This window comes from Apodemus sylvaticus, chromosome 1, assembly GCF_947179515.1.
Source record: "Apodemus sylvaticus chromosome 1, mApoSyl1.1, whole genome shotgun sequence".
Lineage (NCBI taxonomy): Eukaryota > Metazoa > Chordata > Mammalia > Rodentia > Muridae > Apodemus > Apodemus sylvaticus.
Window position 1 is genome coordinate 144,599,134 of NC_067472.1, and position 71,659 is coordinate 144,670,792.

The following is a 71,659-nucleotide window of genomic DNA, read 5'->3' on the forward strand; positions in this document are numbered from 1 at the left end:
GTCAGGGTTTCTATTCCTGCACAAACATCATGACCAAGAAGCAAGTTGGGGAGGAAAGGGTTTATTCAGTTTACACATTCACATTGCTGTTCATCACCAAAGGAAGTCAGGACTGGAACTCAAGCAGGTCAGGAAGCAGGAGCTGGATGTTCCTTACTGGCTTGCTTCCCCTGCCTTGCTCAGCTTGCTCTCTTATAGAACCCAAGACTACCAACCCAGGGATGGCACCACCCACAATGGACTCTCCTCGCTTGATCACTAATTGAGAAAATGCTCCACAGCTGGATCTCTTGGAGGCGGTTCCTCAACTGAAGCTCCTTTCTCTGTGATAACTCCAGCTTGTGTCAAGTTGACACACAAAGCCAGCCAGTACACTAAGTATGCACTGGATAATGTCCTGATTAGCAAGAAAGATGGCTTCCCTGATATCCAGCTGTGTGACCACGATACCTCTCTATATAATCTACAAGGAGCACAGCCGTGAGAAATGGCTGTGTCTAACATCCGATTATATTGTCTGGGATTGACCTGGTCTCCAGGCATCTGAGGCTTCAGCGCAAGACGTCATGTCAGAGAGCCCTCTGCGGAAGCAGAAGGCAGCTGAACCTGGATCACAGAAGCAGGCTTGGTCTCCACGGTGATACCTGTGCTGCCTTACTAGGAACCTAAAGCAACAGAGGAGAGACTCTTCTCCCAAGGTCAACCCTAGTAGCCTAGGCCTCGCAACTACCCATATCAGTGCACACCCATATCAGTATCACACCAGTACTTGCTTCTGCCAGAGACAGACATTGTTTCAGAGGTAGATAAAAGGAACTGCCTTGTCGGCTAGACAGCAAGCGGCAGAGAGCCTTTCAGCTACTGAGCCGTTCTCCACTGCTGTCTCATGCCATCATGATTGCTGCTTTGAATCGGGGGAGGGCCTCGCTCATGGAAGGACAGCGGAGCAAAGCTTGGGGAGACCACATCCATTCCCTAGCACCAACGCTTGGCTGGGTCACATGTGATTGGCAGGGGCTTAAGAGTGTGGGGATTTCTATGGCTATGTACACACACAGCCTTGGGCTGGCACACCATCACCAGGCACTGCCCCTCTTCCTCGGCCTATGCTGGCAAAGTGGAGCCTGAACCAAGGACCGGAGTTAGTCAGATGTTTGCCTCAATGAGTCCGCTGTGAGAATATGGCTCTGTAAAGAACTCACTAGTTCTCTCGACAGTCCTGGGCATGGGGACTCTGACTGAGGTGGTAGAGGGTGAAGCTGAGAGCAGGCAGAGACTGAGGGTCCATTCCCTCATGTGACTCTACAAATAGTTGTGGCAGCTGGCCTTATAGAAGGATGGCAGGGCAGGGGAGGGGAGGGGAGCAGCAGGGCTGGCCCACACTATGTGAAGAAACCATATTCCCAGGTCTCTCCATTGCCTCCAGAGAAGCCTGTAGAGGAGCTGCACCCAAGGGCCTCAGGAACAGCAGGAGACAATGTTGGGAGTAGTCTGAGTAGCAAAGGAGGAGATTGAGACCTAAGGGGAAAGGCCTCACACACACCAGGAAGAGCCCCCAAAGCCCTTCCCTCACTGAGCCTCCAGAAACTCAACAGCCCTGGGTCCCCATGGCCCCAGGTGAAAGACTTGAAAACATTGACATATAAAGATCACCCTACAGATAACTCTGCTTCGGACAGTGATCTAAAGCCACTGCTCTGCCAACAAACGTCCAGGGGATCCTGGAGCGCCACGTCCTGGGATGTTGGGACAGTCAAGAGAGTTGTCAGCAAGGAGCAAAACCAGACTGCTGTCAAAACAGCAAAGGCTCGTAAGTTAGAAGGCAGCCAGAGCTGACTGAGAGCGAAGCTGTGATCACACGCACACCCCAGAGGCAAGAGGAAAGGGAGAGGAAGGCGTGAGAAAGCAGGGCAAGGGGACAGCCAGACAGAGGCAGGAGCATGGACATGCTTAGGGAAAAGACAAAGAGATGGGCAGTAAGAGATAAAAGACAGAAGCAGAGTCCATGGGTTGTGTGAAGTTTACTAACTAGGGTCATGAAAGGGAAGAACAGCGAAAACAAGGGGGAGACAGACTTCGTTCACAGAGAAAAAATACAAGGAAGTTAGCAAATGAGTGCTGGGAAAGGTTTAGGAATCAGTACCACAGCAGGCCCATCAGGAGGAAATCGCACACGCTGACAGAAGGGACTGCGGACAGCACGGGGATGGGCTGAGCATCAAGACTGGCATTAGACTTCACAAGGACAGCAGCAGAGGCAGAAGCAGTGGCCTGAGGCCTTTGGAGGATCAGTGAGAAATATTCTTCAACTTACATTTGTATGACCAGACTGATTACTTTCCAAGTATAAAAAGGAATGAATTGTTTCATTTTACTATCACGGAAGGCCATTTTCATAAAGATATATATATGATATGTGATATGTGATATGTGACATGTGATATATAATATATGACATGATATATTATGTGGTATGTGATATATGACATGTGATATACGACATGTGATATACGACATGTGATATATGATATGTGATATGTGATATATGATTGATGTATGATGTATGATATATGATATATGGTATATGGTATATGATATATGATATATGATATATGATATGATGTGATATATAATATATAAATGCTATATAGTATATGATATATACATATATATAATGCTCATTAGCATACCCATTGCCCCACTTCCCTTCCTTTCTCATTCCCCACCCCTCCTTTCAACCCCCTAGACAGTTTCACTTCTGCCTTCCTTTCATCTGTACACACAGGAGTTTGTGAATCTTCAGTCTAGAATCCACCAACAAGAGAAAATGCAATATTTGTCTTTTAGGCTGACAGTTTACTTTACTATAATTACCTTCCACTATTTCAAGGTGACTTTGAAATCTCTCTGGAGAGCCTGGAAGACTTGCCCATGAAAACAGCAAACCCATAAAAAGGGGAGCCTGGGGTGCAGGCAGCAGGACACACAGAGGACAGAGAGGATGGAGAAGCCCCAACAGAACAGGAAGTGAGAGGCCAGGAGGGAAGCCTACAGGGGTCAGTCTGAACAACAGTCTGAACAACCGACAGGTGTTTGACAGGAAGTTAGCACTGAGACAGTGGAGCTAAGCAAATGGCACTGTGGAGAGAGGTAGCGGCTGTGGGAAAGAGGCATGCAGCACTAGCGGTGTGCCGAGCATGCCACTGCCTCTTGGGCGCGTGTCACTGACTGGGATAGAAAACAGAAAGGAGGCAGGACCGTGACTTCAAATAGCTGCTAAGAATAATTATTAAAAGTGTGTGTGTGTGTGTGTGTGTGAGAGAGAGAGAGAGAGAGAGAGAGAGAGAGAGAGAGAGAGAGATGCCACCTCCAGGGTAGCTTCAGGAATGGGCCAGGCAGAGAGACAGGTACATGGACAGAAAGCTGGGATCTGGTGGGCTGGGATCTCTGCTGGAGAAACTGCAGCAATTATAGAGTTGAACGGAGAGGTGGAGTTAAGTTAGTACCTACAGCTAGCAAGGAGGCGGGGTTTATGGTGTACAGCTGGAGCAGGGAAACAGAATCAGCTAATCGCAATCTGTCTTGAGGCCATAAAGATCCCCGTGGGGAGAAAGTGGTGCTGGACATTTTCTGCACATACTGACCACATTCACTGTGGGAACTATAAGGTTGGCTTTGCTAATTCCCTCTGAGGCTCACTCTAGGGAGAAGGCGTTACCATTCCTTGTGGGTCTGAGGCTATGGGGTCCTTGAGATGGTCATGCCAGTGTCAGCAGTACACACTCATTCAGAGCTTCTTCCACTCCCTACAGCGGGCTATGTACACATTTGAGCAAGGCTATGCATGCACATGAAGGCTCAACGTCAGTGTCACATGACATCTGTCACTCTCCATTTCCTTTTCATTTCTGTGTCTGTGTGTGTGTGTCTGTGTGTGTGTGCGTTGTACTTGTATGTCTCAATGTGTAGGCACATATGGGTGTGCCTGTGTGTGTAGGTATGTTGAGGCCAAAAGTCAATATCAGATGAGTTCCTCAAGAACTGCCTTAGTTTTTTCTTTTTACTTTTTTGTATGGAGATGACATGTATGTTCCTATGTGTGGACACACATATGTGTGCAAGTGTATGTCAAAGCCAGACGTCCTTCCTGGGATTACAGACATTGCCATATGCTCACCCAACATTCGTGTTGGTGTTGGAAACTATAGGTCTCATATAGTATGGCAAATGCTTTGCCTGCTAAGGCATCTCCTTGGCCCAAGAAGTTAGGAGTTATTTTATTTGTTTTGCAGTGCTGGAGATTACACAGTAGACAGACATTCTGGGTCAGTGTTCCACAGTGAGCCGGATTCTCAGCGTCTCTCACTGATCTGAGAGCACATTCATCAACTAGGCTAGCTTGTCAGTGAGCTGCCTGACTTCACCTCTTCAGCACTGGGCTTACACACCTACACTTCTGTGCCCAGCTTTTAAGCGGGTACTGGGAATCTGAACTTGGCTCCTCGTGCTGTGTGACAGGCACTGTACCAACCAAGCCATCTCCACTGGCCAGCGTTTTTATTCCCCACTCTGTGAGTGACCAGACAGAGGTAGAAGCTGACAACAGTATAGACACAGAATACAAAATCCCTTGCAATCCCTCCTGGTTAGTTTTTGGGGGGCTTCCCATGGAGAAGAGAGCTTTATGGAATGAGAGGCAAGCAAAGAAACAGCTATGTCACACTGAGTCTAAATGACTAGGGTTGTATACTCTGTGCCTGGTACACTTTTCTAAAGGGCAGAAGGAAAGAAAGCTTTCCCCACTTGCTCCAGTGTGGAAAAATGGGGTGTGCCACAGGAGTGGGTAATGCCTACCTGCTGGGGGATACAGGAGGCCTGAGGAACTGGTGTATAGCCAATGGAAGCATTGTACCCCCATGGGCTCCCTGGAGGCAGAAGCCTGAACTCATGTAGCTTTGACAGCTGCATTGACTGATGGGAAAAAAAACCTTCAAGAACACCAGTCCCCACGTGCTGGGGTACCAAGGGGGAAATGGGCCTTAGTGGTTTGGAGACGTAGGTTAGGGCTTTGTGAGAGGATGTAGAGGGTCCTGCCTCTTGTAGAAACCAGGCATAGCCACTGTGGCATATATCAACAAGGCCATGCTTCTATCTTAAGCAGGGGACAGAGCCAGAGACCCCCTGGCTTCTGTGATTCCCTGTGGCTTTGGTTACTCCTCGTCTTGGGGGATACTGACCACATGGAGGTCTCTGTGGGTAAGGGCTGAAAACTAGCCTGCAAAGAAAGGAACAAATGGTACCAGAGAGATGAGAGGCACAGGAACAACAGATTACTGGGAGGGTGACTGAGCCCCCAGCCCTGACTCAGGTAATGGCGGAATCCAGATTGTGTAGTGTGTCTGTTATCTGTCAACTGAAAGTTTGACAACTTAGAAAGTTCACTCAGCCTCAGCGGTGGGGGGAGGGGACTGGGAACAGCTCAGCTAGCAGTTCTGACTGACTGGCCGTCAGACTGTCCTGGTGATCGTCAGACTGGTGGTGACAGGGACAGTGGCCCATGGAAACTGCTGTGTGTGAGGTCTTGCCTTCAAGCCATACGCATGGCTATAGGAGGGAGGCAGCTCCTCACCCATGGGCATCCAAATGACTGCTTCTCTCAGAGTGAGTGACCAGGCAGAGGTAGAAGCTGACAGCAGTATAGACATAGGATACAGCGGCACTCTTACAATCCCTCCTGGTTAGTTTTTTTTTGGGGGGGGGGTGTGCGCGCGCGCGCGCTTTGTTTTTGATTTATTTTTGTCTTTTTTGTTGTTGGTTGGTTTGATGGGTTTCATTTTTTTGTTTTGTTTTGGTTTGGTTTGGTTTTGGGGGTTTTTTTTATTTATTTATTTTTGTCAACTTTATGCAGGCTGTAGCCATTTGGGAAGAGGAACCTCAATGAGAAAATGCATCCATCAGATTGGCCTGTAGGCAAGCCTGTGGGGCATTTTCTGGGTTAATGATTGACAGAGAAGGGCCTTGCCCACTGGGAGGGTGCCACCCCTGGGAAGGTGGTCTTAAATTCTGTAAGAACACAAACGTAAGCAAGCCACAGAAAGCAAGCCAGTAGGCAGAGTTCCTCCACCGTCTCTGCTTCAGTTCCTGCCTCCAGGTTCCTGCACTGGCCTCCCCTGGAGCCTGAATTGTAAGACTTAGGCTGAAACAGGCCTTTTCCTCCCCAAGCTGCTTCTGGTCACAGTGTTCTATCACAGCAGGAGAAAACAAACTAAGACACAAACCAAACTTGGAAGTGCCACACCCTCATTTCTTAACAGTGTTGAGACCTTATGCATCCCCTGAAGATCTAGAAGGTAAGTGCTTTGCCCCGTTGGTGCTGTGGGAGGTTATGGAGTATTTATGAGGTGAGGCCAAGCGAAGCCTTCGGAGTCATTGGAATAGTGGGGACTGTTGGGCCTTCACTCTCTTTCACTCCCCCGTGAGGTGAAGTGTTTCCTCTACCACACACCTCTCGGTGACACACCGCCACAGGACCAAATCCACAAGCTAAGAAGCCTATGCTCTTGATAAGTTTGTCACCTTGGACATGTGTGCTGGTGACAAGAAACAGGTCAGCGTATCTCTGCCTTATATGACTAGTCCCTGAAGGCAGGTGGGTCAGCTTGTGGCAGGAAGGGGACACTCCTGCCTGGGACTGTCTCTGTAGCCCCATCCCACGCGTAGGAGTAGAGCGGCCGGCTCCGTCTTCTGCTTCATCGGACCCGTCTTCTCTCGAATCTCGTCTGCATCTCCCCCGTCTCATCTACTGTGCAGAGAGCATGCTTCACTAATTCTCTCGTTGGGTGAGGACATGAACTCTGATTCAGAGACACTGGTCCTATTTCAGGGAGCCCATGGGTCAGGGAACAAGAGGGAGAGCTGGTGACTAAAGGCTTATGTCCCCGTTTTAAGCACCAGAACAAGTAGGACTAAAAAAGCCACAGCCCTTCCCTGTGAAGCGGGAAGAGCAAGAGAGGGGACAGGCCCAGTGTCTCACATGTAAACACCGAAGCACAAATGAAAGCCCTGTTGGAAAAGGAAGGGCAGAGCAGGTGAGCACAGAGAGCCTAGCTTGGTGGCAGGTCCCGGAAGCACCTCTGAGGAGGAGGGTGGCTGGCAGCTTGTCACCAAGTCAGAAAACAAAGGGGCTGACCTCTGACCTCTCCCGGCTGAGATTAGCTAGAGAAACCCGTGAATCGCTTACTTTTTTTTTTTTTAGTGCTTGAGAGTAAAGAATTAAAAAAAAAATGAGCCCCAAATTAAACCACGAAGGCTCCCTCCCGCCATGCGCTCTGCACCCCGCAAGGTGTCTTCTTACAGAACTGTAGAGTCGCCCAGAAACAAGCGTCTAATTATAGCCCAGCCATCTGCGGAGCTAAAACAAGGGGCTCATCAACACTATCTTTCAGGTTTTTCACTAAGTCAGAACAATCTGCTAAAAATATCCTGTACTGTATCCGCGACGCCCCCAAACAATGTGTTTTCCCGGCACCGCAGCCTGCCAGCTCCCCATAGCCCTGGAAGCCCAGGGAGGGCAAGAAGGCCAGCTGGCAGCCGCCATGTCCTTTCCGGGCCTGGTTTTCATCCTGGGTGTCGTCACTGGACAGCAGAGGACAGAGCAGAGGGAAGTTAGGACTGGATCCCAGCCTGCCACAGAACTCCAGGCAGATGTCCACTGGGTGAGTTTCCTGGGAGCCTCTCAGGGGCACTGGGCAATGGCTGGGTCCTCAGATCCAGGAATCTTGCTGGGTGGGTCTACCGGCACTGTCATATCCCCACCCCACCCCACCCCCACCAAGGGCCCCAGACACTACTGTGTTACCCACATGATATCCGTTAGAAAAGCCAGACTTAACTTCACAAGCCACTTGTACCCTGGACGGGAGACTTAGCAACACCTAACTTACACGACTATCCATGGCATCCTATGGAATATGTTCATTAGAAAAGACTGGGATGTTTGGGCCTCCAAACCACTGCTGGTCTTAAGGGACAGCCTAGGCTCCCGGACCACCCAGAAGGGAGTCAGGGTGGAGGTCCTGTGCTCATGAAGGCTGGAACCCTCAGGGTGCAACTGAGCAGGAGGGTGACTGAGAAGCCATGTTGGACATCAGCCAAAGATACCAAACCAGGTATTCAAGGCATGGAGATAAATACAGGGGGCGTGGTATGCAGTGTCAGGGCCTGAAAGTAAGCACCACTGTATACCTACAGAGAAAAGAGCTTCTGAGGAGATGAGATAGAGCACAGAGTTCATGGGCAGCTTTTCTTCCTGACAGGAAAAGCGGTCTTAAAGGCAGGCCTGAAGTGGAACGGTTGAAGGCCTAAGAGGCGCTGTGAGGATAAATAAAAAGATGTGGGTTGAAACTTGGTGATAATAGCATGTAGTACGGCTGAGACAGCCACAGCTTTGCTAGAGCAGTCCTGAGGAAAACAGCTCACCAAGTGCAGGGCCAGAGCTCCAAAGGCTGAAGGTCCTCACTCACTTTGGGGAAGGCAAAATGTTGAGTCTGTGGTTTATAAATACAATTCTTAATTTTACATATCGGAAGAATTCTAAGAGCTGGGCAGTGGTGGCGCACGCCTTTAATACCAGTACTCTGGGAGGCAGAGGCAGGTAGATTTCTGAGTTCGAGGCCAGCTTGGTCTACAAAAGTGAGTTCCAGGACAGCCAGGACTATACAGAGAAACCCTGTCTCAAAAATAATAATAATTAAAATAAAATAAAATAAATAAAAGAATTCCAAGATATTCTCTGAAAGGTGGAAGGAAGCTCTGAAGAGGAATATATATCGATCTTCCATACCAGAAGAGGGCATCAGATCCAATTACAGATGGTTGTGTACTACCATGTGAGTGCTGGGAATTGATCTCAGAACCTCTGGAAGAGCAGCTAGTGCTCTTAACCGCTGAACCATCTCTCCAGCCCCTACATACAATCTCAATAGAGTCAAAGAATAAATTTCAAGGCCAGATTTTAGCCCAACTATATCAATAATTAAATTTATACAATTAGTTAATTCTACATATAAAGTATTCCAACTAAAAGACAAAGATATAACTGAAACTGGAATTTTTAAAGTATGGCTGTGTGGTTTTTGAAAGACTTCCGAAACACAGGGTGAGGGAAGAGTTGAAAATGAAAGGTTAGGAAGAGACCCGCAAAGCGGAGGAGACGGCTCAATGGATAAAATGCCTGCGGCACAGCACGAGGGCCTGACTTCAGATCTGCAGCACCCGCCGAGTGAACGCCAGGCATAGCAGTGTGTGCCGGCAATTTCTGTGCTAGGGGATAAAAACGTGCGGATCTCAGAGGCTCACCAGTCGGCCAGTTTAAACAAATGCCAGGCTTCCAATTTAGTAAGAGACCCAGCCTTAAAAAACTAAGGTAGAGAAGTATAGAAGAAGACATTCCAACTTCAACCTTGGTCTTCCACTCATGCCTGCCAGCACAGTTGAGCATGCCCATATATGCCCACATATTGCACTCTTGTGAGTGAGTGCACACACACACACACACACACACACACCAACACACCTATAAAATCATAAATGAGAAAACAAAGATATGCAGGTCCACTTTCCTTTATTATAATGGTATAACTAAGGCTGGCTAATGTATGAAGAGGAGAGGTTTATTTAGCTCTGAGTTCTAGGTGTTTAGGGCCTGGTGCTGGCATCAGCTCAGCTGTGGGAAAGGTCTTGTGGTGGAAGGTATCAAGAGTCTCAGAGCAGAGGCCGGAGAAGTTACAGGGTGAGGCAGGTGAACTTCCCCAGACTGGTCTCTGGACATACAGACATGACTGCTGCAGAGTGCTATGTTAGTAATGAGGCCTGCCATGGTCCCTGGTAGCCACTGTGTGGGGCTGAGGTACAGTGCCATCCATCTTTGTGTGGTTTGATGCCAAGCTGCCTCAGGAAGCATCTTTACCTCCTCTGGCCACAGATCCTGAGATGTAAGGTGAGGACAGAGGTATAGCAGGGATGGCTGGGAAGATGTGGTTCCTAGCTCCAGACTTAGCAGGCCTTGCAGAGCCAGACACTCTGTGTCCTGGACATCACTGGGTCCCCACAGTTAGTAGCTCCTGAGACCACTGAATGCAGCCTTCCGTTCCTGAGCATTGCAACGCCGTGCCTCTGGCGGTGTGCTTTCTAATGACAACACAATTCCGTAGCTTGAGAAAGTTTAGTTAGCTCTGAGGTTCCACGGGGGATGCTGGTCTGGCCTGTCAGCAGAAGCACCACAATGGCCCTAGACCATGTGCAGAAAGAAGAGAGCTGCTCAAGAACTGAGTGTGTTTGAGGAGTCCCAAGAGTGATGTCTTGTCATCCCTTCTGAGGACAGTACCCAGAGGGATAAGTAAGGGCTTACCACTAGACTGCCTCCTCGGGGTCCCACTGTCTCTACACCTTATACACCAAGGAGCCAGCCCCCGACACTGGGAGCCCAGAGGGATACTCACTCTTCTACAAACGGTTGCACCTCCAAACTCAAAAGACACACTAAGCCTATGCTTCTGCCCTGATGTTACAACTCACCATTACTGACCTGTCTCTTCCCGGGCTATTGAATAGCATTATATCCACCCGCTGCTGTTCAGGTCTGGTTACCATGGTATCATGTCCCACGTGGAGATCAGAGGTCATAGGGTCCCATACCTTCCAGCAGCTCCAGTATAACATAAGCAGAGAATCTCTGGTATCTGGAGAAACTCAGGAAAACTGTCTTAGCTCCCAGCAAGCTACCTGGGATCCTCCTTCCAGGGTAGGAAACAGTGTTCGTCAGATCAACTGTCACAAGGCCTGCTCTGGTGTAGAAACCCCATGTGGCTCATCAGCTGTGACTGGGCAGTAGCCAAGTTAACTTTTTCAGTTTTTGCACCATCACTGTATACTATAAGGTCTTTGAAGGTAGACACTGATGGTTTAAGTTACAGTGAGTTAAGCTAAGTACTAGTGAACTAAATAGGGGCTACAGCATTCTCATAGCAATGAGACTTAAAGTCATGGCCTTAAGGTCATGAGGACAGACGGTGGCACCCCACTGATGGTCCCCTGTACTGATTCCAGCAGACTAAAGATGTCCATTAGGTATCAGCCCTCTCTACAGGCCAAGGAATGAAGCTGTAGGTTCTGTCAGTGGCCAGATAAGCCTGGTTAAGTTAACTCAAGAACCCAGGCCACAGGCTGGAGAGATGGTTCAATGGGCTAAGTCTATGCCATGCAATCACAGGGACCTGCATTGGAGCGTCCACACACATATAAAATTCCTGGCATGAGGGATCGTACCTGTAATTCCAACGTTGGGGGAGAGAGGTGCCTCAGAGAGCACTCACTGGCTTGCTAACTTAGCTAAACTTATGAGTTCCAGATTCAGTGAGAGAAATTTCTAAAAATACAATGTGGGGAGTAAGTGAGAGAAACACCTGACATTGACCTGTGGCTTCTAAATGCAAATGTGAATGCACACCTGTACACATGCATGTACACATGAATGTGCACACACACATGACATGTATACATGTGCAATGTGAATACACACATACACAGAGGGGGGAGAGAGAGAGGGGGGAAGAGGAAGAGAGAGGGGGGGAGAGGGAGGAGGAGGAAGGAGGAAAGGAAGAGAGAGAATCCAGCCCATGTGTCCACTAGTGCACATGCTGAGATGTGAATCTGCACCAGGAAGCCATGTCTCCTGATTCCCACACGCCCCTATGCTAACACAGGACATAAAGCACTTTGAATTCCAATGTCAATTTAGGCTGCATCTAGTCTCCCTGAAAAGCCTGGCTAGCTGCCTTTTCCATAACAAGGTCACCCAAGTGACATGTCACAGTCCTCTGGGAAGAGCGGAATGAGTCATAACTGTGTGCACTCACCAAGAGATGTGGGGCTGTCCTCAGAGATCATCCTCAGAGGCCCAGCAAGGCTGAACTGACCAATCCTCCAGCCTTGACTTGAGTTGTGATCCTTTCCTAATGGACACTGGCTTAGGACTGGAAAGGAAACTGACAGCCATGGCCTAGCATAGCCAGTCACAGATACACTTCTTAAAAACTTTAACTTGCAGAAGAGAGAGAAAGAGAAGTAAAGTAGCTTAAAGAGAGATGGAAGAGAGACTCAAAGGTGCAGAGGAGTAGCCTATTGCGAGTGGCCAGCCCAGCCACCTGGGGCCGTAGTGAACTACATAGCAGCAGGGGTTGATGTCCCAGGCTCATTGTCTTAGTTAGGGTTTTTACTGCTCTGAACAGTCGCCATGACCAAGACAACTCTTACAAGGACAACATTTAATTGGGGCTGGCTTACAGGTTCAAAGGTTCAGTCCATTATCAAGGTGAGAGCATGGCAGCATCCAGGCAGGCATGGTGCAGGAGGAGCTGAGAGTTCTACATCTTCATCTGAAGGCAAACTGGAGAAGACTGACAGCCAGGCAACTAAGACGAGGGTCTCAAAGTCCATGCCCACAGTGACACACCTACTCCAACAAGGTCACACCTCCTAATAGTGCCACTCCCTGGGCCAAGCATGTACAAATCATCCCAATCATATTATCATCCCTGGTTAAGTCAGTCATGGGTGTTCACACCCTGTGGGTGTTCAAGGGCTATACAAAACTGCCTCTCTCCCTGACCGTGTTGCTCTGGAGAGCTACCCCCACTTCTCACCAGTGACAGATATCATAGGATCAAATCCTGTGCCTCACCCAGACAGCACAGTGGAGTTGATCCTGGTTGGGGGTGGGGGGCAGGGACGGTGAGTCAGTCCAAGGGTGTGAGTGTGAAAGAGCTGACCCCACCACTTGCCTGATGTAGGGCAGCATGGGCACAGAGGCGATGCCACCCCTGCCCCCTCCCATCTCTGGCATTCGGAAAAGCTGCCCATTGGGTCTTGAGTGTGGGAGAGCTAACCTTCCTCTCACCAACTGCAGCACTCTGGAGAGTCGGCCCTACACCTCGCCTGGACAGCACACTAGAGCTGATCCTGGGCTGTGGGGTGTAGGTGAGCCACCCTCAGGGCAAGAACATGGAAAAACTGACCCCCCCCCCCACCTCACCCCCGCACCACTCTTCTGCCGAGGGGAGGCTTGGGTGCAGGGATATATCCTTCCCCTGTCTGGGCCCTCACAGTCGGGGGAGCTGGTGTCATAAGAGCCTCTGAGCTGGCCCTGCCGCTCCTCAGCTGTAGGACTCTGGAGAATCGGTCCTGCACCTTGCCGCACTTGCCCTTGGGAGAGTGGGCCACGCCCCCGGACTGGCGTGGGAACAGTGCAGATAAGCCCACCCGGACGGCTTCAGTGTGGGAGATCTGATCCCGCCACTTTTCTGCTGTGGGGTGGCATGCGTGTGAGCGCGATGCCCTCCCCCATGCTTCTTGACACCCCCAATAGTTGGGAAAAGTGTCCGCAAGGTCATGAGCTTGGGAAGCTATTCACGTCCCTCACCAGCTGCGGCATTCAGGAGAGCGAGCCCGGCACCTCCCCTGGACAGCACAGCAGACCTGATCGTGGTGTTAGGGGTACAGGGGAGCCGGCCTCAGAGGCAACAGCGTGGAAAAGCCTGGCCCTGCTATGAGGTAGGATAGGTGCTGGGATAATGCTCCCCCCCCCCACCTCTTGCCACCTGTCCAAAGAGTTGCCCCCTCCTTGGGGGGGGGGGGGTCCGAGAGAGCTGAAGAGCTGGCCCCGCCCCCTTGTGGGCTGCAGCACTCAGGAGAGGGGACCCCTGCACCTCACCTGGGCAGTACAGAAGAGCTTGTTCTGATGGAAGGGGTATAGGTAAGCCGGCCCCAAGGGTGAGAGTGTGTGAGAGCTGGCCCCAGTGTGAGGTGATTGTGGAGGTGATACCCTCCTGTCTGACTACCTGTGAGAGCGTCTCCAAGACCATGAGAGCCCAAGAGCTAGCCCTGTCCCCTCACTGGCTGAAGCACTCAGGATAATAGGCCTCATCTGGGTCATAAACTGGCCCTGATGGTGAAGGCACTTGGTGAGCTATCCCAGAGTGCGTGAGAGGAAAGATAGTCCAGCCCCTCACAGGCTGCAGCACTTGAGTGGCCACCGAGCCTCTGGTAGGCAGCACAGCAGAGCTGGCCTGGGAGGCACATGTGTGGGTGAGCCGGCCCTGAGGGCTCGGATCAGGAGAGCTGAATCTGCCTCCTGTCATGGCGGAATGACAGCGCTGGGAGGTCTAGCCAGGGCAGTGCTGGAGAGCTTGCCCTGGTGGTGAAAGGAAAGCCAGCGTGCTCACCACATCAGTTACCACCCAGGCCCAGACCCGAGGCTCTGAACTGGTCCACTCCAAAGTCCGTACCATCTGCAAACGGTTCAGATGCATGAAAGGACCAGTCCTGCTGATCCAAGGTGCAGGATCTCCATGGCCCAGGCCAACAGCAGGATAACCAGGAGTTCCAGTCAGAAACCAATATTGATGGTGTTACAGAAGCCGGAAATCTCAAACCAGATCAATGACACTGCAATGAACGCTTGCAAGTGTAGATGTGTGGACAGACGTGTGGACAGACAGATTTACTGCAGGACACTGTGACACACTGCAGCATCCACAATGAGATGTTTTCTGTGCTTTGGAAGTTTTTTTCTTTCTTTCTTTTTTTGTTTGTGTGTTTTTTATTTTGCCGATGGAGGTTGCGAGGGCAAAGGGTGGATAAGAGAGGATGGGGAGATGAGGGGAACTGGGTGCATGATGGGAAACTCAAAAAGAGTACCAAGAGGATTTTTTATTTAAAAAAAAAAAAAGCTTGCTACTGAATGATAGGCTGACATGTCTTATACATAGTCAACCTAATTTAGCAGCTGACATAAAAATCAAAAAAACAATACAAAACAAAAAAATCAACAACAAAAAGCCTGTAAAATATCCAAATTTTTCCCATTAAAATGTCCAGCCAGGGGCTACCAGTATACCCACAGGACTACACATTTACTGTCTCTATCTACTTCAAGAACCCCTCCATCACCACAGAATGAAACCCTGTGCTAATGGCTCCTGGGTACCCACCCTGTCATCACTACCCAGTAGCCTGGGTCTGGCTTGACACCCAGCAGAGGGGGTGGTGGGACCTTTGAAAAGCAAAGCCTGCAGGAGCCTGATTGGCCCTTCCCACCTCTCTCTGGCTCCCTTTTCTACCATGTGACCTCTTCCTCTTCCACTAACCGCCCCCTCCATGCCATCTGCCAGCCAAGAGGGCTCTCAGCAGGGGTGGTACAGATGGGGTCATCTAGTCACGGGTTTTCGGTTTCCATATCTGTGAGCTAGAAAATTTTCATATCGTTAAGAAGCACACAGCTCCACAGACTTCATTACAAGTATGGAAAACTGACTAATTCACTTTGTATGGATTCTCCCGAACACTTGACTTCCATGCAAATGAAGCCACACAGATGGGTGCACGAGTCTTTATTCCTGACTGAGCATGCCACATGTGCTTATAGACTCATCCTGGGACGGGCATTTGCATACGGAAACCATTTCCCGCTCTTCCAGTTTCCAATATGAGGCGGTGTTTTAGTGGCTCTCTGACCCCTGGGCCCCAGAGAAGCCTCTTCCAGGGTTTACTTCCATTCCCCACAGCTCTGAGGATCAGGGCACTTGCCCTTTCTCCCTGTTTGGAACTTGAAGCCCATTATGTTAATTACACCCACCTTGAAGAACTGAGGGCTACCACTAAAGACTACTGCCTGGCCCGTGATCTCCTGATCTCGTGATCTCGTGGATCCTGGGAGGCCTGCCCTGAGGCAGCATCTCCTACCATCAGCCTGAAGATGAAGGATAGTCACTCTGAGCTTATGGTGCCAGACTGCTCCCCTCAGAAGGACGCTCCTTTTGCAAGGCCATGTGTTCAGGCCTAGGCAGTGCCCTCCTTGTAAGAACAGAGGGGAGTGCTCCCTCAGCAGTGCTCTCCTTATCACGAGGGCTTTGTTCTTGGAAGTGCTCACATATATCAACAGGGCCCAGAGCCCAGTGATCAGCCCAACTTTGCTTTAATCAGGGTAGTGGGGGCCAAGAAGACACAGAACCAAGCTTGGAAACCATTCTGGAACTAAGGGAGCTGCAGCACAGGCCATACATCTGGAACATGATCGTGGACATCTGGAGCAGCTGGCAGCCCTCACCAGTGGATTCTAGCCGTTGTTTCATGGCTGCACTTCTCCCCGGGGTCTGGGTTCCACGCAGGAATGTCTGGAGCCTGAACCCAGCTGGGCTGGGTGGAGTGAGAGCTAATCTTGATTGTCAACTTGACTGTACTTCCAGTTATCTAGAAAGCGCACTTCTGGATGTGTCTGTGAGGCTGTTTCCATAGAGACCTGGCTGAGGAGGAAAGGTTCACTCTAAATGCAGGCGGCATGGCATCGTGCCATGAGCTGGGCCCCAGCCTGAATGAAGGGGGAGCAGGAGGAAGCTAGCTACACACCAGCTTTCCCCTTCCAGTTTCCATACTGGTAGTTCCACATGAACATCCATCCAGGTATCCAAGGCCCTCTTCTGACCTCCATAGGCATGTACACACACACACACACACTCACACACACACTCACACACATTTTACCATACATGTACATACATACACAGACATATACACGCGTACACACGCATGCACACATACATATACATACATATACACACATATACACATACTTATTCACCACATATATACATGCACACATATATATACATGCACACACATGCATACGTATACACATATACATATATGCACACATGCATGTGTACACACATATATGCACATATACTCATACACAAATATGTACACATGCATATATACATACACATACATATACACACATGTACACACATATGTGCACATATACTCAATGCACACATACATATACATATATGCATGCATACACACATATACACATAATACATTCACACAAATACATACACACAAATAAATCTAAAAAATGTCTTTTATGCATCCCTTAGTGAAAGGTGGAGGTGTGGGCATCCCGTAGCTCTGTGTAGAGCACATATACACTGCCAGCATACACACTTTAAAAGATAAGTGTCCAGATGTCAGCCATAGCTGTGAGGCTGAGTTGGGATATGGGGATCTAGAGAAGCCAAACCCCTTTTATGAGGTGGGAACCATCTTCTCCACAAGGCACGCACCATACCCCCTCCCTCTCCATAGCCCCACTCTCCATGCCCCCACCCTCCATGCCCCCACTCCCTGTGCCCCCACTCCCCATGCACCTAATCCCCATGCCCCCCACTCTCCATGCCCCTCACTTACCACTCCCCCACTCCTACACTGGTCTGGTATCATATTCCCCAAATGTGGACTGGCTCCAGGCACTGTGGTCACTCCAACTGGTCATTGGCTCCGCACTTCCCGGCACCAGCAGCAGCAATGGGAACCAGCTGACTTCTCCTACCCAGTTCATCTAAAAACAAATCAAAATGTGTTGGTGCACGTATTGGTTTCTAGAGCTCCCGTAACAAAACACCGCACACTGAGCAGTTTAAATAACTGAAATTTACTTTCTTACAGTTCTAGGGACTGGAAATCTGAGACTGCGTCGGTGACAAGTTTGGCTCCTGGGAGGCCACTCTCCTTGGCTTGCAGACAGCTGCCCTCCTGTTACCTGGTCACATGATCTGTCCTCCGTGCATGTGCTCCACGGTGTTTCCCATGTGTCTAACCTTCCTTTGTCAGCCAGATTTCTATTCCTGTGACAAATCTCTGTGATAAATCGATGTATACAGGGGAAAATATGTCATTCTGGCAAATTTGGGGCGGTCGGCCAGCCCTTCTCTCTGGCCTCTATCAGGATATCAAGGTGGAAGGGTGGGGCAAGTATCCCTTTTACCTCAGGGCCCAGAGGAAGGAAGAAAAAGGGGCGTGTCCCACTTCCTTTCAGCACCCTCAGAGGGTTAACAGTAAGAGGACCCACCTCTTAAAGTTCCACCAACTCTCAAAGGTGCCCTCGTGGGCAGGGCACCTTCCATACCAGGCCCCTGGGGGAAATCCAGGTTCAGATTCACACTCAAGCATCCTCCCTTGTGACACCTCTGGCCAGCCTGAATTAGGATCTACCCACAACCTTATACAGACCCCGTCTCTGAACAAGTCACTGTTGGGAGTGTTGAAACCAGAAAGTTGGAACAGGAAATGTGAAATGACATGTTTTGGGCTCTCGCTGTGTGGATCTTGGTTATCTAGAGTCAACTAAGAGACAAACCTCTGAGCAGGTCTGTAAGAGTTACCAGAAAGAGTTAATTAAGAGTAGGCTCTCCCATGGAGTGGAGAGTTCCTGTCAGCAGCAGTAAGCCAGACAGAAAGGGGTCAGAGGAAATCACCTGCCTGCATGTGCGCGCGCGAGTGTGTGTGTGTGTGTGTGTGTGCGTGTGTGTGAGTGCGTGCGCATACACACCCTGGAGCTTCACATTTATGTAGACTGCTGGCCTCAAACTCACAGTAAAGGCCTATATCACCACTCCCAGACTGGCTTTGTTTCTTGCTTGCAAATGTGTCCTTCCTATTTTGCTGCTGACCTTGGAACCCATCTTCCTTGGACAGAACACCAGAGATTCTCCAGGATTCCTCACACCTTTAGCACTAGATTAGATTGGGGCTGCCAAGGTATCCAGCCTGGTAGACTAATAAGCAGTAACTGCGTCTTCAGCCTTGGTAGCATGCAGACAGCCATTACTGGACTGTATCTATCATATCAGCCCATCTAATCAATGTGCTGCATAATATATACTCATCCAGCTGGGGTTCTGGTCCTGTAGAGAGTCCTAACCAATATGCAGTATGATGCTCTTTCGAGCCCCGTGCCTGAGGAACTGAGTGGATCAGTGCAGCCCACACCCTCATTCCTTGGCACTCTGTGTCTGCCCACTCCCACAGAAAGCAATCCCTGCCTCCACGGCCCTCCCTGCCCTTTCTCTCCAACCCCCACACTTAGCTCTAGTGGCTTGCAGTGTGATTTTGCTTTCAGTGGGATGTGAGGGGCGGAGACTCTTTAATGCGCTCTCCCTACAAACGCTAGTTCTTTGGAGTGAAGGAGGCAGCAATCTGGGAGTGTGATTTCAGAGCCAGAAGTAGGTCACCCTGGAGTGGGGGCTCTGCTGTTCCGGCTGGCAGTGCTGGGGATGGTAATGACAGTGCACAGGTTCGTGAGGTCATCGCCTGGGATCCTGTCACAGCTGCCAGCTGGTGCTGGAGATGGGGCTATGAGAGCTCTCTCTCCCTGGGCTCCATAGGCCTTTGCTTCCTATAAAGCAAAGCTCCCTGGGGGTGGGGGATGGGGTGGTTCTGCCATGGAGCTGAGCTTTGGGTCTTCCTTGAAGGCATGTTTTGCTGAGGGAGGTGGCAGACAGCAGATGTGCAGAGCACGGAAGGCCGTGGTTGTTGATAGCCGCTTTCTGTGCACGTGACCTCACAAGCCTGCCACACCCTCAAAAACCATCCAGTGTGAATGGAAGGTCTTTCAGGCAAAACATGGCGTCCTCTTCTATGAAGACATCTCTTCCACATCCTTCCCCTACTACCTCAGGCAGCAAGGGGATTGTGAACACTTTTCCTATTGTGATGATGACCTTCCCAGGCCACTGGAGGCACAGGCTGGTTACCTCAGACAGAGCTTCTGTAGCCTCTGCAGTTTGGTGGTGGTTTGTTTGTTTGTTTGTTTGTTTGTACCAGCTAAAAATTCAAAGGCTTCTCCCTGAAGAAAATTGATTTTGTAGCCTTTGTAGAAAAACTAGAAAATCTGGCGATCCAAAAAACCCACCACCAAGGGAGGGCTCCATTTGGCTTCAGGTGCAGTTGCTTTCTGCTGCTTGCTACCATCCCTGTCGGCCCTGCAGGCAGTAGAAGCAGGCAGGTGAGTCAATGCCCTGATTTTCCCTCCCTGAAATTCATTCCCAAAGGCGCTATCACAATGGCCATCCTTGATAAGAGACTCAGTGGTGACCGTCTGCAAGCTCGGAGCTCTTCTCACACTGCTTCCACCGGTCTCTCTTAGGACTCTCCCTTAAGAGCTTCAAGTGTCCAGAAGAAGGTTGTCCACCCTGGAGAAAAGACCCTAGGAGCCAGGCGGTGGTGGCGCATGCCTTTAATCTCAGCACTTGAGAGCCAGAGGCAGGCGGATTTCTGAGTTCGAGGCCAGCCAGCCTGGACTACAGAGTGAGTTCCAGGACAGCCAGGGCTTCACAGAGAAACCCTGTCTCGGAAAGAAGAAGAAGAAGAAGAAGAAGAAGAAGAAGAAGAAGAAGAAGAAGAAGAAGAAGAAGAAGAAGAAGAAGAAGAAGAAGAAGAAGAAGAAGAAGAAGAAGAAGAAGACCCTAAGGAGGGAGAAGAGGAGGGGGGTTACCTAGAAGCCCTGAATGCCTGAGTTTTCTCTGCACAGGAGCTGGAGATGAGTGCATTTGAGATTGCCAGGGCCCAGGCATCATTCAACTCTAAACATGTCGGACCCCAGGCGGAAAAAAAAACCAGTGTGGTTGATCCCTGTTGTCTCCCAGACTCTTGCTCACAGTAACAGATGCATTTTAATTCATGCCACTATGTCTGCAGGGTTGCTTACACAGCCGTAGTTAACTCCACAGCAGCCCAGGCTGTCTAGGATCCCACTCTATCCTCTGATGTGGGCCAATCAGGACTGAATCCTCCATCTGACCAATTCACACTGCAGTCTGCAGAAATCTAGATGTGGGAACGCATGCACGGCTCTTCGCAGTCATCCACCCAGCTGGTACAGAGGTATTCTGGGAATGTGGCCTGACTGCAGGGGCCTCTAACTGGAGAGGATGGGATGTGAGTGGGAGTCCTTGCCCTCCCGTGGGAAGAGTCTGATAGGAGTAACTAAGGAATAGACCTAGCTTGTCAGCTCTAAGCTGGTGTCACATCGAGCTAATGTCATTTCCTGGATCTACGCTGGTTCTGCTAGGGTCCGATAGCAAGCTAGCTCTGTCCCCTGGTGGAAGGTGATACATGGTCTACCTCCCAGACTGACAAGGACATGGCATCAGAACCTTCTACCATGCTGCAGCCCTGCACAGAGGCCCTCCCTCCGGCAGCATGCAATATGGAGTAACATTGGTCAAGGCGGAGGAGTGCTCAACTCCATTCTAGAGTCAATCCCAGGAGTAGCTGGATACTTCCTATGGGTCCAAATTCTTAGTTATGTTCACAGAAGGTTTCTTACCCAGTGAAAATAATTAAAGCTGAGACAATTTTCTATGGAGTTGCAAGAGCTTTTGTGTGAAGGGGACAAATCTCTTCTTCCAGCCTGTTCTTCAGTTTCAGCGACCACCAAGAGCCTCCTTGACACTCTTGCTTTCTCCAGTAAACAGATGCCTCTGCACCGGCTGAGTTTACAGGTCATCATTCACAACGCCATATCACTAGGAGGTAGGTAATAGGTACACACAGGGAAACTGAGGTTGGAGATACGAAATGGTATGCCTAGTTTCCATCCCAGTGTCCATGCCCTATGATGGCATACAATAGCACAGAATGTCATTTCCAAGTCCTGTTAGAGAGACTGAACTAGAGAGGTGGCAACTCACCTAAGATTGGGACCCACTAGCTGTTAACTGAACCCAACCAAGACCACTATTCCCCTGTGGCAGCTTTTAAACGGGTCTACCAGTACTCTGTAATTCGTGATCAATCTATTCTCTGAGTTTGAGCTACCTGGAGTGACTCACTTCCGGCAGCAAGAATGGACAATACTGACTGGAATATCCATTACTGATATCTGAGATTGTCCCAGTGGATGCTCATGCAGGGTCTGTGAGTGCCTGGAAGATGGGGATCAGGTCACAATGTCTTCTTTTATTCCCAATACCATGTATTCTGCCCGGGTGCTCAACAGCTTCTTTGGTGAGGGAAGGGGAAAACAAACAAACAAACAAACAGCCCTGAGGAGGTGTTTCTCCAGAGATATTTGTGGATTTGATACATCACAGGTGACCAGGAGATGGACAGCAAACACCTGCCACCCTGGTGTCATGGAAGCAGGGAACCCTGTAATATCACCACCTGTCTATGCTGGGTTTCTGCTTCTTTAACAGCATGCTTGAGAGTCGGTTCTTTATAAAGAAAATAGTTTGGGACTGGAAAGCTGTTTCAGCCATTTAGAGTGATTGCTTCAGTGCTAGGGGACCTGAGTTCCAGGAGACTCAACACCCTTCTCTGACCTCCAAGAGCACATATACACATGTGGCAGGCACACACACACACACACACACACACTCCTAAAAGAAAGATTGTTTTCTTTTGCTCAGTGGTTAGGAGGTTGAGTATCCAAGATCAGGCCGATCCTGATCCTTCTGTCCCAGCTCAGGTAAAGCCCTCCCTTGGCTTTGTCACAGCACAACAGAGAAACAGAAGGAGCCAGAGAGCTAAGGCAAGTGTCACATTGGGAGACACTGGAGAAGCCTTCTTGGCTCTTATACAACTCACTCAGGCTCCCTGGAGACCAGAACTAATCCCTTGCAAAACCAAGTCCCTGGTGATGTAACTCCTCCCATTAGGTTCCACCCCTTAAAGGTACCACCACCTTTAAGCACCATAATACTTGGGTCAAGCCTCCAACATTTTGTTGCACAAACCCATCCAAACCGCAGGACCACCATCTTCGCAAGAAGATTCCAGATGTTCTTGCATCCACAGATGTTCAAGACCTCTGTATAAAGTGGCCTAGTGCTTTCCACCATGCTTGCACAGAGCCTACACAGTCCACCTGTAGACTTTAAATCATCTCTGGTTATGTGCATATTCCTAACACAAGGTAGATGCTACATGAATACTCGATGCTGTATATCACCCCCATAGATAGGAAAAGGTCAACATGTGTTTAGAATATACATAGCCTTTATTTCCCCCTGAATATTTTCTACCCATTGTTGGTTGGCTCTGTGGATGGTATGCTAGCTGCTTTTCTTATGGCTGTGACAAAATGCCTCCCAAAAGCAAGTAATGAAAGAAAGTTTTCTTCTGGTCCACACTTAGAGATAGAGTCCATCATGGTGGAAATGCAGTCAGGGGTATGAGATGGCTGGTCACGTTGTGTCCACAGTTGGGAAGCAGAGACAGATGAATCAGATGCTCGGCTGATTTCCCCCTTTGATTCAGACAGGGACCCCAGCTCATGGGAAGGAGCTGCCCACCTTCTGGGTGGGTCTCCCTCCCCTCGTCCACTTCTTGGAAAACTCTTATAGGACCATATCCTGTCGAGTTGAAAATGAAGGTATGTAAACCATCACAGATGTGGAGCCCACGGGTATGAAGAGCTGACTATTCTTCATAAATACTATAATGTAAAACAACTCAAAAGCAAAAGAATGTAGCAAAATCGTCTGTGTGGCAGTTTATAAAACTAGGTCAAGCAGGGGTGCTGTAGTCCTCCCTTGTTTCTTTCTGGATCATTCACCATGGCTGCCACAGGTTGCCATGTCGTGAAGACACTCTGCTGCCCTGTGTAGAGGTGCTTGTGGCATCTGAGGGCAGCCCAGACCCTCAGGGTAAACTTGGAGGCAGCCCCGTTAGGCACATGTCAACCTCCAGGTGCCGGGTGCCTCACTGAGAACTCCATCTGTGTGGGAGAGATGCTGAGCCAGCCCCCCAGCTGAGCACTGCCAAGATTCCAGATCCTCCAGAACCAGGTGAGAGGAGAGACATTGTTGTTTTAAGCTGCTAAGCTTGGGGAGTTATTTGCTATGCAAGAGCAGACAGCTAATAAGCCCATTCATTTCTCCATCTTCATTACACACTCCACCCACTCCAGGGAAAGTCTGTTCCACTGAGAAGGGAGAATGAGCTGGGGTTTCTGGGGTGCCTCCTCTCCTAGAGGATTACCCCAGATTTTTCTTCCTGCAAACAAACAGCTCTGAGGGTCACAGCCTCAAGCTAGTCTCTGTCTGTTTCTCTCTCTGTCTCTCTCTGTCTCTCTCTCTCTCTCTCTCTCTGTGTGTATATACTGTACTGTATGCATATGCACATGTTCATGTGTATGCACATGTGTGAAGACCAGAGGTCTGTGTGCACATGTGTGACAGCCAGAGTTCTGTACCCACCCTGAATTAAAGATGCATTATAGACACTTGTGACTATGGAGGTCTTTCTCCCACCACCCAAATAGGGTTTCTCTGCATATCCCTGGCTATCCTGTAATTTACTCTCTAAACCAGGCTGGCCTCAAACTCAGAGATTCGCCTATCTCTGCCTCCCAAGTGCTGAGATTAGAGTGGGGCCCTGTTTCCTATATGGCTTTTGACGTGAGTCCTGGGAATCTGAACTCACACTTGTGCAACAGGCACTTTTCTCACTGAGCCATATCACCCACCCTGCCTCCTAAAGATGTTTGCCACTCCAGAACCACAAGGTTCTCCACTGGCTGTAGTAAAACACAGAGGCCTACCATCTCTCTCACCACTGCCTAGGGCCAGCAACCTATCAATCCTGGTACTAAGAATCTGTTGAATCTCAGGTGTACATTATATATTCAAGGATAAATCATTTAAATATGTCTGAAATTTTCCCTTCAACTCTACAAAGGTGTTCTGAAAAAGAAAGGTTTTGTGGTCTTTTGAGTACAGGCCGTGCAGCTGGTGGGTCTTGGCTTCCAGGAGGGTCACTCTAACATCTTATGGACCTGAGCAGTTTCACCGTGAACAACACGGCTTAATCTGCTTAAACCTGAATTTTCCACGTTTATGCAGCCACATAGTTCTTTTGCCACGAATCCTCTATAAATAAATAGCCCTGGTTATAAGCAGCAGCCCTGTGTTTCGTGCCTCCAGGCCAGGGTCTGCCATTGAAGGCACAGTTGACCTCACCAATCTATGGTACCCGAGTGGTACAGGAGAAGGGCAGAGTGTAGGATGCAAAGGTGAAGAGTCAAGGAGAGGCTTAGGAAACAGACCCGTGCCAGCTGGAGAGATGACTCAGCAGTTAAGACAGTGGACATGTGGAGGGGGGGGGGGGGACTGTGGTCGCAGGATAGGACAGGATAGGATAGGACAGGATAGGACAGGATGGGACAGGATAGGATAGCATAGGACAGGATGGGGTTTGCTCTTCCGGAGGACTTCAGCACCCACAAGTCTGTTCAAACTATCTGTAACTCCAGTTCCAAGGGATCTGACAACATCCACAGGCATCAGGCAGACAGTGCTGTGCAAACATACCCGCAGGCATGTCACCCATACACTAGGTGTTGGAAGGAAGGAAGGAAGGAAGGAAGGAAGGAAGAAAGAAAGAAAGAAAGAAAGAAAGAAAGAAAGAAAGAAAGAAAGAAAGAAAGAAAGAAAGAAAGAAAGAAAGAAAGAAAGAAAGAAAGAAAGAAAGAAAGGAGGAAAAGAAAGGAGGAAAAGAAGGAAGGAAGGAAGGAAGGAAGAAAAAGAAAGAAAGGAAGGAATAAAGAAAGAAAGGAAGAAAAATAAAAGAGGAAGGGAAGAAAGAAAGAAAGAAAGAAAGAAAGAAAGAAAGAAAGAAAGAAAGAAAGAAAGAAAGAAAGAAAGAAAGAAAAGAGGAAAGGAAGGAAGGAAGGGAAGGAAGGAAGGAAGGAAGGAAGGAAGGAAGGAAGGAAGGAAGGAAGGAAGGAAAAACAAGAAAGAAAAGAGATTTCTAGAGGGCATGGAAAGGAATCTCCAAAGAGCATCATCAGTCTCTTGTGAGTGTGTGTGTGTGTGTGTGTGTGTGTGTACTGTACTGTATGTATATATACATGTTCATGTGTATGCATATGTGTGAAGGCCAGAGGTCTGTATCCCCCCCATATTAAAGATACATTATAGACACTCGTGACCATGTATGTCCCCCAACCCCACCCCAGGATAGGGTTTCTCTGCATATATCCCTGGCTATCCTGTAACTTACTCTATAAACCAGGCTGGCCTCGAACTCAGAGGTTTGTCTCTCTCTGCTTCCCATCAGCCACTTGGGTGTCCCCACAAGCAAGCCTGTCATTCATCCAGCCTTTCACTCTTACCTCTTCATGTATTTGCCATCTACTGAGCCTAGGAGCCAATCCTAAATCAAACACATCGCCCATCTTTAGGGAGAAAGATCCATAGCCAGGCACTGACGTCAGCATGGGCCACGAAAGTGGTGCGAGCCACGGCCACGGCCAGCTGAAAGGAGGTCCTGTAAGTCACAAAGCAATGCAATGGGGGACAGGCTCAAAAAGTTGAGCAGGACCGGAAATGGTGGTGCACACTCTAAGCCCAACACTCAGGAGGCAGAGGCAGGTAGATCTCTGTGAGTTTGAGGCCAGTCTGGTCTACATAGTGAGTTCCAGGATAGCTAGGGCTACATGGTGAGACCCCGTCTCCAAAGAAAAGAGCTGTGTAGGACACTGCTAGGAGGCTGAACATGAAGTCCCTGCCTACCCTGTGCCCTGCTGGGAGAACCAGACTCTCTTCACGTAATATGGGGCCTTCTGGGTTTAACAGCTCAGGAAGCAGAACAGAAAGAGGAGTGTGGGTTATGATAAGATAGTAGTGGTGAGCTGGGCATGGGGGGGTGGGGGCAGGGGTGGGGCTCCACATCAGCAGCTGCTGCCTTGACTGAGAAGCTAGCTCTTCCTAGATCTAAAACCACTGCACAGCTTCTCCGCTAATGGAAGCTTCCTTCGAGAGACCCTGGCAAGCCCCAGGCCCTCTCTCAGGGGCACAGAAGTCTGACTGTTCATTATACAAAATTCTAGCCAGGTAGTGGTGGCACACGCCTGTAATCCCAGCACTCTGGGAGGCAGAGGCAGGCGGATTTCTGAGTTCGAGGCCAGCCTGGTCTACAGAGTGAGTTCCAGGACAGCCAGGGCTACACAGAGAAAGCCTGTCTCAAAAAAAAAAAAAATTATACAAAATTCTTAACAGGAATCCTCACCCCCACTGTGGTATTAGCAGGTGAAGCCTCTGGGAGCAGAATAGCACCCTTAAGAAACAGGATCTGGGGAGGGGGTTGGGTGAGTCAAAGGACTGCTACGGAAGCACGAGAATTTGAATTGGAATCTCTAGCATGTAAAAATCTGGAGATGTAGTGAAGGCTTGTAGTGAAGGCATCCCAGCACCCCACGGGGTGGTAGGAGGTGGAAACAGGAGAATACCTGGATGCTTTCAGGCCGGCTAGCCTGGCTATGCAGCAGTTGAGGACAAAGAGACAACAGATCTGGAAATACAACTAAAAATGTCCTCCTTTCTGACCAAGTGACACAGTGGTGGAGCACTATGGAGGAACTACTGGGAAGAAAATCCATCTGCGGTATTAACATGTAGCGAACACCGTGTGCTACAGTGCCATCCTACCAGGCAAGATGGATGACGTGGAGAGGAAGGTTAGGGAGAGGAAGGTTAGGGCGTAAGCAACAACTCTCTGGTTAGATTTGAAGCCAGCTCCACAGGATGAAATTCATGGTTGGTACTATAAGTCTAGCCAAAAGCCCACTGCTCTGAGGTCAGAGGCCCAAGAGGAGAACCGACTATCCATACTGTTGCCTTTTGAGATGGGACTGTTACAAAATTGCTTCCTATATAGTAAGTTTATACTCGTGGATCTGTTCTGCCTTCCCTCAACCTTAGCCAAAGAAGCTTCTCTTTGCTCTGGTCACGAGTTAATGCAAAAACTCATAACTGGTTAAAGTGTTAATAATAAGTGACTACTTAATGTTTACCCTTAAATGAGACACATCTGCATGAACTGCCTACCGAGGCTCAGGGGACTTTGTGAAAGAAGAAGCAAAAGGAATCTAAGAACTAACAGATGGGGAGATATGCTGTGAAAAGCTGTCTTCTCGACATGGCGTGGCACATGTACCCATGAGCTCACTGCCATGATAGCTATCTGCACACAATCAGTCAACTCAGTGTGTGTGTCTGTGTGTGTGTGTGTGTGTGTGTCTGTGTGTGTCTGTGTCTGTGTGTGTATGTATCTGTGTGTCTGCATGTGTATCTCTGTGTATATATGTACCTGTGTGTCAGTATGTGTCTGTGTGTATGTGCCTGTGTATATTTCTTATGTAGGTAATTGTGTGTGTCTGTATGTTGTGTCTATGTGTTTCTCTGTGTCTGTATGTAGGTCTGTATGTATGTATATGTGTCTGTATGTGTGTATCTCTGTGTTTATATGTGTCTGTGTGTCTGTGTGTATATCTCTGTGTATGTATGTGTCTGTGTGTGTATCTGTGTGCATCCCAGCATGTATGTGTGTGTATGTCTGTGTCTGTGTATGTATTTCTGTGTATATGTATCTGTGTGTGTGTGTGTCTGTGTGTGTGTGGGGGGTGCCTATGTATATTTCTGTGTATGTAAGTGACTATGTTTGTCTGTATCTATGTGTTTCTCTGTGCCTGTTTGTGGGTCTGTCTGTATGTATATGTGTCTGTATGTGTGTATCTCTGTGTGTGTATGTCTGTACGTACGTGTGCCTATGTGTCTGTGTGGTGTGTGTGTGTGTGTGTGTGTGTAAAAAGAGTGAGTGAGAAAGAGCACCTTCAGGAGGGAAGGGAATGTTGGGAGTAACTTCATAGAAGTAGGAGAGAAGGGAAGACCCAGGAGTGGGTCTGATCAAGATACATTGTTTATGTGTACAAATTTTCAAAGGATAAAAGATATTCTTTATAGAGACAGGGAGAGGAGAAATTTTTTTCAAATACGGTACAAAGTGAAAACCTACATTTGTGATTTTCCTCTGACTTCCCCAGGCATGTCCTGCCATGCGCTGTATGTATTCACATGCACACAGGCACATGTGCACATGTGCTCACACACACACACACACACACACACACACACACACACACTCTGAGAACAATAAAAAAGTGGAGAGACCCCCTCAGCCCTTCCACCATCTGTGGACTCCGAGACAAGCACCATCTACAAAACAGGAAGCCTGCAGTAGAACCATCGCTCGCCCTTACCTCTGGCTTACACCCCAGCCCCCAGCAGTGTGCACGTTAAATCCGGCTGTTTATATGTTAAGCTGGGATCTGGGATAGTCTGTGGGGAAAGCGGCAATTAACCAAGACACGGGTATGTGCTCTTCCTACCTCTGGCCGCAGAGGTGTACATGACACACACACACACACACACACACACACACACACACACACACACACACACACGGCCTTCTTCCTCTGCTTCTCCAGCCCTCTCCTCCCAGCAACTCTTTCATCATCCACCCTCCGCCCTCCCCTGGAGCCAATCCCCATGTGACGTGATCAGGCACTGACTCCTTTTCCTGACCAGACTCATACTGACTCAGGGAACAGAGCACAGAGCTGGGTCTCTGTGGCGGGCTCGCTCCTCTCCTCTTTGAGCCTGCCTGCAGGGATGAACCCATTGACCGTGGGAAATGAAGCCCTGGATGGTCCTTTGATTATTACCTGCAGTTGCTCAGGCAGAGGCACCAGCAAAGGCGAGGCTTCAGGACAGGAAGTTGCCACTGTATTTAAATGTTATGGTAAAGCTGGTGTCTGTGAAGACTGTGTGGGCGACTTCTGACTTCCCTCTAAGAAACTGGGAAGGTAAGATAAAGAGAGCAAAGACCAAAGCAGCAGCAACAACACAGTGAGGAAGGGAAGAAGAGGGGGAAACAATACAGCAACAATACAGTGAGGAGGGGAGAAGAGGGGGAAAGGAAGAAAAGCAAACAGGGGGACCACTGTAAAGTTAGAAACTTGTGTTTAAAGATTTATTAATAGAGTAAAAGTTGAGGCTGGGGAGAAGGCTTGGAGGCAAAGTGCCTGCTCTGGGTGAGGAACTCAGTTTAGTTCCTCAGCCCACATACAAGTCCAGGGCTGGTGGCTGTGTACATAACACTGGCGCAGATGTCAGAGTCAGAACTAGATAGAGCCCATGGGCTTGCTGGGAAGTCAGTCCATCTGAAAAGGTGAATTACAGGCAAGTGAGAGAAGCCATCTCAAAAAGCAAGGTAAAGAGCTACAGAGAAAGACACCTAACATTGACCTCTGGCCTCCATATGGCATGCACCATATACATCAAGAAAGGGGGGAAGGAGGAAGGAAGGAAGGAAGGAAGGAAGGAAGGAAGGAAGGAAGGAAGGAAGGAAGGATAGAGAGAGAGAAAGAAGAGAAAGGAAGACATGCACACATGTATAACTGGGGAGGGATATTTACAAAACACATATCCAATATAAAGGGCTGATGTCTACAATATGTAAAGAAGTCTTTGGAATCAATAAGAAGATTGTAGAAAAGCTGAGGACACAGTTCAGTGGTAAAGCACTCACTTGGCATAAATGAAGTCTTGGGTTTGGGTCCAGAACTATAAAAGGGAGTGGGGAAGCAAATACTTCAACAGAAAAAGAAAACATTAAGGCCTTCTGTGGAAACTTCATGAAAGAACATCTCTAAAAGGCTGACAAATCTGATAGGGAACTCAGCCCCATTTCTTCCTTTTTTTTTTAAAGATTTATTTTTTAAGATATATGAGTACACTGTAGCTGTCTTCAGACACACCAGAAGAAGGCATCAGGTCTTATTATAGATGGTTGTGAGCCACCATGTGGTTTCTGGTAATTGAACTCAGGAGCTTTGGAAGAGCAGTTGGTGCTCTTAACCGCTGAGCCATCTCTCCAGCCCCCTCAACCCTATTTCTTCAAGGAAGAATTTAAACTACAGTGCATCATAATGAGGCCATCTCATCCACAACACTTCATGAGAAGAGAGTCAGGCAAAGGCTCATGCTGGCAAGGATATGGAGAGACTAGAGCACTGCTCTCAAGAATGTAAACTGGTGTAGATCTTCGGGAAACAATCTTCAGCTGTCCAAAAGTTCAGGGACTTGACCAGCAATTTTGCTTCTAGGTGTACATCCAAAATGGACGAGAAAAAACCTACCTACACAGCTAATACTCACAGCAGCATTATTTATAAAAGCTCCAAAGTAGAAACAACCCAGAGGCCTCTCAAGTGATGACTGGATAAACAAAGTGTGCGTCGACATAGGGATACGTGTCCATATTTGAATGGGGAATAAAGGAGACTTGTCATTGAAAGAAGCCAGTCACAGAAGACCATATATTACCTGATTCCAGACATATAAACGCCTCTGAAGAGAAAAATTCTTATGAGATACAGAGTAGATCTGTAGTAGTCCAGCACTGGGGTTAAGGAGGATGTGGATGTTCTAGCCAAAGGTTATGTGTTTCTTTGGGGGCTTGTAATGATTTGTATATGCTCAGCCCAGGGAATAGCACTATTCCAGAAGGTGTGGCCCTTCCAGTAGGTGTGGCCTTGTTGGAGTAGGTGTGTCTCTGTGGGTGTGGGCTTTAAGACCCTCATCCTAGCTGCCTGGAATGGAGTCTTCCACTAGCAGCCTTCAGATGAAGATGTAGAACTCTCAGCTCCTCCTGTACCATGCCTGCCTGGATGCTGCCATCTCCCCACCTTGATGATACTGGACTGAACCTCTAAACCTGTAAGCCAGCCCCAGTTAAATGTTGTCCTTATAAGAGTTGCCTTGGTCATGGTGTCTGTTCATAGCAGTAAAACCCTAAGACAGGGCTCAGTGACTGGTGACGGTCACCCAGCTCTGTCAGAATTTTTAAATAGACTGAATATTCTTAGATGGACAAATTGTATATCAACAAAGCTGATAACCAAAAACAGAAGGAAGAGAAGATAGGAGAAGGGGAAGAGGAGGGGAAGAAATAAGGAAAAGAGATAGAGACGGAAAAGAGAAAGGGAAGAGGAGAGGCCTTCACTGTGACATCGCTATCACCCAGCACAGCCACTGGAGTAAGAGGATAAATCCTAAGCTTCGTGGGGGGGGAAGCAAAACCAGAACCCACACACTGCTAAAGCGGGCCACTAGACACCATCACTCTAAGGAACAGACTTGTCACTAAAGCTGAATATATAAAACTGTGGCCCAGCAATTCCTCTCATAGAGCCTACATACTCTACATTCACTGAAAGACACCCCAGGATGACCACAGCATTGCTTTAATAGCCAAACACTAGGAATTACCTAAGTATCTACCAATAATAATAGAGTAGACAAATATTTGTATCTTTAGAAATTGAACCTTAGGGCTGGAGAGATGGCTCAGCGGTTAAGAGCACTGACTGCTCTTCCAGATGTCCTGAGTTCAATTCCCAGCAACCACATGGTGGCTCACAGCCATCTGTGATGAGATCTGATGCCCTTTTCTGGTGTGTCTGAAGACAACAACAGTGTACACATATACATAAAATAAATAAATCTTACAAAAGAAAAAAGAAATTGAACCTTAGAAGGAATGAGCGTGAACGTTTAACTCCACATACACAAGTATTGAGTGAAAGAAGCCACGCCTACCTTTGAGAGCATTCATCCGAAGTGCAGTAGGGCTCAGGGAAAACTCTAAAGTGAGTATGCGCATCAATGGGTGCTGTGGCACTGCTGTGTGTCTGGCTATGACTTTGTGATTCATGTACAGATGTTCTGTAGGACCTGTGTGGGGTTGAGCCCAGAACCACCGAGGAAACCAAAACCCCCAGAAGCCCCTGGGTAGTATATAACTTTTATATATTCTCCTATACATATAACTCTCCTAACATAACTTTTGCACACTCTCCTTTGTACTGAAGATAATCTCTAGGAGAAGTAGTTACAGTGCAGCTACTTTGGGAATAGTGTGGTGGGGACCCTTTTAGGGAATAGCAGTAAGAAAAGATCTTTTATAGATAGATGGTTAGTTTGTAATCGTGTGTGTGTGTGTATGTGTGTGTGTGTGTGTGTGTGTGTTCGTGAGTGTGTGTGCAGGTATATGTAGATACCAGATGTCAATATGAGGGTCTTCCTGCATCTATCTCCATCTTCATTTTTGAGGCAGAGTCTCTCACTCAACCCAGAGCTCACCAGTCCAGCATGCATCGATTCTCTCAGCTCCCAACTACGGATGTGACTAGCTGCCTCAGGTTCCTGCTGTCCTGACTTCTCTCTACCCTGGAACTGGAGGTTTCTTCTTTGAAGTTGCCTCTGGCAGGGCAACTCATCACTGCAACGGGAAAGAAACCAGGACAGCTGGGTATCTGGCTGCAGAAGTGAAAACACGCACCTGTCTCGAGGCCTCAGGACCAGTGATAGCTCTGCCAGCCTGCAGGTGCGGCTTCTTGGCTTGCTTCACGGGCGATGAACTCCTTTCCCCCTGAAATCGTTATTATTATTACTATTATTGTTTACGAGAGCCATCCTGCCAGGAGAAACAACTGCAAGAAGAGAACTGGATTTCCCAGTTCCAGAGGCTGGGCGTCGGCAGAATCCAAGGTGAGGCTGGTTCCTGCTGTGGCGGCTCTGTGTCCGAGGCTGCCTTTTCCCACTGCGGGCTCCTGGCTTTTCCCTCTGGGATGTCCTTGGTGTCCCTACTCTCAAGTACACCGGTCACACCGGACCACTGTCTATTTTTGTGATCTCATCTTAACTTGGTGATCCCTTACAATCATGTTGAGGAGTCCTGCGGGGTTGGGGCTTCAATGTGTGGGTGGCGGCAGTGGGGCGGGGCATACTCTAGGTGGAGCAGCCTGCTTGACTTCTGTTGGTGGAAATACTGGCTACGCAGGGGAGCAGGGGCCCAGGTGCAGCCATCAAAGGAAGGGTGGTAGGGAGAGAGACAGAGAAGCAGACATCGGACGATTGGGTAAGATGGCCTCGTGCTGGGACTGAGCATGGAGAAGGCACTGGAGGTTTCAAGAGCCATTTTGACTGGGACTGTCATCTCCAGGGACAAGTTGTGGTCAGTGAAGCTGAAGAAGGGGCTTTGTCAGAGGCAGCACCAGTAAAGCAGCCTCCCTGGTGATGGTGACTGCTCAGGCCCAGGCCCTGGCCCCTGGTTAGGGATTGCTGAGGTGAAACAGCGTTAGTGTCAGTGTGCAGGCATGTCAGAGCTGCATGGGGTGGGGTGGGGATGGATATCTGTTGTCCAGTGACTGCTGGCCTTCAAGCTGTGGCACTGTAGAGCCACAGCTCTAGGAATCCACGGCTACATGCACGTAGAGACGGCGAGTCTGGCTTCGGTCTCTTCACATACAGAGACGTCTTCATTCCTCAGCTAATAAAGCACCAGTGGCCTGATGCATGCGGGCCAGGAGCAAGGCTGCAGTAGAGCCTGCTTTCCTTTGGTCTCTCCGCCAGGGTCATCCTCTGAAGCAGACACACAGCCTGATAAACTCAGCTTTAGGAAGGCACAATGGGCTGGCCCGGTGGCCCCTAGCTGAGGTATCAGGGATTCTGGGGTAGTAAGGGCAGATGCTAAGCTGAATCTGCAGGCGCAAGGAGTTCTGGAGAATAAGGATGGAGGAATGGGGAAACCCCCAGCTCGTTCCAAATCCCCCATAGGGCCCCAAGGCTGCCGATTCTCCTTCCTGAACAATCTGTCAAAGGCTTTGCAGCTCCAGAGGAGGTCACAGGGCTCAGAAAACAGCAGTGAAGAGGAAGAAGGGGCTAGCCTGGGGTAGAGGGGAGAGCTCTGGTGGGGACAAGTCTCCTGTTGAGTTTTCAAACTGCCTCTGGAGGCTTCCTTGAAATCCTCCCCAGGGGGAGGGAAGTATGATGGAGAACAGGACCTGCTCTTTGCCAGCTGCCCAGCTCCAGGGACGCCAGCAAGGCTTTGCCTAAGGAAGAAGTTCTGCAGGAGGAAGATGGAGATGACAAGTCTACGGATGGGCTCTTTGTCCTCTGCGTGCCTTCTTAGACCTGGACAACCCTGAGAAGCAGGGAGAGAACTGTGGGATGTGGCTGTCTGGGCGGCATTAACTCTCTAAACTGGATGAACACTGTGAAAAGGTTGCACTGTGGTTCAAGCTCTTGGGCATCAGACACAAGTCAACAAAGTCATCCTGCCCCACACTGGCAGCCATCCTGTAGACGCCACACTCACACAGTGCTGACTTTGGAAAGACACACTTGGGTGCCCTTTTTGCCAAATAAGTCAGTTTCTGTATGAGTATATAAACACATATAAATATGTACATATCTATGTTGTCTGTGTGCATGTGTTGAATGTGGGTATAGCCACACATTAATATCACCTGCTGGGGTCAGATGCAGACTTAGGAATACATTTCTGAGGCAGGAAAAAAAGGTAGGGAAGTTGAGGGTGTAGGGGAAAGGAAAGGAACCCCTCCCTCCAGAGTCTACTTGGAGTCTTCTACCTGCTAGGAGTTCAAAAATTCAATACAACTAATAATACATGTTGATATAAGATTATCTCCATAGAGACAATATCCCTTTTATGTAGAGAGGTTTCAAAAAAACATTTTAATAGTAACAGATGCTTAAGGACTAAGAGTGTATGTCTTCAAGTGTGACTGTCTTCTTTCCCAGATATTAGCCTACAATTTCTGGGAATCTACAAGCAGGCGTGAAAACAGTAAAAATGTCTTAGCTCCCTTGTGCAAACCTCATGACCTGTGGTTTTCCCTGATCAGCCTGGAATCACACCCAGTGTATCTCAGAAACTACCCTGTGATCTCGCTGAAAAACAACAACAAAAAAAGAGTCACTTAGAAACCCTTTCAACAATGTAACTTCAAAGGCCACCAAAATGTGACTGTTGGACAGCCCACACTTGGGCGCATGCTATTCTTTCCCTAACCCTGCTTTGTCCATGAGATCTCAGAGGGGGCTTCCACAGAGGGGATCAGCCTGATTGTTAACATCCTATCCTAAACTGCTAAACTCTTGACAACAACCCTGGGGTAGGATGTGACAATAGGATTGACATCCTATCAGCAGCCACGTGTTCACTAATCTACTAAACCCAGAGACTCTCCCCTCTACAGTTTATAAGCATAAGGAATTGCATTTGTTCTTCCGGATGCTGTAAGACCTCCTCTCCAGCTTCCCCCCACAGCTTCATTAAAGGAGCCGATCGCCTGAAATCCCACAAAGCATATCTCTCTACCACACCTGAAGAAAATCCTCATTATTTCAAAACATTCTCAACTAATGCCCGTGTTTAAATCCTTTCTTAATAAATTAAAACTCGGGTATGGAGAGATGGCTCAGCCAAGAGCACTGGCTGCATGGTCTTCCAGAGGACCCGAGTTCAATTCCCAGCACCCACATGGCAGCTCAAAACTGTAATTCCAGTTCCAGGGACTCTAACACCCTCACACAGACATACATTCAGGCAAAACACCATGCACATGAAATTAAAATAAGTAAACTATTAAAAATAAAAATAAACTGAAACCTTCATATCTATCCTGCAGTTCTTTTCTGGGATGCTGTCAAGAATCTTGGTGTCACTTGAGTAAAGATCTCTGAAAAGAACTCAAGCTAAGGCTTGGAGATGGCTCAGTGGGTAAGAGTCATTTGCTCTGCAAACGAGAACCTGGGTTTGAACCCAGGGTCCCCACATTGAAAAGTAGGCAAATCTATGAGTGCTTATAAGGCCCACACTGGGGGTGGGGGGTGAAGACAGGAAGAGCCTAAACACCCTAGTCAGCATACCTAATAGACAAAAAAGGAGGGCTTCTTGTTCATTGAGAGACCCTACCTCAAGGCAATAAGGCCAAAAAAAAAAAAAAAGATAGAAGAACACATAAAATTCTGTTTGGGCCTCACATACATCCACATGGTACATGCACCCATACACTCACGTGAATGTGCCCTCCCTACTTCTGCCCCCACTAAAGTGCTCACAGATGCATGGAGCTGTTTCCTGCTGCTGCTGCTCAGATCTCCACATTGAGATGTGACCAGATGTCTCGTGTTCAATGGACCCAAGACAGGCCAACCAGATGTCCTATGAGAAATGCAGATCTGTTCTAGGAGTTCCTAACCATTTTGCAACATTGTAATCTTGAGGACTCTTGGGACAGCCATTTCTTTTTCTTTTTTTTTTTAAATTGGATATTTTATTTATTTACATTTCAAACGTTATCCCCTTTCCCTGTTTCCTCTCCGCAAACCCTCTATTCTATCCCGCCTCCTGCTTCTGTGAGGGGGCTCACCCACCCACTCCCACCTCCCTGCCCTGGCATTCCCTACACTGGGGATGGGGGGGCATCGAGCCTTCACAGGACCAAGGACCTCTCCTCCCATTGATGCCAGATAAGGCCATCCTCTGTTACAAATGCGGATGGACCCATGGGTCCCTCCATGCATACTCTTTGGTTGGTGGTTTAGTCCCTGCTAACACACCATATGAAGCTCAAGAAGAAGGAAGACTAAGGTGTGGATGTTTCAGTCTTTCTTAGAGGGGGGAATCAAAATACTCAACAGGAGGAAGAGAGTGGGAGGGACATGGGAGGAAGAGAGGAGGGGGAAGGGGAGAAAGGGGAGCAGAATCAGGTATGGGAGGAGACAAGGATGATAATACAGAGGGTCAGAAAATCGAACAGAGGTGTGTAGCAATGGGGGGTGGGGAACTGGGGGTAGCCACCAGAAAGTCCCAGATGCCAGGAAAGCAAGAGGCTCCCAGGACCCAGTGGAGATGACATTAGCTGAAATACCCAACCCAGGGGAGGGAGAACCTGCAGAGACCTTATCCAGAGGTTAGGCAAGGCCCCTGTTTGGGGGATGGGGCCACCCACTCATCTCCAAAATTTTAACCTAGAATTTCTCTTGTCAAAAGGAAATACAGGGGCAAAGAGTGGAACAGAGACTGAAGGAAAGGCCATCCAGAGACTGCCCCACCTGGGGATCCATCCCAAATACAGACAGCAAACCCAAACACTATTGTGGATGCCAAAAGTGCTTGCTGACAGGAGCCTGATATAGCTGTCTCCTGAGAGGCTCTGCCTGAGCCTGACAAATACAGAGGCAGATGCTTGCAGTTAACCATCGGACTGAGCACAGGGTCCCCGATGGAGGAGTTAGGCAAAGGACTGAAGGAGCTGAAGGGGTTTGCAACCCCATAGGAAGAACAACAATATCACCTAACCAGACCCCCGAGAGCTCCCAGGGATAGCCATTTCTAAGAAGGATCTGAGCTGACTTCTTCTTAGAAAGGAGCTGCAGGGGCTGGCTGAGACTCCCCAAAAAAGGCACTAGACCCTGGATTTTGTGAGCTCGAGGCTCCCATTCCCAGAAGCCATGACACCCTGCCCTGGGGCTCTTTGGAAGTCCAGCAGGGTTTCCTTATCCCAAGTTCTTTTTTTACCTAAACCCATTGACTATTAGAACCCACTACTTGCAGAAGACCTAAATCAGGCCTGCCTGTTTTAGCAGGTCCTCTTTTGCTGTGGGTAATCTTAGTATGAAGATGTAGGAAACAGAAAGAATTTGTTCTGCAGTTAAGTAGCAGGCTTTCCTGACGCGGGCTTTCCACCTGAAAAGGCAACTTCCTTTCCCAGGTTTTCATTATGACCTGGGTCCCCTGACTTGAGCTCCAACATTCCCTACATCAATCGAAGGTTGTCTATAGGACTTGCAGAATGACCTTATCTTACTTGCAGGAGTTTCTGGCAATCTCACGGTCATAATGCTATCTCTCCCCTACTATCTTCCAGAATCCCTCACTCGTTGTGTATTGGCTGGGCATCTGACAAAGCTCACTCGCTCCTATGCTACTCCATCCCCTCCTCCACCTAAGTTCTAGCCAGGCAGCCAGCCACCTCAGCCTATCACTGCCACTGTTCCCTGGATGGCCTCAAAGGTGTCCCATCTTGCCCTCCTCACCCAGCTGGCCTGCTGGGGACTGGCCTCTGGGGATCAGTCCTCTGTGCACCTGTGGATGGTCTTTCCCCGTGTCATCTCTGCAGATCAGATACGGAGGAAGCTTGCTCTGCCTACTCTTGGCCTCTCCCCAGGGCCTGAGCACCCTGCATAGCACAAAACTAGTGTTCCGCAATGCTGGCTGAACTGAAACCCACTGTGGTTGCTGTTCTTTCTTCTGGTTCCCACACTTAGCTCCCAGTCTTAAGTAAGAACACGTATTAGTCAGGAAACTGAAGAGCCAGTCCAGAGGCTGGGGGGTGGGGGGGATAGGAGACGGGATGGGGCAGCCTTGGTGTGGTTGGTGACCCATCTAATCAACACCAAAACTTTCCAGCGGCCCTCCCTTTACCTGCTTCCTGTGTTTCCTTCTGTAGACATCTTACCAAGACACAGGCATAACTTATTTAGCTTCAGATCTAGAGGAAAGATTCTGACTGGAGCTCCTAGAGGAGGGTGCAAAAGAAGAGCAGGGAGCTCTGGTGCTGGGAACATGCACAAGCCCACACAGACACACACACACACACCGAGATAACACACTCTCACCCAGAGGGAGAGTGTCTACAGTGTCCATCTAATGGCTCCTCTGGCCTCCAACAGGTACCTCTTCTCTGTCCTGGACTGAGTCCTGGGGAGGGAATCACAGGAAGAGGTGTTTCTGGATGTTGTGAGTAAGAGATGCAGGGATGGAATGTCAAATAGAATGGAGAATGCACATCGGCCAGCACGGACAGCCATCCTGCTACACAAACTGACTGAAGATTTCAGGCTCATTCTCCTGAGAGGAAGTTTGCCTGGTAGTGTCTAACTCCTCTGCCTTCTCCTATGCCCTGAGCCAGGCAAAATGGCAAAGGGGCCACTGAGGGCTGACACAGAGGCAGAGGGGGAAGCAACTTGTGAGGTAAGCCGCTCTTGATAAGGGTAGTCTCATCCTCAAGGCTGCGGGGCACAAAAGAGTGGGAGATCCAGAGATGCTAATCCCGTCCTCCATTTGCTCTTCGAGGGCTTCCATGACACAGAGGCCATCTCTTGATTATCAGGCCCCCGTGCTTACAATAGCTCCACTTCAGCTGTCTTAGCGCATCTCTGGGCCTTCCTTATGATGCAATAGCTAACACGAGCCTGCCCCACCCTCGAGGAGTAAGATGTTTGTGCCAAGGAAGCAATCTATTCTCTAGCTGGCCATGGTGAGGGTCACAGGTCTCTTCTAGCTCTGAGGAAAGATGAAAGAGCAGAAGGCCGAGCTCCCAGACACTGGGACTGTGGGGTCATCACGTCTGTGAGCAGAATGTTGATAGACTATTACCACAGGTATGCAAAGCAGGGACTAACAGGAAACAGAAGATTCTTGGACTTGGAGATACTGTTGGGGCAACCCCTGAGTTGGCGGCACCATGAAGTACATGGGAACACACCTGTCCCCCAAGGGAGGAGTGTACTCACTTCTGGGTGTGAAATCCAGGCCAGTTCTCACAGGAGTGCTATGGGAGACCTTTGACAGTGTCACTGTGGCCTTGGAGGATCAAGAAGAGTCCTGACTTACTCTGTCCTTTGCTTCCACCCTAGAGTGACTTCCTGAAGTCACTGGGTGATTACCTGGCACCTGCCAGGGACTTCCTGAGCGACACCAGGAATAGAGACAGAGAGTGAACCCTCACTATGGAGTAAGAATAAAGAAACTAAGAAGTGAAACTGGGACAGGCTGACTTCCAGGAAGCTAGGGCATTGTGACACTTCAGCGGTGCCATTGGTGAGGGGGTGTTGGCCCTGTGGGCCTTCCCATTTAAAATGCCTGTGCATGCAGTAGGTGATAACGTTGTCATTGGCCCTGGGCAGTGCCAGCATTAGCCTTCACTTGGGTCCTAATCTTATTAGAACACTCTCTGGCCAGCCTTCGCCTTCTCCAGATGCCCCTGGGAAATACTGGAGGGCCGCATAGCTGTGTCAGTCCACGGGCTCAGTCAAAGCCCGAGGAGTACGAGGACTAGTGAGGAACAGGACTGTGCCCAGGTCTCCTGGCCCCTCCACAGAGGACACTGAGAGTCGCTTTCTTCAGTTGTGCTGAGAAATGAAACCTTGCCTAACCCCATGAAACCACAAGAAGAGAAAAACATGCAAAGCCACACTACCCTGCAGCTGGGCTCTGGGGCCCCACCTCCCTCTTATTGTCAGGCAGGTGGGGCTGGCAGGTTTGTGCTAAACACATGAGAAGGGTTTACCCAGGTAGCATCTGTTCCAAGTTCCCGGAAGACCCACCTCTGTCAAGAACAGAGGTGTTTACTTAAGGGCCGTGGGACATGGGCTCTTTGTCATTCTGTTCTGATCTCGGAGGTAAACTTAGCTGGGCTGAACTGAATGCTCTCTGGCAGCCTACCTGGCCCAGAGCTGGGGACCGACTGATAAGTACAGGGTCCCTTCGCTGTGGGTCTTTGAGGGACTACGTATCAGGGACCACACTGCTGCTGCTGAGTGGCTCCCAGCTGCCACAGCAGACGTGCCAAGGCAGGTTTGTGGGGGTGTAACTATGAAAAGGGCACTAGAGGCTCCAGGGGTCTAGAAAAAGCTGTTTGCTTTGCTGTAGAAGTGTATGTTTTAAGCCAGGTGTTTGGGGGTTGAGACAGAGACAGGGGTGATGGTTGTAGAGTAGAACAGAATTCATTATCCTTTATTCTGGATGCACAGGTCTTTGCCAGGGATACCCCAACACTAAATTACTACTCAAAGGCCCAGGTACACAGGTACACAGGTACAAACAGACATGCAGACACCAATACAGCTACACAGATAAACACATGGATGCATGCATAAACTCATACAGACATAGACACACAGATATAGACATACACACGTACACTCTCACACACATACACACATAGACATGCACACAGACATACATACACATTCTCTCTCTCTCTCTCACACACACACACACACACATACACATAGACATACACAGACTCTCCCTGTGTCTCTCTGTCTCTGTCTCTCTGTCTCTCTGTCACACACACACACACACACACCAACCTGTCCTCCCAGACCTCTACCTATGCCTCATTTCATAAGCTATTATTCTACCTATTCTGGCCTTATGTCCTGTCCATAGAACCATTTGAGCCTCTGACATATTCTTGAGGGCGGTGGCCCTGAGATTCCTGGCCTGGGCCTGAGGTAAATGACTCCAGATCGCTACTCTCCTCCCCTTCTCTTTGCTACCTGATAGAAAGCTAGAGACTCTGAGGACCTAGCCATCAGCCCTGTTACAGGCTTAGGCAAGTGATGCCCATGCCAGGAGAAGCCCAACAGATGCTTGTCCCCTGGCAGAGGAGTCCTGAAGTCAAGATGCTCCTGAGGGCTGAGCCACTCCTGAAAAAGTTTTCTCACAGCAAGTAAAGGCTAAAGAAGAAACAAATGGTAAGAGTGTCGAGGGAAAGGCGTGTCCCTGGGAGCTCCTTCCTGTGTGCAGAGGTTCATCTAAAACAAGCAGGCACACCTGGTCACCATCAGAGCTATGACCTTCACTAGGAGAGTCTTAATCAGCGGTTCTCGACACGTGGGTTGAGACCCCTTTGGGTCAAATGATCCTTTTACAGGGGTCACCTAAAACCCTCAAACAAGCAAACAAACATCATACATTTACATTATGACTCACGGCAGTAGCAAAATTAGTTATAAAGTAGCAACAAAAATGATCTTATGGTTGAGGGTCGGCACAACACGAGGAATTAAAGGGTTGCAGCATTAGGAAGGTTAAGGACTACTGGTCTAAATGGAAGAAGGACATAGACAGGGATTGGTCAACCCTCACTGAGACATGCCCAGTAACAGCAAGGATGAGGTGTCAATCAATGCTGGTTCTCTCGCCTCTGGACAGCAGTGAAAGGTTCTGTAATAAGCAGACCAGGGGCAAGCGAACTGAGCAAGGACCAAGGAAGAGGAAACTTCCCAGGCCAGGGAAAGATGCAGAAGTGCACTCAAGTGGTCTGCCCCATGGTGAGGCCCTGGGGTGGACTCCATCCTTCTCACCTCTGATGTCACACATTAGCTGTGCATACTTGTGGGGTACAGTGTGATATTTCCTTACACGATACAATGTACGCTGAGCAAATCAGAGCATAACCACTGCTTCAGATAATTCACAACAACCTAGACACATAGCCAGCCCAGGTACTCACAGCCCAATGAAAAGAATGTGGTGCATGCATACAGTGGACTACTCTCCAGCCATAGCAAAGAATAAGATCCTGCCACTCGTGTAACATGCACAGAACTGGAGGTCATTGTGATAAATGAAATCAGCCAGACACAGAGACACAAATACCATCTGTGTTCACTCCAACGTAGAACATTAAAGAGGCAATCTCAAAGAAACAGATTGTGGGATGGTGGCTATCAGAAGCTAGAAAGGGAGGGTAAGTAACTAAATGGTGTTAGATAAGAGAATTAAGTTCTGGTGTTCTGTGGGACAGAAGGAGGATATGACCAGTAACATTGTCAACCTAATATAATCTGAAGTCATCTAGTGGATAAACCTTTTGGCATACCTGAGGGGGGTTATCTTGATTGCATTGACTTGAGATGGGCCCACTGTGGGTGACACCATTCCTTAGCTAGGATACAACTGATATTTGGAAAAAGGGATGCATACATTCATCTCTCTGTGTTATCAGTTGTAGATATGATATGACCAGCTGCTTCAAGTTCCTGCCACCTTGATTTCACTACCATCAAAGACTGTACCTGTAATGGTTTGTATATGCTCAGCCCAAGGAATAGCACTATTAGAAGGTATGGCCTTGTTCTAGTTGGTGTGGCCTTGTTGGAGTAGGTGTGTCACCATGGGTGTGGGCTTAAGACCCTCATCCTAGCTGCCTGGAAGTCAGTCTTCCACTAGCAGCCTTCAGATGAAGATATAAAACTCTCAGTTCTGCCTACATCATGGCTGCCTAGATGTGGCCATGCTCCCACCTTGATGATAATGGCCTGAACCTCTGAACCTATAAGCCAGACCCAATTTAAGTGTTGTCCTTTAGAAGACTTGCCTTGCCTTGGTCATGGCGTCTGCTCACAACAGTAAAACCCTAAGACAGGGCTCAATGATTGGGAGCCATAATAAACCCATAGGTTGCTTTTGTCAGAATATTTTATCACTGGCAATGAGGAAAAAAAAAAACTAAGAGAGATGCTACAGTTTACAACAATGCATTCTATATTTCTTGAGTCTGTAGACAGGAATCTGTGGTAGAGGCTGGAGCAAAGGATTCAGTCTTCCAGACCTTTTCCCACCACAGGAATAAGGGAAGCAGAGCCAGAGGCTTGAAGGTTCACATTTCAGAGAGAAGCTTCCAAGTCCATATGGAGATGTAGGATCTGGTGAGGGTTGCACAACCTCAACTGACAAACTGTAAATTTGGATATCAGCTGTTTCACAAGGGGTGACTCGGGCCCTACTTGCCTAGAACCAGGCTTTGACTACACTACACAGCAAATTGTGGCAATGTTGAGCTTCCTTTAGTGAATACTTACAGTCTGTGTTATCCTAGGAATGTGGCCTTGAACTGTTAATAGTTATACTAATTTCTTTTTACATTTATTTTTTTTCTGAGTCAGGAGTTCCCTGTGTAGCTCTGCCTGTCTGGAACTGGTTTTGTAGACCACGCTGGCCTCAAGTTCACAGAAATGCACCTGCCTCTGTCCCTGCCTCCTGAGTGCTGGGATCAAAGGCATGTCCCGCCACACCCAACTTTCTTGTTTTCAAACATGGGAAGGTTAAGAAGCAGACAACTTCTTTTTTACTAAGAGTCTAGAGTTTTTATAAGCCAAGGTTGAAGCCTTGTTGAGGGAAGGACTGAGAGAATCCCAAATAGTTTGGTAAGGAGTCCCTGATACAATAGACTGCCAAAGGCTCCTGGCTCCCAAGGATGCTGCCTGGTTACTAGTTGTCCTTTGGCCACCACTGTCCCCATGTGGTACAAATGCACAGGAGCCATGATGCTCAGAGGAGAGCAAAGAACATTACCCAGTCACAATTCACATGTGTCAGACACGTGTTCAACCACTGCAGCCCGGAGCCTGACAGTAGGTCGCAGGTTGAGGAAATATCACATTTACCCTTTATGACCATGTCCACTTTCTTGGCTCCCCAGGCTCATAGACCCACTGTCTATGCCCAGACTGTCCTGAGGCTGCCATACAGTAAGAAAGACCTTGATGGCCACATGGAAGGACAACAGGGAGGACTACACATGCACCAGGCAGGCAAAGAAATGCTTCCTAGACCTTTTAACCCAATCCAACTGCCAAACACATAATAACAATTATCACACCAGCCAACACGTGATGTGTGGCCTGCGGGATCTCAAGACATAATAGACTGCACAGCAGCATGCATGTGACGTATGTAAGTTCTGTCCTCTAAGCCCCAGGGAATATGGGGAAGGTGGCCTATCATCTTCTACAAAAGACTGTCATTGATAAGACACCACTAGGCTACATTGTGGTTTTGGTGCTTGGGAATTTTCATCAGGAACAAGGTGTTATTAAGAAGGGTGACCTAGGAAAGAAGGGGTATATAATGTAAACGTGGTTGTTGTCAGTTTGACTCGAGATGGGGACAACTCAGAGATACACCTCTCAGTAGATAGTCAAGGGCATTTCCTGGGCCCATTGGATGAGACAGAAAAGCCCTTTCCTCAGAGGGGTAGAACCCACCATCCGTGGCCCAGACACAGAAAGGTGAGAGCTTCATCTCGTGTGCCTGCCCTGCACCTTGTTGGCAAGTGCATCCTTCCTTCGGTTGCTGCCTCTGCTGCCACCATCCTTATCTGTCATTCAGTCCAGTTTCTTTGACCTTCCAACATGAACTAAAGATCAGACCTCCAGGAATCCTCCATACCTTCAGTGGCAGCTTGGGATCATTGAGGCCTTGGGGACTGAGCAGGTCACAGTTCTGTTTGTACACAGAGTGCAGACAGCCATTGCTAGACTACCCAGCATGCACCCTGTGAGGCAATCTAATACATTTCCTTTGTATTATATGCTTGCTCAGTTCTGTTCCCTTACATAACCCTGACGGTCACAGAATTAGTGGGATAAGAAGGGGATTCCCATGATCCTAGGGGAGAAACTCCGAGCAACTGTGGCCAGTCAGCATTCAGAAGCACAGCTGGGTTGAAAACTCCAGTTGTTTTCTTAGAGTTTTGGTTTTGTTTGTTTTCTTTTTGTTTTTTTTGAGGGGGTCTGTTTTTTGTTTTGTTTTGTTTTGTTTTCTGGTCTTTTGAGACAGGATTTCTCTGTATAGCCCTGGCTGTCCTGGAACTCACTCTGTAGACCAGGCTGGCCTGGAACTAAGAAATCTGCCTGCCTTTGCCTCCCAAGTGCTGGTGGGTTTTTTTTTTTATTTACTTATTTTTCATATGTGCATATGTATGGGTATGTGCACACGGATACACATATGGAGGGCAGAAGAGGGGGTTGGATTCCCTGGAGATGGAATTACATGTGTCTGTAAGTCATCCTACACAGGTGCTGGGGCACGAACTCAGATCCTCTGAGAGAGCAATACACACTCTTAACTGGTAAGCCATCTGTCTCTCCAGCCTACAATGTCCAGTTCTTTTTTTTTTTAACAGTTTAAGAAAGGAATTTTTTTCTTTTCTTTTTTCTTTTCTTTTTTTTTTTTTTTTGTTTTGTTTTTTTTTTTTTTGGTTTTGTTTTGTTTTGTTTCCAAGGCGGGGGTTTCTCTGTGTAGCCCTGGCTGTCCTGGAACTCAGTCTATAGACCAGGCTGGCCTCGAACTCAGAAATCTGCCTGCCCCTGCCTCCCCAGTGCTGGGATTACAGGTGTGCGCCACCACACCCAGCTTTTTTTAACAGTTTTTTATAAAAGATTTGTTTATTGTAAAAGATTATATATTGTTTTATATATTTGAGTACACCATTACTCTCTTTAGAGACACCAGAAGAGGAAATCCCATTACAGATGGTTGTGAGACATCATGTGGTTGCTGGGATTTGAACTCAGGACCTCTGGAAGAACAGTTGGTGCTCTTAACCACTGAGCCATCTCTCCAGCCGCCAACATCCACTTCTTAATTCTTGGTTATTCTATGGCTTGAGTGTGACCTCTAATAATAATAATCAGGCATAGGAACCTTAGTTCCTCTATGCAGGGGGTGGGAAATGGATCACTGAAGCAGATCTCTCATGAGAATGCATTACCCATAGTGGAGGCTAGACCTCTCTGTCTTGAGCATGCACACTTTCTCTATCTTTCAGCATCTACCAGCTTAGGAAGCAGCAGGTGGCCACCTCCAGCTGTGGCCATACAACCCTGAACTTCCCAGCCTCAGAGACTATGAACCTAAAGTAGTCAGTCTTCTTTCTTTATTCTATCTCCTATATCAGACAGTCCTTAAAAAATGGACTCGTGGCTTGCCCAAGGTTGAGAGTAACACTGACAATCTATTGTAGAGGTAGAAGAAGAAAATTGGACAGTGGACAGCTGACTACGGTGGACCATGGGCCGAGCTAGTATTTAACTCCAGCCACAAGGTTATGGAACAAAAGTAAACAAGAAGGGCTGGAGACCACAGGATTGGACTACACCCCCTACCCTGCCTGTGATGATCTAGTCCTTGTATCTAGATTTGGTATTCATAGTGGTTAAGAGATAAAAGACAAACTACACTAAACTATGCGGGGGGTAAGGGGGGTGCTGGGAAGGACCTCTGGACACCCTGCCCAACCTTCATCTTTGTCAGCTGTAAGGAGTAGAGACCTGTAGCCCCCATCTCTGCCTCCCCACACTAGTGTCTGGCACAGAACCACAAATACCAGCACATTGGCCTCCTGGGTTGCAAAGCTTGATTGGGAGGCCCAAACGTAATCCAGGTTGGCTGGGGACAAAAGAACATGAGGCACTCCCTGGGTGGCCTGGCCTTCCAGGGAGGCTCTAGGTGGCCCAAGTTTTCAACCCAGCTCTGGCCTTCTTGGCTTTGGTTTCAAAGGCCACCAGTGCAGAGTGAAATGGATACTATCATCCTGTATGGCCAGTCTGAAGCATGAAACGGCATATGGCCCTGGCAGGGACTCGGGATTAGTAGGTGTAGCCTCAAAGTCTGCGTCAGGGACACCTCTCTCGAAGCCAGTGGGTGTGGGTTGTAGGAACAGTGGGCCTTCCAATGCAGGAAGCAGCCAGCATCATATGGAAGGCAGGGCAGTGGGTTCTCCACTCTGTGGCAGGTGATCCATTTGGCAGAGGCCTGGCGGGCCCAGATGGTAAGAGGCCTGGAAGTCAGGACTAAATTTGGACTTGGATGGAAAGGTAAATTTTCAGGAGGCCTCTGCAGAAGGTTGTTATTGGTGATTTAAAAAATAAGTAAATATCGCACACACACACACACACACACACACAGTTTAAATCATCATGCTAGGGAAAGGGTGGCCTTAGTTTCAGAGCCCTGAGAGCCGGGTGGATGTGACTCTGCTCCAGGCTTGGGCAGGCTAATCCCTTACATCCTGTTCTCCAAAACTCCTCCCTCCTTGGCCCTGACTGCCACCTCACAAGGGTGGTTTCCTCAGAAGCCCCCGAGCATCTAATATGACCTGCCCCTGCAGGTAGAGGAGCTCGGTGCCACCCACACATGGACCAGGTGGAGCTGCATTTTGGCCAGGAACCTGCACAGGAGGAGCAGCTGGCCACCCTGCTCGGGGTAAGGGGAGGAAGCTATTTTGGGTTGAAACCCAGGCTGTGTGAATGCTGTCTACAAAGGAGCTTCTGCCCACAGCCTGGGGAACACCACCTGCCCTGGAGAGCAGGCCTCACACCCCAACACTCGGACGGACGTCAACCTCAGGTGCCTTGCAGCTCCTTGGAGCCGTCTGGCCCCAACCACTCCAACTCTTTCCTCAAGCCTGGCTTGGCCCCTGCTGTCATGGGACCTGAGTTCTTCAGGCTGGTTTACCTCCCAAAACTGAAAGGGAGGGTGGGAAGTTTAATCTTATCTTGTTAATCCAGAAGTCTTGCCTTACAGAAATGGTAAGTGGGGTACTCAACAGCAGCTGCTACAGGGCACAGTTGATATACTGCTCCTGGTAACTGCCTCATGTAGCAGGGATGCCAGGCCTGATTCCACAGTCTTCTCTAACAGAGGTGATGGGGACCCTGCCCTCTCTACACAGAGTCAGTTCAGACTGACTGAAGGGCCCTGGATGCTCCCCACGCCCCTGTGCTTGGACACCCAAGGAAATGGAAATGATCGAGGTCCCTTGTTGGAGGCCTAGACTTGCCATTCACACACTCACAGTGAGGTGGTACATCTGCCCTCAGAACTCACCTCTCCTTCTGCCTGGATGTCTGCCTGAGAACCAGCATGGGATGAGAAGGATCGGGATTTAGGGTTTGGGGAAGGGGTGCTTCTAGTCTCTTCGATGTCCATCCACAGTATTAGTTTTTGGAACTGGGCAGTACCTAAGCTGATTTCCTGAGAGCCCACCTCTTTAGATGATGGCCCCCACTGTTATCCAGCTGGCCACTCCCTGAGGCAATTGTGGCCACCTTGCTTCTGACAGTAAAGTGGCACTGCCTGTCAACTCCTTTATGGCCACCCTGTCACCCACAGCAGCTTTACTGTGGGTGTCACCCCTGCCCTCTAAAGGCAGTCACGCTGAACTTCTTCTTTGTCACATTAGCAAGTGCAGCAACCTGGGTTTGGGCCTCACACCTCCTTGCTTTTCTTCTCATGGTCCTGGCATTCCTCGGCTTGTAGTTTGGGCTGTCCCTTCACAGCTACTCCAAGAGTCATCCTAGACATGTGAGCAGCGTTGCCCCAGGTCCCTGTCTGAACATCAAGTTCCTGCTCAAGGAGGGGCTGCCTATATGCATAGTTCTTCCCCATACGTACTTCCATTCTTCCTGGGTCCGGGCACAGGCCTGCAAAATCTGCAGCGCGAAACGCCTCCCTCCACTGTGACACCTGCTGCAAACCTTGGAGGAACCTGCGGGTGGTAGGTACCCGGAGTGAAGACGGCCAGTTGCAGAGGACATACCCAGATAGCTCTCTGGACTCATCCAAAGTGTCCAGTGCCATCAGTCTCATGGAGAGGTGGGGAAGGCGGTTGTTGGGCTGGGGAGGAAAGCTGGGGAGTTGGTTGCTTAACCAGGCAGAGTTTCAGTTTTGCAAGATGAAAAGACTTCTGTGGTTGGATGCTGTACTGGCTAGTTTTAAGTCACCTTAACACAATCGATAGTCTTCTGAGAGGAGGGAACCTCGATGGAAGAAAATGCCCCCATAAGATCTGGCTTTAGACAAGCCCGTAGGACATCTTAATTAGTGATTACTGGGAAAGGCCCAGCCTATTGTAGATGGTACCACTCCTGGGCTAGTGGTTCTGGGTTCTATACGAAAGCAGGCTGAGCAAGCCATGAGGAACTAGCCAGTCCGCAGAACAACTCTGTAGCCTCTGCATCAGCTCCTGATTCCAGGTTCCTGCCCTCTTTGAGTTCCTGCCCTGACTTGCTCTGGTGATGGAACAGTGATGTGAAAGTGTTGGTTGCTTTGGTCATGGTGTTCCATCAGAGTACTAGCAACCTTAACCAGGACAGATGTGCTGGTCACACAGCACCGGAAGTCCTCTTAAAACCTCTGGCCTATGTACTTAAAAGTGATTTAAGATAACTTGTTTTATTTTACTTCTCTGTTTATTTTTAATTTCTCAAGGCAGAATTTCTCTGCATAGCCCTAGCTGTCTTAGACCTTGTTCTATAGACCAGGCTGGCCTCAAACTCAGAGATCTGCCTGCCTCTGCTTCCTGAGTTGTAGGATTAAAAGAGTGTGCCAACAGGCTTATATGTGTTTTCTAACCATTATCCATTAAACATACACACACACACACACCAAAACAAACAAAATAACTTGTCTCCTACACTAGATTTTTCATTGCTTCTACAAATACCTGATATAAACATGTTAGAGGAAGAGAGATTCATTTGGCCTCACAGATTAAAGTTCCATTCCATGGCCCGCTGGCTCTATTGCTGTGGCCTTGTGGAGAGATAGAATTTCACAGCTGTGCAAAGAGGGATCTGGGTAAAGGTTTAGCTTCTGAGACCTTATTCCCAATGGCCCACTTATTTCACTGAGGCTCCGCTGCTAGAAGTTTCCATCACCTGCCAGTGATGCCATTAGTAGGATCCCATCAGTGACTAACCTGTTTGGTCAGAGCCCTCAGGAGCTAGCCAGTTACCCTCAATGATTTGCTCCACCAGCTGAGGAACAAGTCTGACACTTCGTGTCCAACTGTAATGCCTCCCTTAAAGGGTTCTGCACCTCCCCAGCTGGCTGCATGGGGGTCCATTCCTCCCTACCTATCAGTAATATCATACTGAAAGGACACAGAGGCAGGTTCCGTGAGATCAGCAGTATCTAGTTAGACTTACGTGGCCATCACGTGGGATGACAATGGTTACTTTTATGGGGCTACTGTGCTCACAGGAGCCTGCAGCTCCCACACCTCCCAACTGCAGGTGTTGGGTCCCCACTCTTCCCCATCTTCAGACCACGGCAGGAGCTGAGGGTTCCACAATACCTATGTAGCCTAATCCTCCAGACCAGCCTTTCACACTCCTCCTACCCAACTACCCCCAGCTGCCAAGAATTAGAGTTTCCCTGGATGTTTCAGGGAAGACCCTTTTTTTTTCATATTTTAATTTAATCAGTCTTCTCTCTTCTTCATGAGAGTAGTATTCAGAGAAGACTGTTGTCCCAACTCTAGAGCCCTGGAACTCCTCACAGGTCAGGATGCTGCAGCAGCCAGCAGTCCCCCTTCCCCCGAGGTCCCTCTTGATAGTGAGTGTTTTTCCTCGTACAGGCTATCTGGGACCCCAGGGTTGGCCTCTGGGTGCTGGCTTCTGGCAAGTAATGCCATGCAAAGTGGGTATATGCCTGTAAAGCACAAGAAGATAGGACCATGCACCGGGAGAGAGGACCAGAAAGTCCCAGCATTCCTTGGGAAGATGAACCTCCAGGACTGAGATCTGCACCAAGGATATTAGTGGGGCATTGGACACAGATGAGGGCGAGTGAGTCTTGCACAGGGGCTTCCCTTGAGAGCGGAATGCAGTTCCTGGGGAAGAAGAAAGGGCAATCCACTGACAGTCCGTTTCTAGTGGCAGGAATGAGCCCCTGAGGACAAGGGAGCCCCCTACACTCCCATCTCTAGCTCAGTCTCCTTTCCATTCGCTTCCAAATGCAATTCTTTCTCGCCCTGAGGCATCTCGGACCCTGTGAGAGTCATCTCAGGCTCCATTTTGTAGCAGCCTCCTCACAGGCCGTCACACTGTCTTGACAGCTGGGAGCAGATTCTCTGAAAGGCAGAGGAAAGACCTTGCAGACAGGGCCAGTTGGGTGGAAGGCCAGGTGGCCAGACATTCTCTCCGATGCAGGCCAGGGCTTGAAATTCTTCATGCACCAACCCTTGTAAATGAAGTGGACAATGGAGAGGCCCCATGAGGGCCTCTCTGAGCTCACGTCCTCATCTCTCTCATCAAGGCAGTGGCCGCCGGTCCCATCCCAGTGTTTAGGCACCTTTGCTAGGCAGATCTCAGGCCTGGTTCCCAAAGGTAGAATAAAAGGCACCCCCCACATGCGAGCCAGAGCCTGCTCACTTAATGAGACATGTACCTGTATCGCAGGTAGTCTTGAGCCCAATAATGTGTGATTTTTTTTCAATAATATACTATTGAAATTAGCTGGACAATCCCAGCACTTGGGAGGCAAAGGCAGGAGGATTTCTGAGTTCGAGGCCAGCCTGGTCTACAGAGTGAGTTCCAGGACAGCCAGGGCTATACAGAGAAATCCTGCCTCGAAAATACCAAAAAAAGAAAAAGAAAATAGCTAGACATCATATCATTCACCTATAATCTAAGGAGTCAGAGATAGGAGGCTCCTTAGAGTTTGAGGCTAACCTGAACTACACAGCCACACCCAGCCTCAAGCCAAGCAGATAGCATTGTTAGTATATTGTGAGCCAGGTTGTTTGCCCCTCCCTCAGCCTCCTCTTAATCCCCCTTTCTTAGGAATAAGCCAAAGGGCTGCAGCATAGTCCTGACCAGAATCCTGACCGGAGTCTCTCACAACTCTCTGCTACCTGTACTCCTGCAAACCAGCCAAACCAACAAAAGGGACCACAGTGCTGCTGGTAACTTGGGAGTGTTCAACCTAAACCCAAAGATTTCCCAAATCTGGCCTATGAGACTGACTTGGGAAGCTTACACCAAACATGAGCTGTACTCTGTCCGCAACTGGTCTTTGTAGTGGCCAGGTTGACACCAACTGTCCTCCCGTGCCTGCGTGCATGGTTTGGATATCCTGTCGTGGTTCTTCCTGAAGACCCAAACCAGGTTGGATTGTCACCTGTCCCCAGCTTCCCGAACAGTGTTTGAAGTTCATTTCCTGTGTATTGTTTTGCTCAGAGAGTTAGAAATGAGCCCTGCCCCCAATGCTGGTGCAAGGGATGGAAGAGGGGTTGGGCTTTCCATCTGCCTGGGGCTCCGCGAGTTCCTAGGTGGCCCCTCCCACCCTCGCGTCCTACCTCCTGCACAGGGAGCCGGCTTGCAAGCCACTGGGGATCCATCTGGCTGCTTGTTTGGGTGAGGGCCCTGTGTTCAGGGGCCCTGCAGGCAGCCCCGGCAGAGGGAAGGCTGTGCCAAGTGGGTGTCAAGCAACAGCTGGGCACACAATCCACATGCCACACTGCAGGAGGTTCCAGACCTCCCCCTGCGCCCTTGGGGAGCCACCTCCCTAATAATTCCTCCCCTGGTTCCCTGGGGAAGGGTGGGAGAACACAGGATAATTGTCACAGATCATGTGCTGGAGAGAGAGAGAGCCACACAGACCTGAGGCTGGGGGAAAGCGAGCGATGAAAACAGCCCTTTGTCTGCAGCCTCCATACACTGGGCTTGTGTTTCTGCTTTATGACAATTGGGTGAAACATTAGACTAGGGCATCAATTATTCAGATTTCACTATGAGGTCAGAGCATAGCAGCTCCGACCTGCCCCTACCCAGAGGGAGTCAGGTCGGAGAGGGAGGCTGAAGAGACTTAGCTAAGCGCCTCGCCCTCAGGTCCCAGCTGCTCAGCACCCATTAAGTGCGCCTCCTCTACTGGTACCCACCGAAGCATTTCCACTGCGTCTCCAGGCATCTGGATAGCATGGGGGGCGTGCTCAAAGCATCAATCCACTGTCTGTCAGAAACTGCAGTCTGGAAAATTCCCTGGGGCTCAAGGAGATTGGTGTTCTGATGTCTCCGATACACACAAGACACAGAGCACACTTGCACATGCTCACACATGTGTGTACATACAACATACATACGCACACATGCATTCATACACACATATGTATGCATACACACACACCTACACACACCTACACACACATGCACTGAGCACAACATTTGTCTCTCTTGTTCCCTCAGCAGCTCACAAAGCATCATAGGGGCGTGGCTGGGTTATATCCTGCCCTGTCACTCACCTCTCTCTTGAAATAAAGTACATATTTCAAGCCACACCCCTCCCTGGAAGCCCTTTGACTTGCCCCTGTGGTCTGTGCAGGCTGTGCTTTCACTGACACTCAAGTCACAAAGTTTCCTGCTTGGCCCCTCCCCCTTTACCTCCCTGTGGCGTTTTTGAGAAATTTGTCTTTAATTTTCACAGATTCGGGGACTCTGAGCATGTCTCGGTGTGACTTGCTCACAATTTCTCTTTTCATTCCTTTGTGGCCAGACACATTGTTCCTAAGGTTCCTAGCCATCTTCGTCATCTTAAGACTTCTTTGCTAATCCCTCGTGTGTCTGTTTTAGTGAACATGAAAATCAGGTACCTTCTTCATCTTAGGGGAGACACACTGCATCAGAGTCTCCTGGTCAGGCAGACTGCGGCGACACGGGTCTCCAGGAGCACCGAGAAGTGAGGTGGCTCTGAGCCTCTTGAAGCTGTGCCACTGTGAGCATGTGTGTTAAAATGGCATCTTCCTCTTCTCAGTCCACCATAGCAAAGTGCCTTAGGCTCTGTGCTTAAAGAACACACTCGTTCTTACCCATCTCGAGGCTGCGGAGGGTGCTGGCATGGCTGGGTAATGGGCAGTAGTGAAGTTCTATCTCCTGGCTGTGGATGTCTTCTCCCTAGATGCTCACACTACCTTTCCTCTGCTTGAGATGCAAACTCCAGGAGGCGCAGAACACGAACAGGCATGGAGGCAGGGGTGGGGGTGCAGGGCTGGGGGAGCCACATGGGGGAGCCTGCTTTCACCGCTTGTAAGAGCACAAATCCCTCCATCCCAGACTTTTCTCTAGAGCCTCACTCACCCTCAGGGACTCGCTCAAGACCCTGCGTGTAAGCACAGTCACATTTTAGGTAGAACATTTGGGTAGAGATTTCTGGTAAAACACTTCAGTCCATGCCAGATAGTTTTGGGGTTTGTTGTTGTTTGTTTGTTTGTTTGTTGTTTTAGGCTGAGTGTCACTAGGGAGCATGTCTGAGGGCAAGTCTGTCCTAGAACTTGAGATTTTCCTGCTTCTGTATGCTCTGGCTATGTCTTTGTTTTTTTTTTTTGTTTTTTGTTTTTGTTTTTTTTTTTTTTACAAAGGACACTTTTAGCTAGGTGTGGGGGTGCACATCTTTAATCCCTGCCCTCAGGAGGTAGAGGCAGACAGATCTCTGTGTATTTTGAAGCCAGCCTTATCTACATAGTGAATTCCAGGACTATGTCTAGTGTCCCTGTCTCAAAAAAAGCAAGCAAGCAAGCAAACAAGCAAACAAACAAACTAGGACACTTAATTGCATGCAACTCCCCTCCTTGTGTCCAACAGCATTCCTCTTTCTGAGGACTACTTTATCCAATATTAATGAAGCAATTCAGACTGTCAAGGTCAGTGCTCCCTTGATACATATGTCTGTATACTTTGATGGTTTGCCTCCTGGGGGTTCTATTTAAAACTTATTTATAAATATGATTAGTGAGCAATACATTGTAGTTAGCATTAAAAAGTACTAGATTGGGCTGGGCTTGTGGATCAGAGGCAATGCTCACCCAGCTGGGACTGAACCAGTTCCTGCAATTTGTCTTCTGACTTCCACATATACACCATTGCACACCATCCCCCAAACCACCACCAAACCCACAGAGATCCACCTGCCCCTGCTTCCTGAGTGTCAGGGTTAAAGGTGCATGTGACCACAACCAGCTGAAAAAAAAAAAGTTGCTTTTTGCTCCTAGCACTTTAAAAATATACATTTGACTCTTTACTGCTTACACTGTTTCTGACAGACATTATTATTTTGTTCCCCATACAGGATGTACCATTTTAAGAAAAAAGGGGGGCTTCAAATAGACTTAGAACAGTTTCAGGTTCATACCAAAATTGGGGAACTGCACTGAGATGTCCAAATGTCCCTCTGAGCCATCCATGTTGCCTCTCTCACTATCAACGTCGTCGCCTGTGTGGAGTCAGTAAAACTGGTGTTTAAAGGAAAATCTACAGTTGTAAATGTGTGTTAAAAAAAGAACATGTGTGAAGTTTGGAGAAGCTGGGAACAAATGTGATCAGAATATGTTATACAAAGTCTTAAGGAATTAATAAACATATTTCTTTTTATTAATTAATTTTTAAAGATTTATTTATTATTATATGTAAGTACACTGTAGCTGTCTTCAGACACACCAGAAGAGGGCGTCAGATCTCATTATGGATGGTTGTGAGCCACCATGTGGTTGCTGGGATTTGAACTCAGGACCTTTGAAAGAGCAGGAGAGATAGCTCTTAACTGAGCTATCTCTCCAGCCCAGTAAACATATTTCTTTTAAACAGGAGTAGGGGTAGCCACATGACTAAAGTGCTTGCTATGCAAGAGTGAGGACCAGAGTCCGGATCCTTAGTACCCATGAAAATGCCTACCAGGCACGAGGGCATAGCAGCTCACCTGTAATCCCAGCCTTAGTAGGCAGAGGGATCCCCAGAGCAAGTTGGCTAGCCAGACTAGCCACATGAGCAAGCTCTGGGATCAAGTGAGACTACGCCTCAGCATGCAAGGTGGAAAGGAATTGAGGAAGATAATGTGATGGTTTGTATATACTTGGCCCAAGGAGTGTCCCTATTAGGAGGTGTGGCCTTGTCCGAGTACGTGTGTCTTTGTGGGTGAGGGCTTAAGACCCTCAACCTTAGCTGCCTGGAAATCAGTCTTCTACTAGCAGTCTTAAGATGAGGATGTAGAACTCTCAGCTTCTCCTGTACCATGCCTGCCTGGATGCTGCCATGTTCCTGCTATGATGATACTGTACTGAACCTCTGAACCTGTAAGCTAGCCCCAGTCCTTTACAAGACTTGAATTGGTCATGGTGCTTGTTTACAGCAGTAAAACTAAGATACCTAACATCAACCTCTGTTCTCTATGTGCATGCAGATGTACCTACTCACAGGTAAACAGACATGTACGTACACATATACTCAACACACACACACACACACACACACACACACACACACACACACACAAATCAAGAAACCAAAAGTTGGCTCTTTTTAAAGGCTGATCAAGGCGGGGGGGAGGGGGAGCTGGGTGGCAGTGGCACACACATTTAGTCCCAGCACTTGGGAGGCAGAGGCAGGCAGATTTCTGAGTTCAAGGCCAGCCTGGTCTACAGAGTGAATTCCAGGACAGCCAGAGCTACACAGAGAAACCCTGTCTTGGGGGAAGGAAAGAAAAGAAAAAGAAAGGGGAGGGAATTGCCAAATATTATAATGGAAGAACTGATTTCCAGAGTTGTGCAGAAGAGAAAGTCATGAACTAATTCAATGAATGGCGATGTGGCACCAGACTGTGTCATTCAGATGGAGTAGGCCAGTTTGGGAAAGACACAACACTTTGAAGTTGGCCCAAGGAGACATAGAATCTACATTAGCATATAGAAAACCAAGTAAGAAACTGAGCTGAAAACCAAGAGTGTTCACAGAGAAAAGCCCAGGACCAGATAGATGGCTGAGCTCCACCAAGTCTCCAGAAGCATCGAAACCCTTCAGACTCCTCCAGGAAAACGATAAAGGCAGAATTCTAGTGCTTCATCTTGTGATGATGATGTTGGTCTGATTCAAAAATTAAAGATATTATATAGACAGCTATAGATCAATATCATTTCTGGGGACTGGCATGACGGCTCAGCAACTAAGAGCGCTTACTCTTGCAGAGAACTGCAGTTCAGTTCCCAACACTCTGGTCAAGTACCTCATAGTTGACCTGTAACTGTAGTTCAGGGACATCTGATGTCCTCTTCTGGGCTCCACAGGTACACACACACACACACACACACACCACATACACAAATAAAAATAAAACAATTTTAAAATATCCCTTATGAATATAAATGTGGAAAACCTGGATGAAATGCTAACAATCAAAGATGGAAATATATTTTGAAAAAGTATGAGTTATTACCCAAATGGAATTTCATTGGTTGAACATATGAAATCCAATCCAGTATAACACACTCTAATGACACAATAAAGGACAAACAGCACATAATCATCTCAATAGGTAAAGAAAAAAAAAACACTAAATGAAATCCAACATCTTTTTTTGATTGCGTGATAAGCACTCAACACACGAGGACCATGGAGAAGGTCCTCCAGGTGATCCAGGGCGTACAGACACCACTAGCTTCGGACCTCGTGAGGAAAGGCAGAAGGCTTCCTCCAAGGGTGAGGAGCAAGGGACACCTGCCCTGCTGCTTCACCCCAGCACTGTGCTGGGACCTTCGTGCAGGGAAAGTTGGCCAGAGAAGGAAATAGAAAGCCTCCAGCTTGTAAAGAAGTGGAAGTCCTGCTCAGTGCATGGGGCATAATCCTGAACAGCAGGCGTGTCACTAGGAAATATTCCAGTTAACAGAGGAGCAGCACTGGTCTATGAGATCAAAATACAAAAATCACCTGCCTTCCTCACACTGGCAGTCAACAACATAAATAGCAAATTGATAAAATAATCTAACTCACAATTAGAACCAAAAGGATAAAAAAAATGCTTGGGAATAAAGCTTTTCTTGAAACATTAAGGTTTGATTTATTTATTTTATTTTATTTTATTTTATTTTATTTTATTTTATTTTTTTGGTTTTTTGAGACAGGGTTTCTCTGTGTAGCCCTAGTTGTCCTGGAACTCACTCTGTAGACCAGGCTGGCCTCGAACTCAGTAATCCACCTGCCTCTGCCTCCCAAGTACTGGGATTAAAGATGTGCACCATCACTGCCCGACTTTATTTAATTTTTAATTACATGTATGTGTGGGTATGTGCACATGAACACAGGTATCCATCCATGCAGGCCAGAGGAAGATGTTAGATCTCTTGGAGCTAGCATTCCAATGGGTGAGCCATCCTGTGGATGTTAACTTGGGAATAAATTTAACATTAGAAGAGCAATGTTTGTTCACTGAAAGCTGCAAAATAGCTTGGTGAAGAATCAAAGAATTTAGTAAATGAAATGACTTTTATATTCATTTACCAGGGTCTTAATGTTGCTGAAATAGCAACATCTATCTGCAGAATCATCTCCATTTTTACCAAAATTGCACCTTGGGGGCAGGGGAATTGGTTCAGTAGGCTGCCAAATCTGATGTCCTGAATTCCATCTCCAGGAAGGAAAGAATCAACACCTGGCACACACCTGCACTGGTACACACACACACACACACACACACACACACACTTAAAAATATTGGGGTTATGGTGGCACATGCCTTTAACCCCAGCACTCAGGAGGCAGAGGCTGAATTTGCAGCCAGCCTGGTCTACAGGGAATGTTCTGGGACAACCAGGGCTACACAGAGAAACCCTGGGTTGGGGGTGGGAGGGCTCTTTTAAGATACACAGTTGATTTTTTTTTTTTTTTTTTTTTTTTTTTTTTTTTTGAGAAAGGGTTTCTCTGTGTAGCCTTGGCTATCCTGGAACTCACTCTGTAGACTAGGCTGGCCTTGAACTCAGAAATCCGCCTGCCTCTGCCTCCCAAGTGCTGGGATTAAAGGCGTGTGCCACCACTGCCCAGCCACACAGTAGACAAATAAGTTTCAGATAAAGGATTTCTATAGTGATTCCCGAAGGATGTTCAGACAACTGATAAGAGGATGAAGCTCTCACAATGCTGTTAGCCACAGGGAAACTCAAACATCACAGGAATGAGATGCACCTAGGAGTCAGCCAGCTCTGCGGATAAGGACAAGAGGTGGCAAGACCTTGGAGACCAGGGCTCTTGTGCAGCACTGGGGGGGGGGGGGGGGGGGGAGATGTGAAACAGAGCAGGGAAGCAAGCAGGCAACGGAAGCATGTGACTTCCTGTGAGTAGACTGTGGCCAAGTCTACTCACAGGCGAATATCAAAATAAAGGAAAAACGTATCCACGAAACCTCCACTCAGATGTCCCCCAGCTGAAGTGTACATAACTCAAATGGCCAACAAACAGGAGGATAAATAAGATGTGGTACATTGTAAAACACTACTCCATCAGAAGTGAGGATGTGTGAAAATGTGGGTAAACCTCAGGCAAATGCTCGAAATAAGCAGATCTGTGAGAACCAAAAGCACAGTAATAGTGTTCAGGGACAAGAGGTGGGAAGATGGCTGAGCCACTGCTAACGGTACAAAAGTCTTGTTTTGTGTTTGTTGGATCTCATTATGCTCAGGATTGTGGAGGACTAATATGTAGCTCAGGCTAGCCTCCATATCCAGCATGTTGTTATAACAGGCTTGTATGACCCTACCTGACCAGCTACCCCTGTAACTGATGTTTAAATTGTAAGTCTTTAAAGTGGATACCATGAAGCCGGGTGTATGTAATAAAATGCATAGTGTGAACTTGGGGATTTTATTTTTCTCCTGCAAAATTCTTTTGGTAACAATTCTGTTTTTATTTTATTGCATATGGAGTTTGGGGGTGGGTCTTGTCTATCTTTACAAGAACAAGAGTGGGTCGAGTATGGTTGGGACTATGGCGGCACCAGGTTGTATCTACAGATCAGCTTAAGGAAAACTGACATATGAACTATATTGTGCTTGTCCATCTACGAACAGGTTTTTAAAGGCCTTATGTCCTTAATCAGTATCTTGTCATCTTTAACAAACACATCCTGAGCATCCTGAATATGGTTCGGTTTTTGGTTTTTTGTTTTTTGTTTTTGTTATTTTGTTTTTTGGATTTGGTTTTTTTCAAGACAGGGTTTCTCTGTGTAGCCCTGGCTGTCCTGGAACTCACTCTGTAGACCAGACTGGCCTCAAACTCAGAAATCGAACTGCCTCTGCCTCCCAGATGCTGGGATTACAGGCTTGCGCCACCACCGCCCAGCTTCTGAATATGTTTTTTAAACGTTTATTTACTTGATTATTTTGTGTGAGAATACTGCTGATGTCTTCAGACACACCAGAAGAGGGCATAGAATCCCATTACAGATGATTATGAGCCACCATGTGGTTGCTGGGAATTGAACTCAGGACCTCTGGAAGAGCAGTCAGTGCTTTAAACCACTGAGCTGTCTCTCCAGCCCATGTTTTTTCATATTTATAAAAAAAAAAAATGTGGACTAGAGAGATGGCTCAGCAGGTAAGAGCACCAACTGCTCTTCCAAAGGTCATGAGTTTAAATCCCAGCACCCACATGGTGGCTCACAACCATCCGTAAAGAGATCTGATGCCCTCTTCTAATGTCTGAAGACATCGACGGTGTACTTACATATAATAAATAAATCTTTTTAAAAATGTTTAATTTGAAGAACTATTGTACTTGGCAAAATTTATAAAATTTTGTTTTCAAATTGTACATTACTAATATATAGAAACACTGTTGGTTTTTTCACCCCCATGGAAGGTACATTGTGTACTTACTGATTTTGTAAAATCATTTTATCTTAATTAACTCACAAATAGAAACATCACACAGTGAGGTTAAAGGAAGACATGCAAACACACATCTACATTTGTAGACTGTACACTTCTTGTACCTGAAGATGTCTTAACTTTTTGTCGCAGGATTTGCATGCACGGGTATCTGTGTGTACATCTGTGGGGAAAGTGTCCTCTTTGCCGTGTCCCCATCTCAGGGTCCTTCCAGTTGTTGACCTTTAAGAGTGACATTGGCCCAGCCGGGCAGTGGTGGCGCACACCTAAAATCCCAGCACTCTGGGAGGCAGAGGCAGGAGGATTTCTGAGTTTGAGGCCAGGCTGGTCTACAGAGTGAGTTCCAGGACAGCCAGGGCTACACAGAGAAACCCTGTCTCAAAAAAAACCAAATCCAAAAAAAAAAAAAAAAAAAAAAAAGAGTGACATTGGTTGTAGGTTTCTTTTCTGTCAGCATAGATCCATCGTACACAGTGATGGATTTCATGATATATCTTCACACCCATGAATCATACACTTTGGGCATACTCATCTTCTACCCATGCTTCTGTTCGTGCTATGCCCCACCCCCACTCCACCCCATCTACCTTTAGGTCCTATAGACAAGATTTTATGTATCTAGAATCCACAAATGAGATTAAACCTGAGACATTGTCTTCCTGAGTCTGATACACTTACTTTTGTAAAGATGAAAATTTTTGTTCTTTTCTTCCCTTATTTGTTTCTGTTTGTTTGCCTTTTTTGTTTGTTTGTTTTTTATTTTTGGTTTTGGTTGTTTGGGTTTTTGTTTTGTTTTGTTTTGTTTTGTTTGAGACAGGGTTTCTTTGTGTAGCCCTGGCTGTCCTGGAACTCAGTCTGTAGACCAGGCTGGCCTCGAACTCAGAAATCTGCCTGCCTCTGCCTCCCAAGTGCTGGGATTAAAGGTGTGCGCCACCATTGCCCAGCTTTTCTCAACCAGGCTCTCTGACTCATTTGCAGATATATCATTTTTATCCTTCTGTCTATATCATTTTATGTATATAGCTATATACTCTGGGTTTCTTATAGACAGCATATGATTGGTTCTTTTTAAAGTTTCATTTTCATTTCTTTAGATTTGTGTTTTGTTGTTTTTTTTAAGATTTCTTTATTTTATGTATGCGAGTATACTGTTGCTATCTTCAAACACAGAAAAAGTCACTGAATCTCAGTTGCAAATGGTTGTGAGCCACCATGTTATTGCTGGGAATTGAACTCAGGTCCTCTGGAAGAGTAGTCAGTGCTCTTAACCACTGAGCCATCTCTCCAGCCACCTTGATTTGTGTTTTTAAGCCACTTATATTTAATACAGTTTTAAATATTTTCCTCAGTTTATTTTTAACTTGCTCTCCATTGTTTGAGTTGCTAGAATGTTTTTCACCTTCTAACATGACTTAATTGCTGGGGTTTTGTCCAGGGTATCGCTGCACTGCTGTTTGTTTGTTGTTTAAGTGCTACGCTACAAATCACATACACAAACACTTAACCTTTATATACATACAGAATGATCTTTGCTCCACATCAAGGGGCAGCTTATGATCCTATAGTCCCAGATGTGTCTTTACTCCTCTTTTTATTTCATAATTGCTAAAAGTATTACATACTTTGAAAATCCCATTACAAACTTTTTATTTTGGATGTTAAAGAGTCACACAGCTTTTAAAGAATAAAGCAGGTGTTATTGTGCCCTGAAATTCTAACACATAGGAAGCTAAAGCAGATGGATTGCTTTAAGTTAGAGGCCAGCCTGTGTCACATAGCAAGACCCTGTCTCAAACAAAGTGTCTGCTACACTTACCCAAACATTTACCTTTTCTTCTTCTTCTTCTTCTTCTTCTTCTTCTTCTTCTTCTTCTTCTTCTTCTTCTTCTTCTTCTTCTTCTTCTTCTTCTTTTGGTTGTTCAAGACAGGGTTTCTCTGTATAGCCCTGGCTGTCCTGGAACTCACTCTGTAGACGAGGCTGGTCTTGAACTCAGAAATCTGTCTGCTTCAGACTCCCAAGTGCTGGGATTAAAGGCATGTGCCACCACTGCCCGGCCAACATTTACCTTTCTTATTCTAAATGTTTAAGCCTGCATCTGATATCATTTGCTTCCACCTAAAAAACGCCATTAGAAAAAAATTTAAGACCAGGTCTATCAACAATGAATCTTCTGTGTCCTTATTACAATGTCTTCTTATCATCTTAATTTTCAAAGTCTCCAATAGTGATATCTGTGTCCTTTCAGAGTTGTTTCAGATTGGAATTCTTGTTAGTCAAACTTGGGGTGCTTAAGGTTCTGGTGTAGGCACATTGAATACTGAAACCCTTTGTCTCCTTCAGATTTGAAAAGAATGATTCTTATTTTATTCATTCTCATTTTATTCATCATTTATTTGGTGTGGGATATGTGGGGGGAGGGGGAGAGGTAAACCAGATGGCAACTTTCAAGAACTGATTCTCTCCTTCCACTATGTAGGACTCAAACCCAGGTCATAAGGCTTGCTGTATGCACCTCCACCTGATGAACCATCTTGCCAGACCCAATACTTCTGTTAGACAGACAACTGACCCACTAGGCTCAGGCAAGAAGTGTGGTCCTACTATCTGTGGGCTCCAACTTAAATTCAGTTTCAAAGACTGTTCAGCTCTATGGTGGCTAAGCTTCCTCTAGGGATCTGTCTGGGTCCTGAGTGTTGGTCTGACCTTCAGCTCAGTGAACAAAGCCTATTGAGTCTGTTTGGAGACACCTCTTTGCACAAGCATCTCGAATTGGCAGACAACAAACCTGGTGTGGTGGTGGATGATGGTGTGAATCCAGCCCTTGGGAGGTGGAGGTGAGAGGATCAGAAGTTTAAGGCCCTGGCGGTGGTGGCGCACCCCTTTAATCCCAGCACTTGGGAGGCAGAGGCAGGTGGATTTCTGAGTTCAAGGCCAGCCTGGTCTACAGAGTGAGTTCCAGGACAGCCAGGGCTACACAGAGAAACCCTGTCTTGAAAAACCAAAAAAAGAAAGGGGGGAAGAGGGTTTATGGGACTTATGGGGAGGGAGGAACCAGGAAAGGGGAAATCATTTGGAATGTAAACAAAGAATATAGAAAATAAAAAATAAAAAATAAATTAAAAATTGAAGAAAAAAAAAGAAGTTCAAGGTCACCCTTAGTTACAAGGTGAATTCAAGGCCAAAGTGGGATACATGAGACCCTATACATAGTAGTAGTAGTCATAGTCATAGTCGAAATTCCACATAACCTTACAGCATTTGGGAACTGTGCCCCTCCTCCCTGTCCTAAATGCTCTGGAATGAAGACAGGGCTTATTTATTGCCTGCTATAATTCCCATCACCATTACTGCTGTGGTATCTGTCTTAGTTAGGGTTTTACTGCTGTGAACAGACACCATGACCAAGGCAAGTCTTGTAAATGACAACATTTAACTGGGGCTGGCTTACAGGTTCAGAGGTTCAGTCTATTGTCCTGAAGGCAGGAGCATGGCAGCGTCCAGGCAGGCATGGTGCAGGAGGAGCTGAGAGTTCTACATCTTCATCTGAAGGAAGCCAGGAATAGACTGGGCATCCAGGCAGCTAGGAAGAAGATATCCAAGCCCTTCCCCACAGTGACACACTTCCTCAAACAAGACCACACCTTCTGATAGTGCCTCTCCCTGGGATGAGTATTTGCACACCATCACCGTATAGCAGTTCCATTCCTATCATTAAGGCCAGTGTATGGGCAGACACAGGAAAAGATTCAACAAAAAAAGACCATGGCTCTTTTTGACAGAATGCAAGATTCCTGTTCATTGATCTCATCCATGGCCGTTGTTTTGCCCATCACCACCATGGCTGTGCAGGGGGTGGCAGGAAAGTGACCCCGTCCTTACCTGTGACTCTCAAGAGGTCATTCCTACTCCATAGGGAGAAGGAATGGTTTCTTGTGGGCTCTTTCTGCCTGTAGTCATTGTGTCTGTGTATCTGTGGATGGTTTAAATGAGAATGTCCCCCATAGGCTCACTCGGGTGTTGGAACACTTTGCCTCCAGTTGATGGTGCTGTTTTGCATGGGGAGGCTTAGAGGTACAGCCTTGCTGGAGAAGGTAGTCACTTGGGGCAGGCTTTGAGAGTTAAAAGACTCACACCACCTCCAGTTTGCCCTCTTCGCTTTGTGTTCCAGGTTGAGATGTGAACTCTCAGCTTCCTGTTCCTGCCACCAAGCCTCCAGGCCATGATGGACCCTTACCCCTCTGGGACCATAAACCCAACTTAGTGCTTTCTTTTTCTATAAGTCACCTTGGTCATGGCATTTTACTACAGCAGCAGAAAAGTAACTTCTACAAATACCAAAGGAAAACTAAGATGCACCCCAATTCAATGGTTTTATGATTGTATTTATCTACTGTTGCTGCAACAGAATTCTTGGGGCTGGGAAATATACAGAGAAAGGAAGCTTACTTAGCTCACTGTGGTGGTTGGAATAAAAATGGCCCTCATAAGCAGAGACTGAAGGAAAGGCCATCCAAAAACTGCCCTACCTGGGGATCCATCTGGTATACAGTCACCAGACCCAGACACTACTGTGGATGCCAAAAAGTGCTTGCTGACAGGAGCCTGATATCGTTGTCTCCTGAGAGGCTCTGCAAGAGCCTGACAAATACAGAGGCAGATGCTCGCAGCCAACGGTTGGACAGAGCACTGGTCCCGAATGGAGGAGTTAGGGGAAGGATTGAAGGAGCTGAAGGGGTTTGCAACCTCATAGGAAGAACAACAAATCAACCAATCAGACCTCCCAGAGCTTCCAGGGACTAAACCACCAACCAAAGAGTACACATGGAGGTACCTATGGCCCCAGCAGAGGATGGCCTTGTCAGTCATCAATGGGAGGAGAGCCCCTTGGTCCTGTGAATGCTCGATGCCCCAGTGTAGGGGAATGCCAGGACAGGGAGGCAGTTGTGGGTGGGTGGGTTGGAGAACACCCTCATAGAAATAGGCGAAGAAGAGATGGGATAGGGGGTTTGGGGCAGGAAGGAGGGTACCAGGAAAGGGGATGACATTTGAAATGTAAATAAAGAAAATATCCGGTCTGGAGAGATGGCTCAGTAGTTATGAGCACTGATTTCTTCCAAAGGTGGCTCACAACCATGCATAATGAGATCTGATGTCCTTCTCTTCTGGTGTGTCTGAAGACAGTTATAGAGGACCTACATATAATAATAAATTAATCTTTGGGCTTGAGCAATCAAGGCCGGAGCGAGCAGGGCTGGAGTTGGGGTAGGGTAGGGTTGGAGAGAGCAGAGGTCCTGAGTTTCATTCCTAGTAACCACATGATGGCTACATAAAAGAAATAAATATTTAAAAAAAGAAAAAGATCTAATAGAAAATGTCCAAAAAAAAAAAAGAAAAAGAAAAAAGTAAGAGAGAAAGAAAAAGAAAGGAATGACCCCCACAAAGCCATGTGTTTGAATGCTTGGTCCATAGGGAGTGGCACTATTAGGTGTGACCTTATTGGAGTGGGTGTGTTTTTGTTCCAGGAAGTGTATCAATATGGGGGATGGGCTTTGAGGTCTCCAATGCTCAAGCTATGCCCAGTGTGGCACACAATCTTCTTCAGCTGCTTTTGGATGAAGATGTAGAAGTCTCAACTCCTTCTCAACTTCTGTGAAGTCTCAACCGTGTCTGCCTGCTCGCCATCACGATGATGATAATGCACTGAAACTCTAAAGCTGTAAGCCAGCTCCCATCAAATGGTTTTCCTTTTAAGAGCAGCTGTGGTTATGGTGTCTGTTCACAGCAATAAAACCCTAACTAAGAAACCCACAATCTAGCCAGGCAGTGGTGGCGCACACCTTTAATCCCAGCACTTGGGAGGCAGAGGCAGGCAGATTTATGAGTTTGAGGCCAGCCTGGTCTACAAAGTGAGTTCCAGGATAGCCAGGGCTACACAGAGAAACCCTGTCTTGAAAAAAAACAAAAGAAAAAAAAAAGAGAAACCCACAATCTTTATTATATTTTCAATTGCATTCATTCATTTGTTTGTTTCGTGCACATGTACCTATGTGTATGTATGTATAGGCATAAGTATGCCTTGGTGCATGAGTGGAGGTCAGAGGACAATTTGCTGGAGTCAGAGTTCTCCTTTTACCAGGGGTCCCAGGGATTTCACTCAGGTCGTCCATCTAGCCTGCAGGCGCCTTTACCCATTGAGATATCACTGACCTGTGATCTACAGTTTTAGAGACTGAAATCTCAAGATTTTGTAGCTTGTTCAGTTCAGCCTCTGAAGATGGCAGGCATTCTTAGTGCAGCCACACAGCAGATGAAAGAGAGCACAGGGAGGAGATATCCCATTCTGAGGCAGGAAGCCAGGCAGCAAGGAAGGGCTGGTCTTCTCTTCTACAACCTCTTCTCTTCTACAACTGCTCTGCCTAGGGAACTAGCGAAGATTCCAAGGAGTGTCCCGCAATAACTTAATGACTCCTGCTAGGTACTACCCTTAAAGGGCCCATCTACCTATTACCACACAAAAGCCCAAATTCCCAACATTCTCTGTGGCCCAGGATTGGGAAACAAACCATACATCTAACAAACCTTACATGCACCTAATCTATAGTATACAACTGCCTCACTCTGTCCTGGTCCACCACCCACCTGCCACTCCCTTCGGATAGCTCCAGTGCCTTCCAAGAACAAGCTCTTCAGTGGTGGGTGGGGCGGGGAGAATGGAACAGGTACATTCAGGTCAGAAGCCTCCATCCCCCAAGATTTTCCCTTCAGATGTTGTATTTTCCTAGCTTTGGAGTTCCCATTTGTAGTTTCAAGGTTTCTCCTCCATAATGTGTGTTTGTTTAAAGCTGGAGTTATCACAGAGAAGGGAGCTTCAGGTGAGGAAATGCCTCCATGAGATCCAGCTGTAAGGCATTTTCTCAGCTGGTGATCATGGGGGGAGGACCCCTTGTGGGTGGGGCCATCCCTGGGCTGGTGGTCTTGGGTTTTACAAGAAAGCAACCTGAGCAGGCCAGGGGAAGCAAGCCAGTAAGTAACATCCCTCCATGGCCTCTGTATCAGCTCCTGCTTCCTGACCTGCTTGAGTTCCAGTCCTGACTTCCTATGGTGATCAACAGCAAAGTGGAAGTGTGAGATAATTAAACCCTTCCTTCCCCAACTTGCTTCTTGGTCATGATTTTTGTGTAGAAATAGAAACCCTAAGATAGTCAGTAATACTTTAATCTATCTTATTTGTTATTTCTTTTCCTTTTTTTTTTTCTCCAGGAAAAAAAGATTTCTCTGTGTAGGCCTGGCTGTCCTGGAACTCACTCTGTAGACCAAGCTGGCCTTGAACTCACAGAGACCTGCCTGCTAGGATCAAAGGCGTTGCCACCACCTCCCGGCTGTATCTGTTATTTCTTGATCTGATACTATTGATTCATTTGCATTTGGGTATGGGCACATTTCCCCACCTTTCTAAATATCTGATAATTCTTCCCAAATGCTGACTTGAGAGTCTTGACATTGCTGAGGGCTGGACTCTCCCTGTCCCCCTCAGACAGTCCTGTGGTTTCTGACAGAACTTCTTCTGCACCGCACATAAACCTTTTGAGGTCTGCCTTCAAACTTGGTTAAGTCCTAATGGTTATTTACTTCTGCAGTCTCTGTTGAACCAATTTGGTGTTCAATGATGAAATTAAAGGAGGCTGGATCAGCAAGACGGCTCATCATGCAAGCCTGGCTACCTGAGGTCATGGACAGTGAAAGCCCATCCCCCACCATACACACCAATAAAAAATAACTTATCTTTCACAATTTTTTTAGATAGATTTATTACTTTGTGTGTATAAGGGTTTTGCCTACATGTGTGTATGTGTGCCGCACACATGCCTGATGCCAGCAGAGGCCGGAAAACAGTGCCTATAACCTGAAACCTAGAGCCACAAACAGTTGTGAGCCACCATGTAAACACTAGGAATTGAACCCTGATCCTTAACCACTGTGGTTAAGTGTTCTTAACCACTAAACCAAATCTCCAGCCCAATTTATTTATTTATTTATGTTCTGAGACAGAGTTTCTCTGTGTGTACCCTTGACTGTCCAGGAACTGGTTCTGTCATCCAGACTGGCCTCGAACTCAAAGAGACTCCTGTCTCAGACTCTCAAGTGTTAGGATTAAAGGTTTTCTGTGTCTTTAATAACTTCTTTTTTTTTTTTTTTTTTTTTTTTTTAAGGAAAGATTTCCTTTAGGTTTAGCAGTTTCCAAGGTTTCAGTGCATGGGGACTGACCCATCTCTTTAAGCCTGAGATGAAGCCATATGTCCAGGCAGGTAGATCAAAGCTGCCCACCTCATGCTTACCAGAGAGGAGAGGGAAAGGACTATCTCTAGATGATATAGCCCCCAAGCATGTTTTCCAAAGTGCCCACTCTCTTTAGCTAGCAAACCCCTAGCTCATCAAATGTGAAAGCCACTGCTGAGGGCAGTGCTCAGGAGTCAGTCAATTCCCAGAAGGGGACACTTGGAACACTGCTATTTGGGACTCAAGCCTTCAACACATGAACTTGGGGAGACATTTCAGGTAGACACCACAGCAAACGGGGATCCTGGCAGGATGGAACAAAAACTTTCTCAAACTCTTATGAACACTGATAATTATACTGGCTGCTGCCCTCTAACTCCCTAATCTTGGTTTCAACTACTTGGCTGTCATTTGCCTAGCCCTGAGGAGATGCAACCTGCAGAGACCCAGTGCACATCCAAAGACCCAAGAGGATCCCGTGAAGACTCATGAGCTTTTTGTGCCTGGATCCTTTCTCAGCTTCCCTGACTCCTGAACTCTAGTCTGTCTCCTTGGCTAAGTGCAAACACAGTCTCTGATAGATCCTTCTGTGCAGAGGACCAGGCAGTGCCTACAGGAGAACTAGGAGTTCTGTAGGATTCAAGCTGTTTAGCATTTCAAGTGGGTGCAGCTCCTGTGGCCCAACCGCAAACCATTACATTTATTTCTTCCATTTTGAAACTGAAGCAGAGCTGGGGCGGTGGTGGCGGCACATGCCTGTAATCCCAGCATTTGGGAAGCAAAGGCAGGCAGATTTCTGAGTTAGAGGCCAGCCTAGTCTATAGAGTGAGTTCCAGGACAGCCAAGACTATACAGAGAAACCCTGTCTCGGGGAAAAAAAGTGAAATTCAGTTTATTTCAATTAGAAATGAAAGTATTTACCAGTTTGGTGTTATATAGGCAAAACTCCAAGTTGCTTCTTGACAATGTTACCTGATGAAGGAGACAGCATCAGAAATTATGTTGGATTAAGTTTTACATATTTTGATTATGTTTTCAAATTTTAATGTCTCAAAGTATTGAAAGTTATGCTTATTCAAAACTGACTATGACCCTGGTAAATTGCCCAACAAACAAAATCAGGCACACAGGGTTGGAAGTGGCTAAGAGCACTAGCTAGTCTTCCAGTGGGCCTGAGTTTGATTCCCAACACCTGTGGAGTTATTCACAACTATCTGGAAACCCAGTTGCCACACCCTTTTCTGGCTTCTGTGGGTTCCAAGAACCCATAGAGTCTATAAACACACATATTCGCGCATAAACATATACCCATAATTTTAAAAAATTTAAAATAATAATAAAATTAATTTTTCTTACTAAAAAAAGAATTAGCAATGTTCTCTATTTTCAACAGTTATCATCTTTTTGTTATAGCAACCAAGCATATTGAACTTATTGTTCATAAGTTTGAGATAATTGGTGTGCAAATGTTATTTTGGTGTCTCCCTAACAGAGTGGGTCTGCCGAGAAAAATCAAAGAAGCTCGTCCACACACACAGCGGATCGATAAGTAAACTGTTTCTTGGGCTGCGCAGAATTGGCTGTGTCTGCATCTGGATGGACGCTGGTGAGGAGTGCGTGAGTCGTCTGAGAAACCGCTGAGAGCTGTGGCCTCTGGTGGCTGCCCTCATTTCCCCTGGGCACACGAGGGACAAGCAGAGAAACAGTCCTTGGTTACACAGGCCCCTCCCCCATACACACACACACACATACACACACACACACACTCC

General features: G+C 47.7%; 5 long non-coding RNA genes across 6 annotated transcripts in view; 2 read left to right on the top strand and 3 right to left on the bottom strand.

Moving 5' to 3' along the window:
* LOC127681931 (uncharacterized) overlaps positions 1–2,993 on the bottom strand; it is a 5,579-nt gene extending 2,586 nt beyond the window's left edge. The window contains exon 1 of one of the 2 annotated variants that reach the window (XR_007977273.1): positions 2,875–2,993. This is a non-coding gene — a long non-coding RNA (uncharacterized LOC127681931). Of the gene's footprint in view, positions 1–528; positions 749–2,874 lie in introns of those variants that run through there. The other variant, XR_007977278.1, reaches the window with a different exon arrangement.
* A 3,114-nt stretch (positions 2,994–6,107) lies between these two features.
* LOC127668024 (uncharacterized) lies at positions 6,108–18,373 on the top strand. Its single transcript, XR_007973983.1, has 3 exons — positions 6,108–6,350; positions 7,534–7,715; positions 17,560–18,373. It is a non-coding gene; the product is annotated as an uncharacterized LOC127668024 (long non-coding RNA).
* On the bottom strand, positions 14,751–17,648 carry LOC127668028 (uncharacterized). Its single transcript, XR_007973997.1, has 3 exons — positions 17,558–17,648; positions 17,302–17,452; positions 14,751–16,358 (listed from the first exon to the last, which is right to left on the bottom strand). It is a non-coding gene; the product is annotated as an uncharacterized LOC127668028 (long non-coding RNA).
* Positions 18,374–22,875: 4,502 nt separating the features above from the next.
* LOC127668030 (uncharacterized) lies at positions 22,876–33,839 on the bottom strand. Its single transcript, XR_007973998.1, has 2 exons — positions 33,082–33,839; positions 22,876–23,249 (listed from the first exon to the last, which is right to left on the bottom strand). It is a non-coding gene; the product is annotated as an uncharacterized LOC127668030 (long non-coding RNA).
* On the top strand, positions 31,364–34,998 carry LOC127668037 (uncharacterized). Its single transcript, XR_007974000.1, has 2 exons — positions 31,364–31,457; positions 32,857–34,998. It is a non-coding gene; the product is annotated as an uncharacterized LOC127668037 (long non-coding RNA).
* Positions 34,999–71,659: the final 36,661 nt, after the last annotated feature.